Source organism: Globicephala melas, chromosome 2 (assembly GCF_963455315.2).
Source record: "Globicephala melas chromosome 2, mGloMel1.2, whole genome shotgun sequence".
Lineage (NCBI taxonomy): Eukaryota > Metazoa > Chordata > Mammalia > Artiodactyla > Delphinidae > Globicephala > Globicephala melas.
The window spans coordinates 134019207-134091295 of NC_083315.2; the positions used below are offsets into that span (position 1 = coordinate 134019207).

Here is a 72089-nt window from a genome sequence, read left to right on the forward strand (position 1 = left end):
CAGATAGGAGCCCTACTTAGTCTTAGAAAATGGCTGATACTTTATACATACTCAGTGCCTTTTCTCCATGGAGCAGAAAACAGGGCATTTTGAAATGTGCAACGGCCCTGCTTCTGAATACAAGGGCACGTTTCATCTGTTTCTGGTGACTTTTATTTTCTTTTGTTGTTGGATTCCCTACATAATTGCAAGCATATCGCAGGCAAGCACAATGGTAAACAGTGGGTGGACGCTTCCTCCTCAGATGCAGACAATATCTGCCTGGCTGGTACAGCTTAATTCAGCCATTAACCCACTTTTATATGCTCTTTTGAGCTAACGGTGCAGAAAAACTCTTAAGAACTTAAAGGAGAAGACGTTTTTCAAATTTCATTTTCTAGTCCAAGATGTTGATGAGTCAGTCTGAAAATACTAAGAAAAAAGCAGAAAGAAAAGCCTTCTAGAGAGTCATAAACAACGCTGGGGTCTCTTTCAGAGTAAGCAACACGTGTAATCTTTGTCAAAGTGAAATACTGTCACTCTTAAAACAACCCAGTCAGATGAAGAAATATATTTCAAGCAAGTTTTCTGATGGGGCTAGGGGATCCCTCTGGATTGCGGGTATTTTCAAACCACAAGCAAGCAGCCCTTCTGTAGGGTCTGAGGGTGAGTGCAGATGCCCTAACCTACTGTCTTTACAGGTTCATTGTTTGCTGTCTGACCTCTCTGGGGCAGCTGCAATCATTTCCTCTCCGGTCTTCCTGCCTTCACTAGTTCCCCCATCCCATTCATTCTTTGCACAGCTACAGCAGTCTCCTTAAGGCACCCATGATTGAACTGGGCACTCTCTGATTGAAAACTTCAGTGGTTGTCCATTCCGTGGAGAACGAATGCACACAAGATCCTCTCCCACTGTTTTCTTTTTCTTTTTTTTTTTTTTGCGATACGCGGGCCTCTCACTGCTGTGGCCTCTCCCGCTGCGGAACACAGGCTCCAGACGCACAGGCTCAGTGGCCATGGCTCACGGGCCCAGCCGCTCCATGGCATGTGGGATCTTCCCGGACCAGGGCACGAACCCGTGTCCCCTGCATCGGCAGGCGGACTCTCAACCACTGCGCCACCAGGGAAGCCCTCCCACTGTCTTCTTACTTGCAACATGCTCTCGAAAAACTGGACAAAGTACTTGATGTTTTCTGGACATGCCCTGCATTTCCTACTGACAAGTCTTTACCCATTTTATTCTCTTCTCCTAGGATATCCACTCTCTACCAACAGCCCCCTGTTCTCCCCTGTTGAGGAGAATGCCTGTGAATGTGACTTCATTTGGAAGTAGGGTCTTTGCAGATGATCAAGTTAAATTAAGATGAGGTCATTAGGGAGGTCCTAGTCCAAAATGACTGCTGTCGTTATAAAAAGGAAATATGGACACAGACACAGAAAGGTACAGGGGGAAGACAATGTGAAGATGGCAAGGTGACAACAGAGGCAGAGATTGGATTGTTGGAGCCATGAGCCAAGGGATGCCAAGGATTGCTGGCCACCACCAGAAGGTAGGAAGAGGCAAGGAAGGATTCTACCGCAGGTTTTAGAGGCAGCATGGGCCTGCCAAGACCTTAATTTTGGGTGTCTAGCCTCCAGAACGGTGAGACAATACACTTCTGCTGTTTTAGTTTTTAATTTTTTGGCCGTGCGGCTTTTGCAGGATCTTAGCTCCCTGACCAGGGATTGAACCCACGCCCTTGACAGTGTCCTAACCACTGGACAGCCAGGGAAGTCCCAAATTATTGCTGTTTTAAAGCACCCAATTTGCGGTACATTATTACAGCAGCTGTAGGAAACCAATACATTTGTCCTTCAAAGCACAGTTCATATGACACCTACTCCATTAAACCTTCCTTGAATTCAATCTGTCAAAGTAATTTCTTGTGCTCTCTTACAGCCTCATAATATTATTTTTAGAGCATGTCTTTTTGTTTACATTTTCTGTATTAAATTGTGAGTTCCCTGAGATAACCCTTTATCCATTTATCCACTTAACCTTTTTGTCTCCCCCAGGGTCTACACCTCTGCATTTAGAAAGTTTCCCTTAGATGTTTATTGAACTAAGTGAAACGGAATCTATGTTTTTAAAGATACAAATGACAAACAACTTATAAGAAACTAATTTTAGATAATGTTTTATTATCATCTGTTAACTCATTAACTATTTCTGGAAGAAAAAGCTTAGAAAAAATACAATGGAAAAATGAGGAATGGACAGCAACAGGCAATTCTCAGAATAAAATATAAAAAATTTGGAAAGATATCACAGTACTCATAATTCAAGCAATACCAATTAAAACAAGTTATCATTTCCCACCAATCAGATAAATAAAAGATCCAAGTTCGATAATATATCATGTTGGCATGGATTTAACAAAACTAGCATTCTCATACATGATTAGTGAGGATGTAAATTAGTACAATTTTTTTGAGAGTAATTTGAACAAATTATGGTTCATCCATAAAACAGAATATTATGCAGTCCAGAGTAAGAATGGAGTAGAACTACATGTGCTAATAGGAAATGATCTCTAATACATATTATCATGAGAAAGTAAATAAAAATATACCATGCTATATATAGGATGCTTCTATTTCTCTATAAGAATGTATAAATACATACATATGCTTATATATCATCTGAAGATTTTTGTAATGGTATATAAGAAACCACTAATTGTATTTGTCTTTGGGAAAAAGACTGGAAGTCTCAGATAAGAGGAAGATTACTTTTTACTCTATACTCTTTTTGTACTATTGTACTATTGTAAATTTTACTGGAAGCATGTATGATTATTTTCAATTTTAAACATTTTCTTAGACTCTAGTATTAAATATGTACATAAAATACTATTTGGTGATATCAGACTCATTTTGCCTATTATAGTAAATAAATGATTCATCTAACATGGTTAATTAACTCTAATTTTATACCTGTTAAAATATGTAATTTGGAAATTCACTTAAGTACCTGTTTTAGAATAAGACATTAAAAATGTGTCACCATTTTATTACAAAAGCAAAACATGATTATGAAAGAAAAATAGAAAATAAAGACAAAAGTAAACATTATTATTTCCACCAACAAGAGATTATCAGGTAACAATTCAATGAGTATCTTTCCAGAATTTATTCTATGCTAAAATATGTATACACAGAAGGGACTTATACATAATTATAATTTTTCATTGATAATATATCATTAACATAATTTCTACATTTATAAATAGAATTAGACTTCTAGAGCTGAAGAAACCTTAAAACTAATTTAGAACAGTATAAACAAAAATGGAACCTACATACAGCACTGCACACATTTCACCCTCCTTCTTTGCATGCCCATGACAGATTGTTGAGTCATCATGGCATGTTCCTATAGCGTTGAGACAGCCTCAAAGTCATCCTCACAAAGTGCTACACAAAACCACAACCAAAAGATTAAAGTTGTGCAAGGTGGATCTGTTTATTTTTGACTAATCTAAACCAATAATGAGGAGTCAAGAGATTTCTTGACCAAAACTACATAATTAGCAGTAGATCCAAGGTTAGGAACTTGCTAAAATATTATATTATTGCAAGTTTTTAAATACTAGTTTATGGAATATACTTCAAAATATTAAGTGGTTTTTTTTCTGAGTCCTTGTGGGATTTTTTTTTTATTCAGACAGAAAGTCACAAAAATTATAATCATCCCCATCAATTCACTCAGTCCCATGTAATTAATTTTTTTTCATCCTGATCTTTTTTAAGTGCTTTTATGAATTCATCAGTTTTCCATTAGAGTTCTGAAAATGCTTATTCATTCAGTTCAGCAGTATAGTCAGTTACCAGAAACCTGTACTTGTCAGAGTCTTTTCCAAGAATTCCTTGAAGATGAAATCCTTTTATAGGAACATTTTTGCAAAAGCAGCAGAGTACACTCAGAACTGTCTGTAAATGACAAAAGACTTAAAAATGACCATGGTTAAAGATTTGACGAAAGTTCATAATAATGCAATTGACAAGGAAATTTAGTTATTTCTGAGATACACATTTTAAAGTAATAACTAGAATTATGACTTATAACATTATACCAGAATATATAAGATTTTTAGAAATTTCATGTAATGTCTGAAACATTTAAATTAACATATTTCCATACAAATAACCCAAAGAAAGTTTAGTATTAGTTCTTCTTTTTTGTTTGTTTGTTTGTTTTTATACTGCAGGTCCTTATTAGTCATCAATTTTATACACATCAGTCAATCCCAATCGCCCAATTCAGCACACCACCATCCCCACCCCACCACAGTTTTCCCCCCTTGGTGTCCATACATTTGTTCTCTACATCTGTGTCTCCACTTCTGCCCTGCAAACTGGTGCATCTGTACCATTTTTCTACGTTCCACATACATACGTTAATATATGATATTTGTTTTTCTCTTTCTGACTTACTTCACTCTGTATGACAGCCTCTAGATCCATCCATGTCTCAACAAATGACTCAACTTCGTTCCTTTTTATGGCTGAGTAATATTCCATTGTATATATGTACCACAACTTATTTATCCATTCATCTGTCGATGGGCATTTAGGTTGCTTCCATGACCTGGCTATTGTAAATAGTGCTGCGATGAACATTGGGGTGCATGTGTCTTTTTGAATTGTGGTTTTCTCTGGGTATATGCCCAGTAGTGGGATTGCTGGATCATATGGTAATTCTATTTTTAGTTTTCTAAGGAACTTCCATACTATTCTCCTTAGTGGCTGTATCAATTCACATTCCCAACAACAGTGAAAGAGGGTTTCCTTTTCTCCACACCCTCTCCAGCATTTGTTGTTTGTAGATTTTCTGATGATGCCCATTCTAACTGGTGTGAGGTGATACCTCATTGTAGTTTTGATTTGCATTTCTCTAATAATTAGTGAAGTTGAGCAGCTTTTCTTGTGCTTTTTGGCCATCTGTATGTCTTCTTTGGAGAAATGTCTATTTAGGTCTTCTGCTCATTTTCGAATTGGGTTGTTTGTTTCTTTAGTGTTGAGCTGCATGAGCTGTTTATATATTTTGGAGATTAATCCTTTGTCCATTGATTCGTTTGCAAATATTTTCGCCCATTCTGAGAGTTGCCTTTTCGTCTTGTTTATGGTCTCCTTTGCTGTGCAAAAGTTTTGAAGTTTCATTAGGCCCCATTTGTTTATTTTTGTTTTTATTTCCATTACTCTAGCAGGTGGATCAAAAAAGATCTTGCTGTGATTTATGTCAAAGAGTGTTCTTCCTATGTTTTCCTCTAAGAGTTTTATAGTGTCTGGTCTTACATTTAGGTCTCGAATCCATTTTGAGTTTATTTTTGTGTATGGTGTTAGGGAGTGTTCTAATTTCATTCTTTTACATGTAGCTGTCCAGTTTTCCCAGCACCACTTATTGAAGAGGCTGCCCTTTCTCCACTGTACATTCCTGCCTCCTTTATCAAAGATAAGGTGACCATAGGTGCGTGGGTTTATCTCTGGGCTTTCTATCTTGTTCCATTGATCTACGTTTCTGTTTTTGTGCAAGTACCATATTGTCTTGATTACTGTAGCTTTGTAGTATAGTCTGAAGTCAGGGAGTCTGATTCCTCCAGCTCCGTTTTGTTCCCTCAAGACTGCTTTGGCTATTCGGGTTCTTTTGTATCTCCATACAAATTTTAAGGTGATTTGTTCTAGCTCTGTTAAAAATGCCATTGGTAATTTGATAGGGATTGCATTGAATCTGTAGATTACTTTGGGTGGTATAGTCATTTTCACAATATTGATTCTTCCAATCCAAGAACACGGTATATCTCTCCATCTGTTGGTATCATCTTTAATTTCTTTCATCAGTGTCTTATAGTTTTCACATACAGGTCTTTTGTCTCCCTAGGTAGGTTTATTCCTAGGTATTTTATTCTTTTTGTTACAATGGTAAATGGGAGTGTTTCCTTAAATTCTCTTTCAGATTTTTCATTAGTGTATAGGAATGCAAGGGATTTCAGTGCATTCATTTTGTATCCTGAAACTTTGGCAAATTCATTGATTAGCTCTAATAGTTTTCTGGTGGCATTTTTAGGATTCTCTATGTATAGCAAACAGTGACAGTTTTACTTCTTCTTTTCCAATTTGTATTCTTTTTATTTCTTTTTCTTCTCTCATTGCTGTGGCTAGGACTTCCAAAACTATGTTGAATAATAATGGTGAGAGTGGACATCCTTGTCTCGTTCCTGATCTTAGAGGAAATGCTTTCAGTTTTTCACCATTGAGAATGATGTTTGCTGTGGGTTTGTCATATATGGCCTTTATTATATTGAGTTAGGTTCCCTCTATGCCCACCTTCTGGAGAGTTTTTTAAAATCATAAATGGGTGTTGAATATTGTCAAAAGCTTTTTCTGCATCTATTGAGATGATCATATGGTTTTTTTTTTTTTTTTTTTTTTTTTCTGCGGTACACAGACCTCTCACTGTTGTGGCCTCTTCCATTGCGGAGCACAGTCTCCGGACGTGCAGGCTCAGTGGCCATGGCTCACAGGCCCACCCGCTCCGCGGCATGTGGGATCTTCCCAGACTGGGGCACGAACCTGTGTCCCCTGCATCGGCAGGCAGACTCTCAACCACTGTGCCACCAGCGGAGCCCGATCATATGGTTTTTATTTTTCAATTTCTTAATATGGTGTATGCCATTGATTGATTTGCATATATTGAAGAATCCTTGCATCTCTGGGATAAATCCCACTTGATCATGGTGTATGATCCTTTTAATGTGTTGTTGGATTCTGTTTGCTAGTATTTTGTTGAGGATTTTTGCTTCTATATTCATCAGTGATATTGGTCTGTAATTTTCTTTTTTTATACTATCTTTGTCTGGTTTTGGTATCAGGGTGATGGTGGCCTCATAGAATGAGTTTGGGAGTGTTCCTTCCTCTGCAATTTTTTGGAAGGGTTTGGGAAGGATTGGTGTTAACTCTTCTCTAAATGTTTGATAGAATTCACCTGTGAAGCCATCTGGTCCTGGACTTTTGTTTGTTGGAAGATTTTTAATCACAGTTTCAATTGCATTACTTGTGATTGGTCTGTTCTTATTTTCTGTTTCTTCCTGGTTCAGTCTTCGAAGGTTATACCTTTCTAAGAATTTGTCCATTTCTTTCAGGTTGTCCATTTTATTGGCATAGAGTTGCTTGTAGTAGTCTCTTAGGATGCTTTGTATTTCTGCAGTGTCTGTTGTAACTTCTCCTTTTTCATTTCTAAATTTATTGATTTGAGTCCTCTCCCTCTTTTTCTTGATGAGTCTGGCTAATAGTTTATCAATTTTGCTTATCTTCTCAAAGAACTAGCTTTTAGTTTTATTGATCTTTGCTATTGTTTTCTTTGTTTCTATTTCATTTATTTCTGCTCTGATCTTTATGATTTCTTTCCTTCTGCTAACTTTGGGTTTTGTTTGTTCTTCTTTCTCTAGTTCCTTTAGGTGTAAGGTTAGATTTTTTTACTTGAGATTTTTCTTGTTTCTTGAGGTAGGCTTGTATAACTATAAACTTCCCTCTTAGAACTGCTTTTGCTGCATCTCATAGGTTTTGGATTGTCATGTTTTCATTGTCATTTGTCTCTAGGTATTTTTTGATTTCTTCAGTGATCTCTTGGTTATTTAGTAACGTATTATTTAGCTTCCATGTGTTTGTGTTTTTTACGTTTTTTCCCCTGTAATTCATTTCTAATCTCATGGCATTGTGGTCAGAAAAGATGCTTGATATGATTTCAATTTTCATAAATTTACTGAGGCTTGATTTGTGACCCAAGATGTGATCTATCCTGGAGAATGTTCCGTGTGCACTTGAGAAGAAAGTTTAATCTGCTGTTTTTGAATGGAATGTCCTATAAATATCAGTTAAATCTATCTGGTCCATTGTGTCATTTAAAGATTCTGTTTCCTTATTTATTTACATTTTGGATGATCTGTCCATTGGTGAAATTGAGGTGTTAAAGTCCCCTACTATGATTGTGTTATTGTTGCTTTCCTGTTTTATGGCTGTTAGTATTTGCTCTATGTATTGAGGTGCTCCTATGTGGGGTGCATGTGTATTTATAATTGTTATATCTTCTTCTTGGATTGATCCCTTGATCATTATGTAGTGTCCTTCCTTGTCTCTTGTAACAGTCTTTATTTTAAAGTCTATTTTATCTGATATAAGTATAGCTACTCCAGCTTTCTTTTGATTTCCATTTGCATGGAATATCTTTTTCCATCCCCTCACTTTCAGTCTGTATGTGTCCCTAGGTCTGAAGTCGGTCTCTTGTAGACAGCATATATATGGGTCTTGTTTTTGTATCCATTCTGCAAGCCTGTGTCATTTGGTTGGAGCACTTAATCCATTCACGTTTAAGGTAATTATCGATATGTATGTTCCTATGACCATTTTCTTAATTGTTTTGGGTTTGTTTTTGTAGGTCCTTTTCTTCTCTTGTGTTTCCCACTTAGCATTTGTTGTAGAGCTTGTCTGGTGGTGCTGAATTGTCTTAGTTTTTGCTTGTCTGTAAAGCTTTTGATTTCTCCATCGAATCTGAATGAGATCCTTGTGGGATAGAGTAATCTTGGTTACAGGTTCTTCCCTTTCATCACTTTAAATATATCATGTCACTCCCTTCTGGCTTGTAGAGTTTCTGCTGAGAAATTGGCTGTTAACCTTATGGGAGTTCCCTTGTATGTTATTTGTTGTTTTTCCCTTGCTGCTTTCAATAATTTTTCTTTGTCTTTAATTTTTGCCAATTTGATTACTATGTGTCTCAGCATGTTTCTCCTTGGGTTTATCCTATATGGTACTCGCTACGCTTCCTGGACTTGGGTGGTTATTTCCTTTCCCATGTGAGGGAAGTTTTCGACTATTATCTCTTCAAATATTTTCTCTGGTCCTTTCTCTCTCTCTTCTCCTTCTGGGACCCCTATAATGCAAATGTTGTTGCGTTTAATGTTGTCCCAGAGGTCTCTTAGGCTGTCTTCATTTCTTTTCATTCTTTTTCTTTATTCTGTTCTGCAGCAGTGAATTCCACCATTCTGTCTTCCAGGTCACTTATCCGTTTTTCTGCCTCAGTTATTCTGCTATTGATTCTTTCTAGTGTAGTTTTCATTTTAGTAATTGTATTGTTCATCTCTGTTTGTTTGTTCTTTAATTCTTCTTGGTCTTTGTTAAACATTTCTTGCATCTTCTTGATCTTTGCCTCCATTCTTTTTCCGAGGTCCTGGATCATCTTCACTATCATTATTCTGAATTCTTTTTCTGGAAGGTTGCCTATCTCCACTTCATTTAGTTGTTTTTCTGGGGTTTTATCTTGTTCCTTCATCTGGTATATAGCCCTCTGCCTTTTCATCTTGTCTATCTTTCTGTGAATGTGGTTTTTTTTCCACAGGCTGCAGGATTGTAGTTCTTCTTGCTTCTGCTCTCTGCCCTCTGGTGGATGAGACTATCTAAGAGACTTGATGGGAGGGACTGGTGGTGGGTAGAGCTCAAAATATTAAGTTTTAAACACTGAAATTTGAAGGATAAATGAAGTTTGGGGCAAAAGTATGAAATAATTAGGTACAGCTTAATTTCTATTTATTCTTTGTGTTTAACCTGCATTGACACATGTGGCAATTTTGCCTCTGTTGTAGCACACTGTCCTAGGAATACAATTGCTCCTCTACTCAATATTTTGAAAGACTGCTATAGATAATTCTAAAAGGTCCTTCAAAACTCTTGTTTATGAAAATCATCTAGGGTACTGAGATCCCTTGAAGCCTATGGTGTGCATTTTAGAATGTGATGCATAGGAATGTCACCTCTACCCTGAATTTGGGACCCTGGGAGAAGAAAACTATCTGTGCATGATTTATACTTTGGATTCCCAAATTTTTAAGGCACATAGTTGTCTGTGGCCTTAACCAAGTGGTGTGTAGTAGTGTCTTAGGCCAGGTTCACGTATTGTATCAACAGTGTATTATAGCCTATAATGCACATCCTGGGACCATATTACACCAATTAATGATGACAAATACTCCCCAGTTGAATCAACAATACTCAACAAGCATTTATTGAGCACTTATTTTGTGCCAAGCACTGTGTTAGGTTCTGAGGCTACAAAGATTAGGCAGACACAGTTCCTGGCCTGAAATACCTTGCAGCAAAACAGGAGAGACAGATGTAAACAATATCGTTTTTTCTACTTTGGACTTTCCCATGGTTTGTACTTATCTCATGGATGAAAAAAAGAAGAGGCAATATTTACAAATCAGATCTAAGTTATAATCTATTTTTCCTTAATATTTTAAGAAATAAATGAGTAAATGGGACATAATTAAACTTAAAATTAAATGTTAACTTAAGTAAAATTGAACAAACTAAACAGCAAAGGAAACCATTAACAAAACGAAAAGACAACCTACTGAATGGGAGAAAATATTTGCAAATGATATGATTGATAAGGGGTTCATAACCAACATATATAAACAGCTCATACAACTCAACATCAAAAAAAGAAACAACCCGATTAAAACATGGGAAGAAGAACTGAATAGACATTTTTCCAAAGAGGATATGCAGATGGCCAACAGGCATGTGAAAAGATGTTCAACATTGCTAATCATCAGGGAAATGCAAATCAAAATCACAGTGAGATATCATCTCACACCTGTCAGAATGGCTGTAATCAAAAAGAACACAAATAATAAATGTTGACCAGGATGTGGAGAAAAGGGAACCCTCGTTCACTGTTGGTGGGTATGAAAATTGGTACAGCCACTGTGGAGAACAGTATGGAGGCTTCTCAAAAAACTAAAAATAGAAATACCATATGACCCAGCAGTTCCACTCCTGGGTATATATCCAAAAAAACCAAAAACACTAATTCCTACAGATACATGCACCCCAATGTTCATACCTGCATTATTTACAATTGCCAAGATATGAAAGCAATCTAAATGTCCATCAACAGATGAATGGATAAAGAAGATGTGGCATATATACAGAATGGAATACTACTCAGCCATAAAAAAGAACAAAATTTTGCTATTTGCAGCAACATGTATGGACTTGGAGGGCATTATGCTAAGTGAAATGTCAGACAGAGAAAGGCAAGTGTTGCATGAAATCACTTATATGTGGAATCTAAAAAATACAACAAACTAGTGACTATAACAAAAAAGAAGCCGACTCACAGATATAGAGAACAAACTAGTGGTTACCAGTGGGGAGAGAGAAGGGGGGAGGGCAACATAGGTGTAGGGGATTAAGAGGTACAAACTGTTAGGTATAAAATAAGCTACAAGGATATATTGCACAACACGGGGAATACAGCCAATATTTTATAATAACTACAAGTGCAATATAAACTTTAAAAATTGTGAATCACTATATTGTACACCTGTAACTTATATAATATTGTACAGCAACTATACTTCAATAAGAAAACATAAATAAAAGCTCCTGTTAAAGTAAGAAAAAAAATTATGAAACACCAAGTTGTAGAATAATGTCTTTTTGTTTATTTTATATTCATAGCATATATAATTTTATTTATTATGTTGTTTATTTATTTCATGTATATGTATTAGATATACCTGTAACACTGGTTATATCAGAGGAGACATATTGTCTGCAATGGGGCAGAGTGGGAAACTTCCCTATTTGTTTTACATTTGCTTTTCTTGTTTTACATTTGCTTTTCTTGTTCTACATTTGCTTTTCTTGTTTTACATTTGTTTTTCTTGCAAACTTTCCTATTTGTCTTACATTTGCTTTTCTTGAAAATATATTATTTTATACTTTTAAATAATAAAAGATATCTGCAAATAATTTCCATTATTTCAAGAATAGTGGTATATTTTCTTATGATCCTTTTAAATCATAAAAGTATGTTCTTTAAGAGATTTAACTAATTTTGAAATTCATGAAATCAATAAATCAAAACAGGTCTGCCCTGTTCCCAATGTGTAGCATAGTAAGCATGTTTTATGGTGATTAAAATATTTCTACAAGACCAAGTAGGTGTTAGAAGAAGAAAAAGGCTTGGCATATGTTCCCAATAATTTTGTAAAAAGTGTTTTCTCGAACTGAAACGACCATCTTCAGTCCTGCAGTTTCTTTGTGGACTTAATCCTATTCCAGGCTTTCTCTTGAGGTCAACTGGAGCCCATGTCCTTTCTAAGGAGCACAAACTAGATGCAAAGCTGCAATTCCGGGCTTCCCTGGTGGCGCAGTGGTTGAGAGTCCGCCTGCCGATGCAGGGGACACGGGTTCGTGCCCCGGTCCGGGAAGATCCCATCTATGCCACGGAGTGGCTAGGCCCGTGAGCCATGGCCGCTGAGCCTGCACGTCCGGAGCCTGTGCTCCGCAACGGGAGAGGCCACAACAGCGAGAGGCCCGCGTACCGCAAAAAAAAAAAAAAAAAAAAAAAAAAAAAAAAGCTGCAATTCTATCTGATAGTGTTGACATACTAAGAAAGAAGGCTCAATAGAATCACACAAAATTACTATACTGTCATCAGCACTATCCTATCATACTCTCCTTGTAATCCATGTTTTTACAGGTTAATGGTGAGTACATCAAGCCCTCAATATAAATGGGACACCAGAACAATGAATGCAATCCAAGAATTAATAATAATGATGATAATGATAACAACAGTATTGCTTACATGCAGAAAATACTTTGAGTGACAGAATAAAACAACTATAAGGTAGCTAATAGGCGTGAGAAGATTGAGTGCTGAAAGAGAAAATTAAGAAAGGATTTTAAAAAATGTTTTAGCATTATAACAGAAAGCAGTACTGATATACAAGACATTAGGCGTCACATGGTGACAGCATCTGGACAGGTGACTATATTTTCCCTCCACCTTTCACACAGTCTCTGGTTTTGCTTTTTGTTTTTGTATTCTTTTTTCTTATGGTAAGATACACATTACATAAAAATTACCATTAAGTGTACAAGTGGCATTAACTACATTCACAATGTTGTGCAATTATCAACTTTATCCATTTCCAGAACTTTTTCATCATCCCAAACAGAAGCTCTGTACTCATTAAACACTATCCATTCTCTTCTCCCCTCAGCACCTGGTAACCTCTAGTCTACTTTCTCTCTCTATGAATTTGGCTATTCTAGGTACCTCATATGATTAGAATTATACAATATTTATCCTTTTGTGTCTGGCTTATTTCACTTAGCATAATGTCTTTGAGATTCATTCATGTTGTACCATGTGTCAGAACTTTTTTCCTTTTTGAGACTGAATAATATTTCTTTGTATGTATATATACCATACTTTGTTTATCCATTCATCTGTTGATAGACATTTGGGTTGTTCCTACCTTGTGGCTTTTGTGAATTCTGCTGCTATGAATTTTTATACCACAGCTGGGTGGCTATCTCCTGCTACTTCAAAGGCACAGGATTTTGATAAGAGCATATATTAACTTTGGAATGGTTTATTTTGTTTTTGCCTTGAGTGTTTGTACTGTGGCACCAAGGAAGCCACAAATTCAGAGACTCGGACCAATAACATTAGTACAGAGTGAAAGACAAGCCTCTGAGCCCGAAAGAACTCCTTACTTTTACCTAACTTGATCTGTGGTATTGCCATATTTAAAGAATGCGTCAACAATTGGAAATGACTTGTATGAAAGTATAGAAAAAGCAGAAGCTGAAGATGCAATTTGAAGTTGGAGAACCTTGATAAGCAAACTGTAAATTACAAGTCTACGGAACAGATACATCCATTGTGGAGACAGACACAGCAAATTATTACAGTATGATAACACATATTTAACTAAATAAACAAAAGGCCAAATTGTAAACCTTAAAGTAAAAGGTCTTTCTTCATGAGCTGCTGGATGAGCATGCTCTGTCATGTGCTTTATAACTCTGAGGACTTTTTTACTCTGAGTTTTAAATTTAATAATTAGTTGTATGTCTCTTTGTTTACTCTTTCTCTCCCTTAAGTTCAGTGAGGATGGGGATTGTGTTTATCTTTTGCACAGTGCTTGCTACATTTATACATCAGTCTCTTATAAATTTGGTTGGTCTGATCCACTCAGACCAGAACCTAGAAATTAAATGCTAGAACTTGGAAAGTTAAAGCTGTAGATTTTAGGCAATTCACCAATTTACCTTATAATAAAGTCAATCAGGCAGCCTTCCCTGCAAAATCTTTCCAGCACACCGGGAGCCTCTCAAACTCCAATAGTACTCAGAATCGTTCAAGCACCACAAGGATATGATAGAAATTTTCATTGATGTTCCAAAACGATCTCTGTAGAAATGTGCACAAGCTCTTAAATTACTATAATTGTTTCTTCCTACCAAGATATTGTAAGATTTTAACCACTCTGTCTAAAGTGGAAACTAAAATATACATGGAATAATGCAAAGCACAAGTATAATATTGTTAATAATTTTCTTAATGACTCATTTACCTTTCTACTCAGATTTTTCAAACAATTTAGATACCATGATAATGGGGATGAGAAATTCACCTAAAGAACAAACAGAATCATGGAGAATCCTTTGCCTGTTCTCAGAACAGAGCAATGGCAGTGGTAAGAATAGAACCGGCATGTCTTGGGTTTCCAATTTCAGGGTTTTTCTTTTTTTTTTCCCCAAAGAAAGACTATTTTCTGAATATGAAAGTGACCTGAGTGAACTATCTTCCACTGCAAGTCATGTTGCATATGGCAGAAATAAGCTTTGTTAAAGCAACTCCTATAAGCTGCTGTGTATCTCATTTGCCCTCTTGGAAAACCCATATCCTAACTCTATCGTTCAAATAATACTAATCAGTTCAGATCCTATCAATAACAGTACTAGACCCTGAGGACTCTTTAATAGAGAGGTTTATGAGCATTAAAGAAAAGTACTTTAGAATGACTCACCATTCCTCATAGTGAGAGAAGAAGCAGGTATGGTTTTCTACATGGTTAACATGAGCAAAACTCTTGTACCATTCCGTAAGTTGCTGCTGCTAATTTTGGATTCCTTCTCCCTAGGAACTGTAGAAAACCTTTAGCCAAGGGTAGCTTGAGAAATGGTTATAATATGAATTTTTCTTCTTATTGGTCTTGAGGACCCTCTTTTGTATGTCTAACTGGGTTACTGCCTACATTTCATATTCTAATATCTGGGTTCTTACTTCCGTTAGAGATTTTCCTAGGCTCCCTTGCATAACAGCAAATACTTATATAAAGTTTACTTTGTACCAGATACTGCTCTAAATATTTACATATTAAGTCTCACAACAAACCTCATGAGATGTGTACCATTATAACTGCATTATACAGATAGGGAAAATAAGGCACAGAGAGGTTAAGAACTTGCCCAAAGTCACACAGCTAATATGTGGCAGAAACTGAGGATTTAAATTCCATGTGATTAACTATTGTTATATTGCTTTTCTAAGTACCAGGTACTTGATCGCAGAACTTTTAAGGCTTGCTCCCACCAGTATGTTCAGAAAAATACCTATTTCTATTCCTTTTTTATCCAGTTTGGCATTCTAAACTCTAAATTAGTTTGAGTGGAGAAGGACCACAGGGGTATGGGAAGTAAGACCACACAGATACTATCTGTGTTTCCTTCGTAGATGAAATTAAGATCTTTCAGAATTTGCACTTGCAAAAGTACATGCAATTGTCTTAAACCTCTCATTTTCTCATGCCCTTAATTTTTAGGGCCTAGTGAGTTAACCGAAATTACAGTCCTATTTAAGTGTCAGAAAATTAAAGTACGTAAAAGATCATACGTGAATTTTGGGATCTAATCATTAGACCAGGCCCTGCCTTTAGCAATTCATTAATTTTTATTTTTTAAAAAATAGCCTTTTTTTTTGAGATTTAATGGATCACATATTCCTAATCAGAAAAAATAAAACAATTTCCATTTTGAGATATATATCTATGGTGAATCCAGGAGAAAAAAATATACTTTTGGTGTCTCTTCTACAGCAGATCTACTTCCTTGCTTTCTTGTCAACTGAAACCAGGCCATATGGTTCCAATAATGGAAAATAGATTCACTTCTTTCCAGGATTAAAAAATATAATTGAAATACATGCAAAATTTATTATATGTTTGTTGACACTAAATTTCTTTGCAAAGCCACACTTCTATTACTTAATAAAAAGATAATACATACTGATAAGACTTTAGATGTCTATTGAAAAAAAATCACAGTTGATTAAAAATGTTGAATTATTTTTTATCTTATGCAAAGATATTTTACTGTTGTGCAAGATTGCCCTCTTGTGTTTTCTCTAGCTAAATCATTATTATTATCAATTTAATATTCAGCTTGTAACTTTTCAATCTAAAATTAACTCAATACTAAATGAACTTCAAAGCCTTATATTCAAAACCATATAAATCAGAAACTAATGTTAGTGCTATGGCTTGTGATACATTCTACTCCTTTAAATCTCTGAATTAATCTATAAAATACTATGAGCTAAAGTTAACAAAAAGCAGAGTTAAGCAGAAGTAATTACATAAAGAAAAATTTAGAATTATGTCAAGGAATACTAAAACCTTGATATTAACTACCCACTTTACCAAGTTATGGAAAATGCAGCCAATTAGCCTATTAATATAGGTCTGGCTTAATACCCTTGCAGTCAGTTTCTCCCTTTAGCTCACTTAGTTATTATGGGTACATAAAAGCACTGTTAACATTTTAAATTATTTTCTATGATTTTTTCCTTGTGTATTAAATTAGCAGTTTTCTTTTAAAAGTTGCCTAATTAAAACAGGTACTCTCATATGTTGAAATGTAAATTTGGTACACTCCTTATTTGGTAAGTCAAATTGACAGTATATGTTAAAAGCCTTAAAAAAGGATTATCAGGTTTGCTTCTAGGAATTTATCTCAAAAGCACAAACTTAAGTACCCCCAAAACTTAATGCTCATACTACTAATCATAGTATTATTTGAAGTGCAAACATTCGTAACAACCTAAATATGACTGTGTGTTGAATTAGATTGGAATAGAATGATACAATGGAATTTTTTGCAACAATTAAAATTTTAATTTAATATTTAAAATAATACAATTTTTGTTATGATGTTAAGTTTAAAAAATTCAGGATATAAACACGTGTGTGTGTATCACAATGATTTTCTAAAAGCAGTTCTCCCAAGACTAAAGAAAGTCTAAAAAAAAAATGCCTTAAAATATTAATAGTGGTTGTCATTTGGGGATAGCACTATGGTAGCTTTTTCTGTATTTCACTTGTTGGTACTTTACCATGTTTTATTGTTGAATAATGTATTATTGTTATAATGGGGGAAGTCCCCATGTTCCTAATATCAGCAGAATTGAGGTACTGCCTTCAGATCTGGAATTTTTCGGGCTTTCTGTACAAGCTCAGAAAGCTTTTGTAAAGGAAACTAAGACCTCAGAAACTAGCTCAGATGTAGCCAGTTGAGCCACTGAAGAAAAGTAGAGGGGTCCCTAGATCAGTGAAAAAGTGGGGAAAGTTCTTAGGATGGATACTTTCTCTCCTAACACTTCATCCTTTAGAAGAGAAAAAGAGTCAGGTGATGGATGATTCCTTCTCCAAACACGTAAAAGAGCAAACAAAGCAACAACCATTTATTAAATGCTAAATATGTGCTAGGCTGGTTGAAAAGGGTCAGAAGCTAAATGTGATGAATGGCTGAGAGAAATGAAGGATGGCTACAGCATTTCACCTCCAGCCCTCATGTAGGAACTTATCAGCTAGATTGGAGCTAAAGAGCTGGTCTTTCTACATGCAGTCCTGCAACAATTTTCCAGACTGCAGCAAGAGTGATCTTTTCAAAGAGCAAACCTTCAGCAGATTCCCAGTGCCCCTGGGGATAAACTCTAAACTCCTTATGGTGGCTGACAAGGCCCTTTATCATCTGGCTTCGGCTTACATCTCTAGCCTCCTCTTCAGCTTCCACTGCACATTCCAGGCATTCTGACATTCACCAGGCTTTTCCTCAGGTGTTCTCTCAGGTTGGACTCATCTTGTCTCCTTTATCTAGCTAACTCCTGCTTACTTTTCAAGTCTCTGGTTAAATGTCACCTTCATCGGGAAAACTTAGCTGTACCCGCTGTGTGCTCCTATTATAATCACTGCTTCCCTTGTCAAAGCCCTTTCTGTATATAATTAAATTCTCTGGTTTAATTGTCCTTCTCATCTGCACTGCAGGCTCAGTGAGGGCCAGGGCTGAGTCTCCCCCGTTCACCTTGACACTACAATGTATGACCAGGGAGCAATAAATATTTACTGAATGAATGAATAAGTGCATGAATAAGAGAAATAGCCTAATTATATTCAACTTCTCCAAACTTTCTTTAAAGAGGTACTCTAATTGATGCAAGTGCATATCAAAATAAAGAGGACACATGTTGTGATGGTGGTGGTCCTGGGGATGCTGGGAGTTCTCCACTCAGCACTTTAGTCCTGCATCTTGTACTCACTTAACAGATATATGTGTACATGCACAAATGCTTCAAGAAATTTTTCAAATTAATTTTTCAAGCCTGTAGTGGAAAAAAAAAAACACTCTGATACACTGGCCAGTTTTTTTTGTTTTTGTTTTTTCGGTACGCGGGCCCCTCACTGCTGCGGCCTCTCCCGTTGCGGAGCACAGGCTCCAGACGCGCAGGCTCAGCGGCCATGGCTCACGGGCCCAGCCGCTCCATGGCATGTGGGATCTTCCCGGACCGGGGCACGAACCCGTCTCCCCTGCATCGGCAGGCGGACTCTCAACCACTGCGCCACCAGGGAAGCCCTGGCCAGTTGTTTTTAATTCTTAAAAAAAAAAAGGATACCTTCATTCAACAATAGGGGACTAAATAAATTACGATTCATAAAATAGTTATCTTTAAATGCATGGGAAAATAACAATATTATTAATAATATAATATTAAGTTTCTTTACAAAGTACACAAATTACATACATAGAATAAGCTAATCTCTCCCACATAAAAAGAAATTTCATAATATATACTGTATTTACATAATACAAAATTAAAAGGAAATGCATTGAAGAGTAAATTGTGATTATTTCTGAGGATCAGCACATGTAAACCGCTTTTCTTCCTTACATTTTTCAGGATTTCTCTCAGAATGAGTGTGTATTACTTTCATTAAAACACCAAGGGTTATCAAAAAATTTCTGTAATAAAATGAATTCCTTTATGTGTAGGCAGTTGTTTCAAAATTTGTTTTAAGACTCAAGGATAGGCATGAATATTTTTCATGCAGCACAGATATACTTAAAAATATTTTATACTGAATAGATTTAATAATGCAATGACCTTTAATGCAGATGCTACGAGGAGACACTACAAAACTATAATCATCTTAAATTTAACTTAAATATCCTTATGTTCAAAGTTTTTCGTATTTCTCAAGGGGAAACAATTTTATTAAAGAATATTTTGTGGACTTCCCTGGTGGTCCAGTGGTTAAGACTCCGGGCTTCCACTGCAGGGGGCAAAGGTTTGATCCCTGGTTGGGGAATTAAGATCCCACACGCTGCACAGCGTGGCAAAAAAAAAAAAAAAAAAAAAAAAAGAATAGTCTGCGAAATGGCTTAGAAAGTAAATTAACGCACATATTATTATGCCAAGCACAAATAAAATGACATTTTAAAACAAGACTAAAGGAGAGGTTAGAGGCAATTAACTAACTGTATAGTTACTCGAAGTGGATTAGGGGAGAGGCTAACTTGGGCAGAATTACCTCTTGAAATAGTCAGGCCATAAGCAGCAGTTCAGACAGCTAGTCTGGGAAAGTCCCTCACCTGCACCACCTATCTCAATAGATCTAGGAAGTTGCTTTTTCTTTTGCTTGAACAATAGGCCCAGTGATAAGCAAAACTGTCCTCCTCCAAAGCTCCCTGAAGTGCAAAAAGACTAAGGAGATCAAAGGGACCATTAGCCACTCCCTGAACTTCAAAGGTTTGTCCTATGGGAACTCTGAGAAGCAGCTGTGAGATTACTTGGAGACTTCCATTACAGTGTATAAATATAACATTACAAATATCTTGGTCACCATATTCTTTTTATTTCCTCACTGTGGTTGCACTTTAGGTTTTACAGTTTTGTACACATATTAAAAGGAGTAACAAATCAAAATATATTAGGACTAGAGACTTACCCACCCCAGTGAGTCCTGAGGCACTATTCTTAGCATTACATTCATATCGTGCTAAGTCTAGATTTTCAATGTCTTGATCGTTTCTATACTTCCTCATTCAGAAAAAAAGTAATAAAACAAGCATTTAATTTCACATAGTTTGTGTTTTAATGCAATATTCAAACAAAACAATTTAACTTTCCTGGACTAGTTTCACAGACTCAGTCCCTGTAATGAGCAACGTGTCTGTTCTAAACCAGCTTTAGGATGGAGCTGACTCTATGAATGGCAGAAGAGAGGAAAAAACCTGGATTCTCAATAATATCATTGAACCAACTAACCCTGAACTTCACCCTGCTTCTGATCTCTTTTACATGATCTAATTCACTCACTTATTTAAAAACTAGATTGAGTTGTTTTTTCTGTTATCTGTGGCCAAAGTACCCCAACCAAAGTTTAGATTTGATTATTTGGCAATGGGGAGTCACTGAAGAGATTTAAACAGGAGACTGACATAATCAGTTTGCATTTTATGAGGACAGGAGTGGCAGAAGTGCTGAGGATGGAGGGTGGGATGGGAGACAGGCTAAAAGTTACTGAGGCCTTACTATGTGCTTTGTGCTAGTCTAAAACACTTTACGTATATTAATTCATTTAACACTTCAAAAATTCTATGAGGCATGTAATATATTACCCACGTTCAATAAGAGGAATCTGAAGTCCAGAAACATTAAGCTGTCCAAGACCACATAGCTAGTAAGTGGCAGAGCCAGGATTTGAAGCCACTTTTATTATAGACATTTCTTTATGCCTCCCTCCTACCCTCCAAGCCATAATCAGAAGAAGCTCATCTTACTCTCAGCCTCAAATAGACCTAATTGATATAAAAGTAAGCCCAGCCCCTTTCCAGTAATTGACACAGAAATAGGCTGGCAACTCAATTCTGGTTTGGCTTCTAACCACCAATTCATACTGCATACTTCATAGGGTTATTGTGAGAACTGAATGGGCTACTGCTTATAACATACTTGGTATGGGGTAGGCCCACATAAACGCTAGCTACTACTATTATGATTGTAGACCACTATTATCAAGAAAAACAGAGAAGGAATGTTCAGAGAAGGAGGGCAAAGGATAGTGGTATGACAGAAGCCAAGCAAAGAGTTTTCAGTAGAGCACAGCAGGATCAAATGCCATGGAAGAATAAAGTGACACGAGAGTGGAAAAGAGTTTATTGGGTCTAGCCTTTATAACGGGTGACTTTTTTTTTCTTTTTTTTTTTGGCCAACCTCTGCGGCTTGCAGGATCTAAGTTCCCCGACAAGGGATGGAACCCATGCCCCCTGCAGTGGAAGGGTGGAGTCCTAACCACTGGACCGCCTGGGAATTCCCATAAAGCATGACTTTTGCCAGAAAGGTGTTAGTGGAAGGGCTGAGGTGGAAGCCAACCAATTGGCTGAAGAGCAAACTTGCACCTGAGTGGAGACAGTGAGTGGCTACATATCTATTGCAGACTAGCAGTTTCACTGTGATGGAAAGAAGAGGAAGAAACCATGGTAGCAGGTCTCCAGATGGAGCACATTTATAAACTTTGAGGCAGTAGCTAGCAAAGGTACCATTGACAATTCAGGAGAGAGACACAATGATGGGACAAGTCCCAAAGAAGACTGAAAGAGATGGCATCAAGCTCACAGGTGGAGGGAGGCATTAGTCTTGAAGAACTGGCCGTCTCCCTCCCACTAAGACTAGGGGGAAGGAGGTTAAGAGTAAGTTCAGATATAGATGCATTTATAGGAGGGGAGAACATTGAGGGAGTGCACCTATGGAATACTTCATTTTTCTTAGTGAAACGGTGGCAGAATCATCTGCTGAGAAGGAGTGTGAAGCAAGCACTGTAGTGGTCAAGGATAGCTGCTGCTGGATGACGCAAGCCTGGAAGACAGGTAAGATAATTCTAGAGTGCTGTGCTGGGAGCATAGCTAAATTGAAAACCGAGAGTTTTCGATAGCTTTAATATGTAGGTAGGAATACATAATTCTCCCCAGTCCAGTTGGAGATTTGTGAATCAGCCTGTCCATGTCTTTGGGCAGGTTATGAAAGTTAGAATGAGGTTGAAAGTACTAGAAATGGGAACCATTTGACCATAGCGCTCTCTGGTTCCTCATACTCTCCTGGGTCCTCAGTTCTACAAGCAAAATCTGTGCCTACAATGGGGATTGCCAACCACTGTTCTCAAAGGGAAAGAGGGTCAAAGAGCAGACTGTCAGCACTCACCCCTCCCCACCACAAGTTCAAGGGGAAGAATCAAATTGTTAACTAAAACACTTTACCTGGGAATCTCATAGTGTTCCAGGATTACAGGTGGTAAAACAATATACTAATATTCATACTTTGATTAAATTCTATAGCCCTCAAATTTGATATATGCCTTTTCTTTCATTTAGGATAAAACAAAGCTAAGGACACTCATATTCATGGCTTTATGTATAACAGATAGGATTAGTAGGATTAAGAACCACATGGCATGTAAAATAAAACTACACAAATATTTAATTGTGGTTTGAAACAGACATATCTTTAAACATTGTATGTACACTTGGAAATATAGCTTTGTTTTGTACTTTTTAAAAACCATAAATGGGATCACATTGTACTTATTATACATCTCATTTATTTACTCTTAAGGTATTTAGGAGGTCTTTCCATGTAAGCACCTGTGGCAACTTGTAATTTCCAAAGACGCCACAGCCAATACTTCTGGTCCCACGTGCTCTTTAAGAACTTTGCGTCTCCCCAATCAAGAGATAGGGTCTATTTTCCCTCCTCTGGAACCTGGACAAATAGAGTGCAGCAGAAATGACACTGCATAATTTCTAAGGCTCAGTGATAAAAGGCAATATGCTTTTACCTGGCTCTCTCTCTCTGTTAGCACACCTGCCCTTGGAACCCAGCCACTAAGCTGTGACGAAGCCCAAACTAGCCCATACTAAAAGACAACATGGTCTACATGAGATCAAACTGCGGTCTCCCAAACTGCGGTCTCCAGCCAGCAACAACCATCAACAGGAGAGTGAAAAGTTTTTAGATGATTCCAGTCCTCAGCCTCCAGTCTTCCACCTGAAGCACGATGGAACAGAGAAAGTCATCCCTGTTGTGCTTTGTATGAATTCTTGACCCACAAGAATCTGTGAGCATAAGTAGTTGTTTTATACCACATGCTGTGGGGTAATCTGCAATGCAGCTATAGTAGCGGGAGGAGTGTCAATATATGTCTGTTTCAATCTTTTAAACAATTACATAATTAACAGTAATATTCTATAGTATTTATGTATCATAAGATCATTCCTGTATTGATAGATACTTAGGTGGTCTGGAATTATTTATTCCTACTATAGAAAAGGCTGAAATAAATAAGCTTCTACATGTCTATTTGTGCACAAATGTATTTCTATAAAAACCTATAAATGAGTTAATAAATACATGTAAGATATTTAGGACAGTGCCTGGCACATAGTAACACATTATATTATTTTTATCACTATAGGTTGACCTTCTAGATAGAAGGTGATAGTACTTGCTTAACATCTTTGGTGACAAGGACCTTAACGGCTATCCAACAGCTACGCTACAATGTATTCTTCTTTTTACTTTAGATTATGGCAAAAATTGCAAACAGTCAGAGAATTATATCCCTGAAAACATTCATCTGCTGCAGACCTGCCCAGTTCTACATTCAGTTTAAAAAACTTAACTTCCTCAGTGTGCTGGTGAGTTAACACTACCTGTGTTTCTCTTATGAAAATCGTGGCTGTGGACCAGAGCGGAAAGAGCTGAACCTCCCGCTCAGGCGCGTGCGGCAGTTCTCTTCCCTCTGCATCCGCGCAGGGGGACCACTTGTTAAGAGAAGGCGGGGAGCAGGTTCAGGACACCTCTTGACTGGTGCTTCTCACCCTATCACAATTCGGGTCACAGGTTTAGGAATGTGCTTCTTAGCCATTGTCACTCTCTTTCAACATCTCTAACTCTTCCCCAGGCGTGCTTGCAGCTGCCCCCGCACCTGTTAATCCCATTTACTTCTAGTTTTCCTGGGCGGGGTGAAGGGGATAAGGAGAGAGGAAGAGGACTACCTGTCCACTTTCTCTTGCTTCGAAGCGGCAAAGACTAAACCTAATTCACATTGCAAACGACCAGGTTTCATCAGTCATTCCCATATTTTTCACAGCTCAAAGTTTTTAACTTCCTCTCCTTTTCAGGGATTTTTCTCTCCAGATTTGCTCCATTTTTAAGGGACGCGGGTAGCCCTCCCCCCGCCCCCGGTCAGAGCTAAGGTTAAACGTTGTACAGCTGAGGAAAAGCATTTTTAGGAGACTTGTCCGAGGCCGGGGCAGCAGGCCCGGAGCGGGCGGGCTTCGCGACAGCTCCGTGGGAGCGCCTGTCCCGCCCATCCTTCCCGGGCCTCGCGTTGCAAGATCCGCAGTTGAGCCCCAAGGCCGAGGACAGTGGGTTGGGAGCTGGTGACTCCAAAGCCCTCTGCAACTTCCCCGCCCTACAGCCCCACCCATTAGCACGCGGTCTCCCCCGGGGCCCGTATGAGACACCTTCGTCCCCGCCCCTCCACAGGTCACCTCCCTCCACGCCCCTTTCCCTCGGCCCCGGCAGCCGGCAGGCAGGGAAGTGTCGTAAAGCCAGGCCCAGGAAACTTTACCCAGGGTAACAGCCGAGGCGCTTTACGGCGACGGCGGCTGAGTGTGAGGCTTGGCGGCGGTGGAGGCAGCCGCGGCGGTGCGGGAGGCGGCGGCGGCCGAGGAGGAAGAGGAGTGGCGGCAGTGGCGGCGGGGACCTGTTCGGGGTGAGCCTGCGGTGGGGACGGGGAGGGGCCGCGGGTGACAGGGCTGGCGGATGGGCGCGGGCGGACGGGGACGGTGGCCGGCTGAGCAGCTGGGCGGCGCTGAAGAGTTGGGGGGGGCCCGCGGAATTGGGGCGCCAGCTCTGTGAGGGACGGTTTCTGCCTTTGTTTCCCCCCCAACCCTGGCCGCCCCCCGCCCCCTCTACTCCGCGCTTGTCCGCCGGGTCTCATGGCTTCCCCTCTCGGTCTGTGTCTCCTCTAGGATGGCGGAGGTACCGCCTGGGCCTAGCAGCCTCCTCCCACCACCAGCACCTCCGGCCTCGGCGGCGGCCGAGCCCCGCTGTCCCTTCCCGGCGGGGGCCGCCCTCGCCTGCTGCAGCGAGGACGAGGAGGACGACGAGGAGCACGAAGCCGGCGGCGGCGGCGGCGGCGGGAGCCTGGCGGGCGGCGAGGCGACGGCGGCGGCCAAGGGGCATCCGTGCCTCCGCTGCCCCCAGCCGCCGCAGGAGCAGCTGCAGCTCAACGGATTGATCAACCCCGAACTGCGGCACCTCCGGACGGCCGCCTCCCTCAAGAGCAAGGTTTTGAGCGCGGCCGAGGCGGCCACGGTCACGGCCACCCCCGCCGGGGGCCCCAGAGCGACTGCAACAAAAGGAGCCGGGGTACACTCGGGCGAGAGCCCCCCTCCCTGCCTCCCCAATAATGCAAGAACTGCGCTCCCCAGCCCCGCAGAGGCAGCGGCGGCGAGCGATCCCGCGGCGGCCCGCAATGGACTGGCGGAGGGCCCGGAGCAGGAGGAGGAGGAAGACGAGCAGGTGCGGCTGCTGTCTTCATCCCTGACCGCCGGCTGCAGTTTGAGAAGCCCTTCAGGCCGGGAGGTTGAGCCTGGGGAGGATCGGACTATACGTTATGTCCGATATGAATCCGAGCTGCAAATGCCCGATATCATGAGACTGATCACCAAAGATCTGTCTGAACCCTACTCCATTTATACCTATAGATATTTTATCCACAACTGGCCACAGCTGTGCTTCTTGGTAAGTGGGTGGAACGAAAATAGGGTGAACCCAGCCGAGAGATCCAGGCCGTGCGGGGCAGGGAGTGTGAGGGCAGGAGTGGCAGTGGATGTATCCTGCATTTCATAGTATGTTACGTGATGTAAAGTGCGTGTATGCACTCCTAATTATTTAATGAAACTGCTTTGGAGGTAAGGGTTCATGATCCGGGTTAACTTGATACTGATGTAAATGCAATAAGCCTGTGTGTTGCATGTTGGGGGTCTTGTATCCTGTTTACATTAGCTTATAATCATGTTTAACCGTCTTTAATTATCCTCCCTCATCCTCAAAGCACTTTGCAGTCATTTAATTTGAACATGGTTCTGTTCGGATACAGGCCTTATTAATCTCTCAATTACAGCCATAATCAGGGAAGAGTGTATGCATAAACATGTTTTGGTGAACATGATTGTCAGTAAACTTGCTGTGGCCACACTGGAGAATTAAATCTTAGAAGCGTATTCCATAATTATGGAGATTGTTTCCTTTTACTTCAGCAGGGCAGTTAGCAGTTGTAGCCAGCCTGCTTTCTGGTGCACGGTTGCAGAAGGTGCTACTAACACTTCTGGTGGCTGAAAGACTCCAGAAACTTGAACAAAATACCCTTTTTGGGAGTGTAGGAAACTGTGAAATTGTTAAGTAATCTATTTTTTTTTTCTTTTTTTAAAAGAAGCTGGTCATAGATATGCTTAAGTCCTAGTACTATTGCTGGCTTGTGTGTAATGTAGTTGACAGAAATTTTTTGCTTAATATATGAGTAAAAAAGACTTGGCTTAACAAAACAAGCTGAATTTTTTTTTTTTTTTGACTTACGTAGTACCGGTAGTACCAATAGTTTCCCAATAATATTGACCAATTTCAGTCTGTATGAAACCTTTCACTTAAATGTTGATGGCAGGTATGTGCTTTATATCATGTACTCACAAGCATGTTGTTTCCATTGAATTTTATTGAAGAAAGACAACATGCTTTTAAGGAGTGCTTTACGATATGTGAAGGGAAAAGCCACTACCATTATTTGCTGTTTTAGAATTGACTTAATTGCATTTACTAATTCCCTGTAAGATGCTTTGACAATACTTTAGAAATCTGTCTTTTTGATTCTATAGCTTGGTGGTGATCTGAAAATATAACCTCAGTATTGTTGATAATGGTAGCTGTGCTATTTTCTGCGTTCACTTTGCTAAACTTCAGTTTAGTATGTTTGTTTAAACTGGGACCTATTTTATATTCTACAAAACTGCTCTTACAGGATTCTAACCATTGCATCAAAATAGAAGTTCTAAGACACGTCTGTGTCAAATGAATATGGGAAGATGGTTTTCATAGCATTATTATAAATGTCATATCAAATGCTATTATAAATGCTGAAGATTGTAGATTGATTTAATTGTAAGTTAATTCACAAAAGCATACAATTTAGTTACAGTTTAAATTGAAATAGTGTATGTATTTCTGTTAATTCCAGAAAATAGTTGTGTATGTGTGATGATTAGTCAGCTTTTGAGTTCTGGTATTACCTAGACCTCTCTCAACTTGTCTGCCATTTTAAACTCTGATAAACTGAATATTAGTAAACTTTACTTTGATTTTACATAGACTCCTCCCAATTCAACAGCTAATTTGAACTTTAACCCTTAATAGCCAGTTTGTTTAACATTAAACTCTCAATATCTAGAAATTGTGATAATATGCAAGTGGTTGACCTGTAAGGTTTACTAATGCAAGTATGGATCTAGACGTATTGAACATAAAACAATAGTTAAACAATCAGAGGCCATTTGGAACTGGGGCCTTTATATTGGCGTTTAAAAAATTTGAATTTCTCATGAGAACTAATTTAAAACAAATATAAGTATGTTTATTTCAATTCATATTATTTTAGAACTATAAAGGATCCTAGAGATAATCTAGTTCAGCTTAATTTTTTTTTTTTAATGAAAAAAAATTAAAGACCAGAGTGACTTAAAATGTTCGCATCTCCAGATATTTAGGGTCCAGAGATATAAAGCTAGAACCCAGGTCTCCTGGCCTGTCATTATAGAAACAACTAAGAAGCTGAAAAATGACATACCCTTGAGTCATTCAGCCAAGATCCTTGTGTCACCAAGTTATGCTTCACCAAGTAATAGTTGTCCTTGCAGACAATGATATTAAGAGACTAGAAATCTTCAGAATGTTCCTGGTTTCCATGAGTAACCTGCAGAGGATCAAATGGAATATATGTGGTTGGACCTTAGAAAATCGCCAATACTTGACCATATTTGACTAACAAAAGTGACAGTTTCTAATGATTCTTCCTAATAATTGTAACAGATGTGAACGTATGGTACTGTACAAATGGGAGGCACTGTCATTTACTCTGTACTTAAATAATTTATCTGTCTCTTTTGAGTTCATGGTATTTTCAGTTGTTGGTGCCTTTTTGAACTTCTTAAACTTATTACCAGTGATATACTATAGTACTTCTGTTATTTGTTCTAAATTTAAATTTCCAGATTCCTCTGTTTTCCTATTTGTGATATTCTGGAATTTGGGAATCTGTATTTCACACAGCTTGTATTTTTCAAGTTTTATAGATTGACAAGCATTTGGCCTTGTAGAGTTAAATTTTAATCTTGCCTGGAATTTTTCAGTTCCCATCCTTGAAAAAAAGAACACATTTTAATAGCATGAGTTCCAAATTTATGTGCAGAAGCTTTTATTTGTAAAAACTTAACATGCAGTTCAGTGATTCTTGTAAGTGTATATTCATCAGCAATTTATCAGGAAAAAATGCAGAATTGGCCTTCCTCACTAAACATCTTACTAATAACAGTGAATCATATATTGGGCTTTTATTTTTAAATGATGTGTACAACTTGATTTTTGTTCCCATAGATTCTTGATTAGTAAGAACTCAATCTAGTCTAAGTGAACTAATATAATACTTTGTTTGCTTATTACTTTCTTGGTCCGAGGACAAAGAAGATTTGTTTGAAATGCCTATCCAGTTTGAAAGTATTGTCCAGTTATATTGTGTCTAGTGGTTTTAATTTTTTCCCCTTTTGGATGGTTTATTAACTGTGAAATGTAGCTGTCCTATAATTTTGTATCATAGATTGGTATAGATTTCCATTTCTCCTAGCTTATGAGGTCAGGTCAAAAATTTTTTAATGTACCTCTCATCTCTGATATATGCACACACACACACAACCACACACATCTATTTGAAATAAGTTATGTTCAAATCAGAAAATGCTGTTCAACCAGGCAACTTTTGTATATGTTTCAGGACTTAATACAGAAAGAAGTTTTACTTTTCAAAAGAATTTTGAAAGAACCAGATTGATTTATCATGAATGAAAATGGAATTAACAATTTTAGAGGTTTATTGACCCCAAATAATTTTGGATTATGTTGACAAAACAGAAATGAATTAGTGTGGATTGTTGAATTTAATATCCCTTCAAAGTAAATCAACTATACTTCAATTAAAATAAGTAAATAAAATTAATATCCCTCCTGACCTAGTTTAGGCTTGCGTGAAATGGATTAGAATTATCTTGCCTAAAGATTTCTCCACAGTTGAAAAAAAGGCTTTTTAATCAATGTACAGAATGATGAACTAAAAAAAGTCATAACAGATTCAAGATAAGAGAGGTATTAAGTGTAAATTGGGCTTATTGATTTTTTTAAACCCATTCCTGGTTTTTGTTGTTGAAATAGTTTCTGAAAAGTTAATTTTATTAAGAGATGATTTGAAGCTTTCATATTTTTTTATGAGGGCTCTTTACAGCAAACAAGTATTTCTGTCTGACACATTATTAAACAATTGGAACTATTGCCCTATTTATATTTACCAGAGTACAATGTTTACTAGAACTTTTTGTTGGTGATGGAATTTTTGAAAAACATATTTTCAATGGTGATACTGGAAATTTTAATGAAAATGGAGGCTGATTAGCTTTTATTTAATAAGTAATCTTTGTGTGGAAGGCTGTACATTTTTATTAAAATAGAAAGCTCTGTAAAAATTACAACTTTTGCTTTAATATGAAGCTTTGATTTTGAGATCTAGATATTCTGTGAGCTTTATGGCAATGACTCACACTGTCAGTAGAGCCCTAAAAATGAGACCATCGTATATCTAGTTTTTGTAGTCCTTCAGTAACAGAAACCCCTTGGGTAGGATCTAAGGAATACCTTAAAAATAATCCTTTTTCTTTTAGATTTTCTTTCCCTGATCAAAATCTAACTGTTATTCAGGTGTAAATATTATGTCTTATATCTGTCTTTCACTAAAACTTTATTATAATTAAATATAAATTTATAGTACTCTGTTGATAAGTTTCACAATATTTTGTGATATCTAATGAAAAGACTTTCTTAAAAAATTATTTTCACATGTTTCCCCTTTCCCAGATCTTAAACATGTAGCTCTTTATTGCAACTAATTATAAGCACCTCATAAAGTACTTGAATGTTTACCATGTGGAAATTTGCTTTTTTTTTTCCCCTAGGCTTTAATAATGAGCCTAAGAAATTCATGTCCTAAAGAATGTTGAAAGATTTTAAAACTAGAACATTTGAAGGAGTTCTGGGATTTAGATTTCTGACACTTCTGTGACTGCTCTCTTGCTAGAATTCTCATTATTTCTTCCTCCCTCAGAAACACTGACCAATGGTTGGCTGCTGTTTCTGTGGGTAATTATGCAATACCTGATGGCAATGTATTCTTTGTAACTGTTTGTTTATTTTTAAGGCCATGGTAGGGGAGGAGTGTGTAGGTGCCATCGTTTGCAAGTTGGATATGCACAAAAAGATGTTCCGCAGAGGTTATATAGCCATGTTAGCCGTGGATTCCAAATACAGGAGAAATGGCATTGGTAAGAAAAATATTATGTCACAAAAAAATGCCTAAGTTATTTTCATTTTTTTTTTGAAGCAGAAGACTTAAATGTAAATAGTATATAGAAATGAGCATGAAGCTGAGGGAAGAAAATTGATTGCTTTTATTTCAAAATATTTTCAAAATGTTTTAAAAATGAATTGTTTCCTTTATTACTGTTTAATTATTTGAGAGATTATCTTTCTAACAATTAGAAGGTGATCAGTTTTCATCTCCAGACATTTTTTTGATCATATCCAAACTGCTTTGCATTATACTAAGTTCTGCAGTTTTTAATAGCATTATTAGGGTGCTTGATCACAGCACTCAAGCAGCTGTGTGTACTTGGGTTAAATGGTCCTCAATCAAGGCAAAATTATGGAGAAATTGTTACCATTATTTAGTACTAGTCATCAAACATTATATTAGCAATTCGGGAAGGACCAGGAAAAAGGAGAATTGTTTCTTACTACTATTCCCAAACTCATCTCTTTCCTGGGCTACCTTTCCTGGCCTTTGCAGTTAATCTTATACTCATGGTTTATAATGGTCATTAGAATCATCTGGGTGGTTTAAAAACAAATGCTTAAGCCCCTCCCCTTGAGAATCTTATTTGTCCTGTTAGAAGTAGGGCTGAAATTTCCCCAGGTGGCTGTGATGTAAGCCTGTTAAGAACAGCTGTCATAGTGTCTAAGACCTACTGGCTCTTTGTTCAAGATGGAGGATCAGGTAGATAAGCACTTGTCTGAGCATGGCACATTCTGAGAGGTACTGAAGCTAAGTAAGTATTCATGAAAAAAGAGTTTGATGCCTGTACCAGTATTTAATTACTAGCAGTTTTGTCACTTGTAGTTTTATCTTTTTAAACTATGAGTGTCCAGTTTAAGACTGCTTCACACAATCTGAGACATCATGAGAAGTCATTATGAATAGGTTTACTTAGTACATTAGGTTCAACCAACTTTTCTTATAGTGTTACAGTTTGCCACTAAGATGTTTAATGAATTGGGCTTGTTATGCAAGCCAAGTTTGAGTCTTTGATGCATTAAAAAGAGCTGGTAAGGACTCATGGAAAATGATAGGCAAATTGCCTGGCTACTTCAGAGGGCAGAAACCAGTGCCTTGAAGATTGCATCCTGGCCCTCAGACATATTTTGTATGGCCCATGTAACGTGTGCTTGCTTGTATTCATGGTTTGAAAATTGAGAGAGAAAATTTGGATTTCTTAAGATCAGATTTAGCATTTGTTTTCCCTTTAATGTGCTAAGTATATCTGACCCTAAACTAGGATACAGACACACCACTGACGTCATTTGGTGTGCCCAGGCTTACTATAAGGTTTGTGGAAACTAGCACAGTGTCTTGGGCCCACTCTGGGTCACAGCAATTCTGGTGTGATCTTTGGCAAGATTGGCTCAAAGGTCATGGAGTGAGTTCTTACCAGCTGAAGAAGTTCCTGGGTTGCTCTGGCCATATCTTACCTTTTTCCTTGGAATTAAACAGCATTTACACCTGAGAAAAGGATATATATCAGGAGATAGGTCTTTCAAGAGGAAACTTGTATTGCTATGCACAAGTCCTATTGGGCTCTCAGTTTTAAGTCTAAATTTTTTCCCCCACTTAATTTGAGATAATCTGTGTATCTCATTCAGGGTAGAACCCAGCATTTGACATTTCTTTGCTTCTTATGAATATTACAATTTAGGTATCTTTAAGAAACTAATTACATTTTTTACTTCATTAATACTCAGCTCTGTATTCTAGGTACTAACTTGGTTAAGAAAGCTATATATGCTATGGTTGAAGGAGACTGTGATGAGGTAAGTCTTCCTAAATGTTTAAGACCTTTTATCCTGGGCTGTATTCTACTGGGTATTTTTATAAATAGCCCATAATAAGTTGTACTGCAGATTTCATTGCAAGCTATTATTATACAAATGTAACTTGTGCTGAAAATTACATTCCGTTGAAAAACACATGAACTTTGACCTAGAACAAATTTTAAGATGATAAGGGAGCTAAAATTTGTGTCAGAATGTAAAGGTAAAATTTTAGATATTTTTAGTAAATAACTGGTATTCAGAACTCTGATTTGTTATCAGTTAAATCATTTAAGGTAGCTCTTATTATAAACCTTATTGTAATTTACTTGTGTATTGGACTTGGTTTCTCTCTAAATAATACTTTTTTTTTTTTTTCCTGTGGGCCAACTGTCAGCCCATATGAAGAACATTTCACATTTGAAAAAAATCTCAGCATTAAATAATAAGGCTGGAGGGGGGGAAAGACAACCACTTTTTAAATGTAGATCTATCTGTAAATTAGCATAAAAGCGTCTTCTCTCTTCAGATTGTTTGTAAGGCCTGAAGGCAGGTAGTATCTTTGTATCCTGCAGCACTGTGCTTTACATACGGTAGGTGCTCAATAAATAATAGTGATGGTTGGGAATGTTAAGATTTACTATTATGTAATGTGGAAGGGGATAAGTATAAACTAGGGAAGTACAGATATCTTTAATATAACAGTGGTGACTAAGAAGGACCAGAGTTGTGCTAGTAATTTTATGAGCATTACTGCTAACACTTGTCTTTATTATTGGAGGGCAAATGTGCCTTAGAGAGTTCTCAAAATACTTGAAATTAGGTAATTTTTTTCTCAGACTGCAATAAGTAACTTGTTTTGGTTACTTTTTTTTTTTTTAAGTGGGGTTTTTTTGGTACAAAATTTATTCACAGTCACTAACCATCATTATTTGTGTGTATTTGGGGTGCAAAGTCCTTTCTTTTACCATCTTCACGCTTTTCAACTCTTCATCTTTCTTTCCACTAATAGCTGCTATTAATCTTGCAGTTTGCATCCTCCCATTTTCTAAGCACATGTGAATGCAGATGTTTACCCATTTTTTTTTACAAATGAAATCACAGTTATCCTGCTATAACTGCTTTTTCCACTTAACAGTAACTCATGAACAGGATTCCATGTCAGTACAGAGGTACAGCAGAGTATTCTCACGCTCCTTGTCCACATTCATGGTTCGTAGTTTGACAGATCACACTAAATCGTGGTTGTATGAGAAGGCCTACAGACATATTGGGCAGCACAGGGAAGACATCCTGGGATTTACGGATATTTAATTTTTTTACCCCGAATAAGAAAATTCACACATGGCAAAGGATCTCATATTCACAGCTTTTAATTTCAAAAAGTAAAAGGTACAGTGATTATCTGTTAAAAAAAAAAAAAAAAAAGTAAAAGATACCCTGATTATCTACATCATTGGTAACTAAAATTTGAGTATAAAATTGAATATAAATTTTTTCATCAGTGTAAGTCCAATATGGACCATGGCTATATTGGCTTAGACAGCTCATCAAGAATAGAAGTCAGGCTTCACAAAAGCTGCTTAACAGTTCGGAGAAATCTTTGGGATGATAAGACCATGTTTTGATCCTCTACTGAGTAGTGTGGTTCCCAGTGAACAGGGATGTTATAAGGAGGGAGTATTATGTCCCTTAGGAAAGCCTTTTCTGAGTTATCCTAGTTACTGCCTATGAGACAGGTAGTATGCTTTACCTTAACTGATCAAATGTTTAAATAGTGTTGGCTTTTCTTTGAAAGTTCTGAGGAATGATGAGATTTTGGTTATATTGTTATAGTCTTAAGGTTAAGGCCTAAATTAGTGATACATTTTATCGTAGAACTATTCATTGTGGGCTTAAAATTCTGATTCATTTTTCTTACTTTTCAAGCAATGAGTTTTACTCAATCTTAGACTGAAATGGGTATAGTTCCATGAACTTATTTCTGTTGTATGGTTTTTTTTTTTTTTTTTTTTTTTTGCGGTATGCGGGCCTCTCACTCTTGTGGCCTCTCCCGTTGCGGAGCACAGGCTCCGGACGTGCAGGCTCAGTGGCCATGGCTCACGGGCCCAGCCGCTCGGCGGCATGTGGGATCTTCCCGGACTGGGACACGAACCCGTGTCCCCTGCATTGGCAGGTGGACTCTCAACCACTGCACCACCAGGGAAGCCCTGTTGTATGGTTTTAAGTGGATGGTTTTTGCAGTTTGAATAGCTCTGCCTCTGGATTAGGGAAGTCTTCCATGGTTTAAAAAAATTGGGTATCTGTGCCCCATATTGTTCAGATAAAGGATTTGCTGTAGAAAGGGACAGAACTCTTGCTTACTCTTTATTAGGCTTTCCCTTTCCCTTTCATTGAGTTTTAAACCATATAAGCAACAAAGTCTTCTGTCCTCTTTACCCTTCTAATTTTTGATGGTAGTGTGTTTGTTGGTTCTACTTCCTTATATTACCATCTCATCCTGTTTGGTTTGGTTTCTTTCCCCTCCACTCCAGTGTAACTACTTTGTATTTGCTAGACCCAGTAGCTTCTTGGTCTTCCTCTGCTTATTAAAATGCTTCTCAGTCTTTAAGACCCAATTCAGATATCAACAACTCCTTTTAAGTTTTCCTTGAAAACCACCTTCTGTGGTTTTCTTTACCTCCCTTTCTGTAATACTTACTATGCTTAAATTCTTAAATTTACTTGTTCAGAGACTGTGCCTTAGCCACTGAGAGCAGAGATACCTTTTCTTGTTTACTGCTGTATTCTTAGTACTTAGTACAGCATTTGTGATAGAGTACATGGTTCATAAATATTGGTTGAATGATCAGTTTTGTGTTTCCAGTATCTTATCTATGCCTCTTTTTTTGGGGGGGGCTGGACTTTTGAATTTCGATTTGTCTATTTTTTTCATTAAAAAAATTGTTTTTTAGTTCTTTTCTTTTTTTAGTTTTATTTTTTTATACAGCAGGTTCTTATTAGTTATCTATTTTATACATATTAGTGTATATATGTCAATCCCCATCTCCCAGTCTAATTAGTTTTTAACTTGTCTTTCTCTCTAAGCTTCTAAGAACAGCAATCGTCTTTTTTGTGTGTGTGTGTACATAAAAAAATATATCTGAAAAAATATATATCTGCAGGGTTAACCAAGTTATTAAAGTACCCTTTGATAAAGCAATTATATATAAAAATAGTTTTGTATATAATTCATTGTTCTGAGGAAAACTTTGAAATTATAATTCTCCAAGAATACAATGACCAAATTATAAAATAACTGACATGTGATGTTACTTTCATTAAGTTAGGTCAATCTTCCTTTCTTTTAAAGTGTTAAGAAATTTTGACAAATTATCAGAAAGACATTTGTGAAGGGTTTTAAATTACATCTTCTACTGCTTAGGTCGTGCTGCTGTTTTTTCAATCTTACAGAGAGAGATTTTTGAATCTATGAGCCTATTAAGAGAGATACATTTGGAAATCTCTATGAAGCTTTACTGTACACATCCAGTCAATTTTTACTTTCTGTTCTGTTTGCAGAATTTATTTATGACCTTGAGTCATGTTTATATTGCTTTTGGTTGCCACTTGTCATTTTAAGATAAATTCAGAGTGAATTAAACTGAGGTTAGTTGAAATGTAGATCTGTACATTTCACAGAGTTGAAATGTAGATCTTGCTTTTGCCCAAGGAACAATGGTATTATTCTTCTGGTCTAATAGATCTTTTCATTTTGCCTTACTATGACTTTCCTAACTTTTTATATCAGAATTAGACATGTTTAAACAGCGTAGCTAAAGATCTTTTCCATTTTCTGTATATTTGGATCTGACTAAAAAGTTATAGCATCAGAAAAAGAAACAGGTGGATTCATTACTTCATGAGTAAGAAATGCATTACCTGTATTGCTAATCTAGCTTGAATTTGGTTACTCCTCTATGTGGTCTGGCTGCCAAACATTTAGTGGCTACTAGGAGAAGCTTCTTGAGCTTGGGTTTTACATTAGGGGAGACAGTAAGAAAAATATGTACAAATAACATGAATGAGTTTTCTTGTGTACCTAAAATAATGAACCCACATGGTGGCCATTTACTTTTATGTACTTTTTTTGGAAATAAATTAGAATGAATGGAGCAGCATGATGAACAGTACTTTTTAAGCTGTAGATGTCCCTGAAATGTTCACCTCTGGAAATTTAAATTTCAAAATTTTTTTTAGATTTATGGTATGGTTACTACGATATTAATACTCAGAACTAACTCATAAATGATGAAAATATACTGGAATCAGAATTTCTTAATGGAGGTTAAGTGTGCAGTATGTGACCTTAAAACATTTTTAGTTGACCAGCATCTTCCTATTTTCGTCTATCCCCAGCCCCTTGGAGCCACCATTCTACACTCGGCTTCTATTAAGTTTGACTGTTTTAGTTTCTGTATATAAGTGAGATCACGCAGTATTTGTTTTTCTATGTTTGATGCATTTCACTTAGGGTAATGCCCTCCAGGTTCACCCGTGTTGTCACACTGGCAGCACGCACCACTTTATCCGACCATTTGTTGATGAACATTTAGGTTGTTTCCTTATCTTGGCTACTGTGATAATGCTGTAATGAACATGGGGACCTCTTTGAGGTCCTGATTTTACTTTCTTTGGTTGTATACCCAGAAGTGTGATTGCTGGATCATATGATAGTTCTATTTTTAATTTTAAGGAACCGTCACACTGTTTTCCATAATGTCTGTAGCAATTTACATTCCCACCAACAGTGGGAAATTTATTTAAATAACCAATAATAAACCTGTTACATGTTAACAAAATAACATACATTTTATAGTAATGTACAAGATGACTTTTAAGCTTTTTGTGTTTAATAATTATATGTTTAACATTTTTAGTTTCATTGGAAACATATAGTTTGGCTGTGAGACAGGGCAGCTAGGTGAGGAACAGAGTAAAATGGAATTATTTAAACTGTAAGGATTTTTGGTTGAGTAGTTTGGCCTAGTTAAAGATCTGGATATGATAAGCCTGGGTTCTAGATCCATCTTCTGTCGATATAGTTGTGTGATTATAGGAAAGTCATTTAACTTCTTAAATCTGTCTCTTTGTGCAATGTAATGGTGGTTCTGATCTTAAAGGGATGTTATGAAGAGCAGTAAAATTGTTCAGTCAGATTGTCGGTGTAAGGCCTGTGAGGTGCTAGACAATAAAATAGTGCTTGCCGTCCCTCCAGGAGCTCCTAGCCTGTAATATTAAAAAAGGTTTTCTAAACTGTAATGGTTTGGCTCATCCTGACAATGGTTTGTTCCTGAGAGAATCCGTAGAACTTCACTGTAACCCTTATTTTCTGTTAAGTAGAATTCAACTTAGCCAAGTTTCTTTAGGATTAAAATAACCTTATTATGCTTTGGCTTCCTATATAATATTCCCATGATGTGAACTAAAAGAATAATTTTATAGAGAGTTTCCAGTATAAACCCAGATCCTCTTTTAGTATGTTTATAAGAATTTCGTAATTAAGTGTTAAAAAGTAGTTACTTCTTTTGTGGCGTTTTCTGTTGTGTCAAATAATACATGATCTCTTTGATTAGAGAATGTGAGTGTGCTGAGAGAATCTTTTCATTTTAACCAAGGTGTTAGCACTTTGTGTAATGTTTTTCTGTAAATTGGGCTTTATTTTCTTAATCCGTTAGGATGCCAACAAACCTGAATTCAACTCTTAACTTACACGTCAAGTGTATATTTATGTAGCTATAGTTAGCCTCAGCTGTGTTTTGAATATTTTAGATTGCTGGATATTAATGAATATGGACCTGGATCCCCTTCATTATGTTAGATCTCCCATTCACTGCTTTGTTTTACTTTGGGGTGCAATCACAGGTACAGAAGAGTGGATACTATTAAGCTCTAGTTCACATTTGGAGTCTGGTTTATTCTTGTTCTACTGGTGGCCTTGAGTTTCATTCACTTGTAAGTTAGAGATATATCTGTTTCATAGGGTTCTTGTGAAAATAACATTATGACATATGCATGTAATATGAGATAATGCATGTGAAATGCTTTACGTAGCACATAGTAAGCCTTCAAAGAGTATTATTTTTTTTACACTGTCGCTCTCCTTTTTATTTCTGTGAAATCAGTTCTAAGTTTTGAGTTGTTGCAGCTTTATTGCTTCTCATATTGTTTTGATTTAACATTTTAGCTGTAATTAGGTGCTGACATAAAACAGAATTCTAGGAATTACTCAAGAGAATAGTTCCAAACTGGTAAATTGCATTGACCAGACTGGGGTGTTCCAAACTGGAGGATGGCACACATTACTGAACATTAAATTCCATTTTAAGAGCAGAGAGAAATTGTTGACTTTTTATTTTCATCTTGAACCGATTTGCTTGCTGTATAACTTTTATAGGAACATTTTCCCTTGATCTTGAACTATTAATGACTTGGTTTTAGATCTTTTTAAAGTTTGGATTAGTGTGTGATTTGCTCTCATGAGTTGTTTGCATAGGTAATTGCTGTAAGATGATACTTTCTGTTTGAGTACTCTGGTCATTTAAAAGCGTGGCAGTACTTTCGTTTGTTTCCTGTTTATGTAATGTATGTAATATAATGAAAGGTACTAAGGGCATATATAATTAACAAATGTTTAAAAGCCTTCTATGTGTCAAGCAGTGTGTTAGGTGCAGAGGAAATGGCTGTGAACAAGGTACCCATGATCCCTGTCCTTGTTGGGCTCACCAGCTGGGAAAGATGTCATACTCATCAAACATTGAATGAAAGTGCAGTTGAACAAGGAGCAGTGCCAAGTGCTGTGGGGTAGTATGAAGGGAAAGAGATACTCTACCCAGTCTGGAAGTGACATGCTAAGGCCAAAAGCAAGAAGAGGAGGATGGGAAGAGTGTTCTTCCAGACAGAAAAAACAGCTTATGTGAAAGGTCTAAGGTAGGAAAGATAATGGTGGGTTCCAGAAACTTAAAGTTTAGTGTTGATCGTGGCGAGTAACGGGGGGAGACCTAAAACACAATTAGCAAGGTAGGTAGAGGCCATATCTTGACGGACCTTTTAGGTCTCTTTAGATTACTGTTAGATTGTGGACGTTTTCTTGAGGACAAAAGAGAGTCAATAAATGGTTGTAAGCAGGGAATTAACGAGCATCACTGTACCTAGAGTGGGAGACCTTTGGGTTAGGAGGTTCTTGTATTTATAATAAAAGTTGATGGCAGCTTAGACTAGAATGTTGTCAATGGGGATAGAAAGAAGAGGATCAGTTTAAGAGAGATTTAAGAGAGAAAATTGAAATACTCAATGCCTGGATGTATGTAGCGGGGTGGAGAGGAAGGAGGTACAGAGATGACTCTTAGGTTTTAGGTTTGAGGCATTGATGGGATGGAGATCTTGTTACTGATGTGCGGAATTGTAGAGGAGTTGATCATGAGTTTTTTGGATCCGATGAGTTGAAGTACAGTCTTTTCTCTATTATTTATATCTGTTGCTTGAATTCTTGTCAGATTTTTTTTTTATAGCTTGCGATAGAACAGGAAGAGACTCGTAGGCTTTACTTGGGCCTCTGTTTAATTATACTTTGCCCTTTTTTCCCACTCCAAACACCTCGGGGTTATAACATCCCGACAGTAGCTGTGACTCACTGTGTTGATTCTCAGTGAGGTAGGTAGAGAATCAATAGAAAGGCAAATAGAGCTATGTATGTAAAAGTTGGGAGGATGGGATAGAGGATATTTTGGTAGGGGAAGGTAGAAGTAAAGTAGAAGAACATCACATAATAGTCAAAAGTATCAGTTCTTCATTGTCAGGGCCACTGGTTCAGTAATATTTTAAAAGACCCAGATAGAAGTTAATACCTCTGTTAAGTGTTGATATCCATAGTGTCTAGACATACTCAGAATGTAGTTCTCAGAATGTCGTCCCCTTACCAGCAGCAATCCACATCACCTGGCAATTTTTAAAAAACGCAGATTCTTGGGCACCACCCCAAACCTACTCAGAAACTCTGGAGGGGAGGTGCAGCAATCTATTTTAATAAGCCCTCCAGGTACACTAAAGTTTTGGTACCTTTGATCTAGGTTTGGTAAACTTTCTCTACAAAGAGCCTGATAGTAAATATTTTAGGCTTTGCAGCCCACAGGTCTCTGGTGCAACTGCTCAGGTCTGCTTTTGTATTGAGAAAGCAGCAATAAACATCATGCAGACCAATGGACATGGCTGTGTCTCAATAAAACTTTATTTACAAAAACAGGCAGTGGGCATATTTGGTCTAAGGACGATAGTTTTCAGACTCTGGTCTTGACTGTAGACAAATATGGTAGTTGTCGCCAGGATAAAGGATGACATATTAATGAAAATATAGGAGTTGGAGGTCAATCTGAATAGTTTCAAGTACTGGTTTATTTTCTTAAATCTTTGATTGTTGATTTTTTTCTTCATTTTTTTGTCACACTATACAGGGAACGAATTCATCTTTGTTTTAGTATAAAACATATATTCTCATTGCCAAAAATTCCAAACATTTCACAAAAATCAATAGAAAAGAAAATGTCCCCAGTGTTCCCACCGCACCCTTGCCCTGAGAGAGAATGACTTTTATAATTCTGATGACTGTTTTTCTGGGTTCTTCCTGTACGTCATTAATATTTACTGTTTTCACCATCAACTTTAAGACAATTAAATGTAGTTTCTTTTTCTTAAATATTTGATCTTATTGTTTATAAGTGATTTGTCAAATTATGAAATTATAAATTAGTTTCAAATATTATAAAATTATAACTTAGTTTTCTCTTTTTTTGAAGGTTGTTTTGGAAACAGAAATAACGAATAAGTCTGCTTTGAAACTTTATGAAAATCTTGGTTTTGTTCGAGATAAGAGGCTGTTCAGATACTATTTAAATGGAGTTGATGCACTGCGACTTAAATTGTGGCTGCGTTGAGAAACTGACATCAAGGAACAACTTTCCAACGATGCAGAATCGACCTTTGCATGCAATGCAATTTGTACAGAATTGCTTTGCAGGTGGATTTAGTGATTTCCATGCAGCTCTTATCTGTCAGTGTCTCATTTGAGTGTCGCACAATATTTGTTGCACTTTGGCATGGCGCATTTGTTCTGAATTAAAAGAGATTGTTTTAAACTTAAAGAGTTCTTTTGGTACCAACAAGATGTGCCAGTTGATAGCCAAGATTTGTTTGTTCATTTGCAAAGTCTGCTGACATTGTTATTTACACAGTGATAATTTTATCACAGAACCAGGAAGTGGAACATGATTTTTGTTCCTGAAAAAAGCCAATGTAGATTGTAAAAATCTCTGAGTATACTAACATTTCACACGAAACCTGCCATAGTTTTCTGAGGGGGTGGGGGAAAAGCTTCAATTTTAGGTTTTATTTTTTCAATATTAAATTTCCATTCTTGAATATTGGTACCTCAGTGATTAGTGAATGAAAAAAAATGTTATGTAGGGTTGGGTGTGTCTTAACAATGAGTAAAGATAACAATTAAATTGCGTCTGCCAGTGCCTGTGTAGATAAGTATATTTGTCTTCATCTCTATAGTTTTTGAATGCATGCTACCTTTTCCTTTTCTTTAAGGCCTTTGCAAGCAAACTTTTGTTTTTATTTAAATTCTAAATTTGGTAATAAATTATTTCAGATTTTTATAATTTGGATACTTTTTCCAGGTGAGTGACAGAGTGGTTTACTGTAGAAGTCCCTTCTTTTCTTACAGTAAGAAGTTGAATCTACTTGGAAAATCTTTGAGAAATGACTCAAAAGGGATGAGAAAAGTTGATGAAGCCGGGAATTGCTGGGTTTTAGATGCACTTTTTTTTGAGAGTGAGGGAATTTTTGGAAAAGAGTAGAAAAATTAATGTAAATTGGTATGATTTTATTTAATCAAAATTGTTACTAAGCTGTGAGGAACAGCTTTTACAAAGTAGTTGGAACTTTTTTCCCACTTGGTTTGGATTCACATTGCTTCCATTTCTTAAAATGCTTCGCTTTTGGTTCTTGGTCTTGAAAATAAATTCCAAGGTGCACTGTATCTGTTTTAAACTGATTTTATTTTCTTTTCACTTACTTGTGCAAATTCTTGGGGGAGCTTTGCTTTATTAGTTCCCAGAAAAACAAAAGGGAGAAATGGAAAATTCTTGGAATGAGTTCTATAGGTTTTCTTAATAGCCATCACCATGTTCATTAGTTACATTGTGTTTTGGCCAATCTGTGCAATGTAATTAATTTTAAAGTTGATTGCTTTCAATGGAGTCAGGAAACCTGTGATGGATAATTTATTTGACTGGAAAACCTAGGTACCCATTAAAGAAAAGATTCATTCTCTGTGAAAAATGTTTTGTAGGAATGTATTGTTTTTTCATTAATTTGGATATGCTTTACTTCTGCTCTAGGATTTGGTTTGAATTTTATTTTATGGCTATAATTACTGTATTTTTAAAAACCCTACCTCCATTAACAGTTGGTAAAAGCCCCCTTTCAGGAAAGTTTGTTGCCTTTTTGTTATGTTTTTTTTTTTTAAGGGAAAGCTGCTCCTTGCTCAGTGTAGTGTCTTGAAAGTGAACATGGTGACAAGTATTTTTTAAATAAAGATACATAAATTTGGTGAAAATAAAATCTTCCTGTTGATGGGATCATTTATAGTTCCTTATTTTTAAAGAAAACTTTTTCTTTTCATTTTATATTGCCTTGAAAGTTTAATGGGCAGAATACTGGTTACATTTAAAATATGAAGACCACACAATACTCAGCTTTCCAGGTGACCATTTTGAGTACGTTTTTGGTCAGACTTCATTAGGACTCTAGCACTTAGAGGAATACCAATCATAATGATGATTCTGTTATTCTTAATATGGAGGGAATTGAACTAATAAAATAGTTCAGTACTTTCATTATCAAATTTTATCTCACCACTTTATATTTGACTTGCTGGTTCATAGGTAATGATTGTTGATGAATGTACATTTGCTTGACTCACTAATGAGGACAGTTCTAAAGTAAATACATGCTAGATTTTTAGCTCAGCCATTAATTTTTTGGCAGATTGTCAATGAAACCATCACTACTGACCTTTTCACCCAGAATTGACCAAATTTTGCTGAATTGACTGGGTGTTTTAAACACAAACTTAACTGTGTGACTGAAAAGTCAAATGGTTGTCATATTGTTTAGCTGGTGTTTGTTGAATATCTGTGTCTACCTTATGTCTTTAATTGGGTGTGCAGAAATTGTTTACTTAAGTGGACTAAAATTTTATCCTCTAGCATGGTAACCCAGCACCAAAATTAAGTCTCCATTTCAGGTGAAGTAGCATCAAACATTAACTTAATTTTTGATATTGGGCTTTCATTTTTCTTATATAATCTTAAAACAGCTCCACTTAAAATTGATAGAGTGAGTTCACTTGGCTAAAACTGAGCAAAATTGGTGCAACTTTCTTTTAATGGGGTGCTGCCTCTTTAAGACTGACTGTACTATCCACTGACACTGGTTTGGCAGTTGCTACTGCTGAACATTTTTATACATGCTACCATGAAGCTATATATGTTAGTATTGAAGAAGCTAACGGGTATACTACCATTTTAATGTGTGGGCTGACTATAATTTCCCTTACATTAGGATGAAACTAGAGAATTCCACAGATCATAAACCAGACAGTAGTTTTGAAGCTGAAGCCAGCAAAAAAAAAAAAAATTACTATTAAAAAATTGGTTCTAATATTTTCTGCCTCTTCCCTAAAGTACCCTCCCCATTTGCTTGACAAATCTATGTAAAGAAGTTTGTTTGTCACATGTTTTAACTTTACCTTGCCCTGTGTTATGGTATTGGCTGACATGTATAAGACTGGATGTGTATATTTATTATGGTGTCTAAAAATCATAAAGTTCATCACTTTCCAGGAGCATAGATAAAAGCAAATTGGTAGTGCATCAGAGTTGCTTTTCAGTGCACCATGACATCACTAAAATGAGTGCTATATTGTTATAGGGCTTTCAGGTTTGTAAAAATATAACCATAAATTATATTGACGTCAGATATGAGTTGAGTATCTATAAAATATCATGTGTATCTCAAAATATTGGACTGCTGTTTGATGACTGGATATTGCTGCATAATTTTCTTCTATTGTCCCATATCCTTTTGGAGAGAGAGTTTTAATGGGATTTGAAATGTGCAAGCTGTCTAAATAAGATGCAGTCAAATAAAGTATGGTTAAGTTGTGTTTGCATTTTTCTTTTAGATACAGCTGTGTGCATTTTATGTTCAAGTTGTTTTACTTTCACCTACTAAGAAGAAAAAAGAAAAAAATAGGCAATCTATTTTGTTCCCCACTTCCTGCCTTGCATCTAAGAGTTATTTGGAAGAAGTGATACACAATTGTTATCTCTCTCACCTTGTGTTCTGACAAATTTGAAAATAACAACATGAACTTGATCTTACTAAAAGTATTCAGAGTTATTAGTCAGCTCATATATCAGCTATCAATACAAATGAGAGCATTTTCTCATGCATTAAACCAAAACTTGTTTTTCTGTCCTTGTCCCATAGCAATTTATTTGTAAGACAGTTTTTATTTTAATTTACTTTTTTGTTTATACTTAAGTAATGTTTTGTTTTGTTTTGTTTTCCCCTTGCTAAGACCAAAGGAAAATAGAGCAATATCTAAAGGGCTTTTTGTCACATTCTTTTGGGAAGATTTAAATGGCAGTTATGTATTCTTTCATATTTCAGGATTTATGGATATTAGTGGAAGAAGAGATCTGTTTTAATTGGGACTGCTAAATTACTCGCATCATGCCTGTCAAATCTTCACTTTGTTCTTTTATAGTCAAGTAGTGAAAATATCTGAGTTCATGTTTTACTTGGGCCCTATATGGAATTCTAAATACTTCATAAATTGTCTTAATAAGGACCAGAAAGTTGATACCGTTCTTTCACACCTATGAACAGAGATCAATAATAACCTGTAGCCTAGAGATGTAGTGATACTTTTAAGCAACTTTTAAAAAATGAGTTTGAAAAATTTCATGAGCAGATAGCACAATGCACTTTCTTCAGATTCAGAGCCGTCCCATAGCACTTTTTTTGGATAGAAATGTTAATTTGTGCTCTCCAATATGATAGTCACTAGTCACGTAGCTACTGAACCCCTGAAGAAAGGCTAGTATGATTGAAGAACTGAATTTTTAATTTTAATTAATTGAAATTTACACAGCCACATGTGGTTTAGTGGCTCCTGCACTGGATAGAATAGCTTTAGATAATATTTAGACAGCAATAACTGAGGAAAACAGCTTTTGAAAAGGATTTTTTAAAAACTATCTAATTCATTGAAGAATGAAATAGGATCATGATTAAAAATTACCTCTGAGCAATATACTCTATACAAAAGAGTATACCTACAGTATTTATGACGAAAACCTATTTCATTAAAACAGTATTTGTCACCACCCCTCTCCCTGCTTTTGCCGTGAATTAGCCATTCTGAGAAAAGCAGCCCTTGCAGTTTTTGTAATTTGGTAGCTCTCTGGGTTGCAGAGGTTCCGAGATTCAAGTGCCAAAAATTGGTTTCTGATGAGACTCCTGTCTTTTTAGCATTAAAATATTTTACATCATTAAGCCTAATAACTTCTCATTTTAGATGAATTTGAAATAATTTTACCTGTAAATGAGATTGGTCATTTCTCGTTTTATGAGTGGTCAAACTGAAACATGGAGGTGTATCATGTTTACACTTTTTTTTGTTCCTAAATTCTAGAAGATTATGTATGTTGATACAAGGGCAAGTGTTTTTGTTTCTGAGAGAACCAGATTTATTTTCCTGTGTTCTCTGGCCACGATGTGTCAATCTTGATTCTAGCTGGACATCTCATAAGTGTAATTCATCAAAAGAGCAGGCGTGGAGATGGGAAACACCTGGCAAAAGGGAGTGCCAGACTTGGTATAGCCTGTTAACACTGCTGGGGAAAGAGCTCAAGCCACACGTTCTATTGATACGAATCAGTGTTTAATCTTCATGTGAAAAAGACCTAGGAATAGTAAAGATCACCAAAGTGCCGAAATCTACCTTCTACTACTTAGAAAAATGTAAACAATGCAGGGGTTAAAAATGTAAGGTTTTTATAATGCTAAGAAATAAGCTTATTTTTAGTTGATGATGGATTTTTATGACTACCTCTTTGCTGTATGAATATATCTCAATTTTTTAATACCTCAATTTCCTGAGAATCTGTATGTATGTTTTTGTAAATAAAATAATTTACCATATGCTAGAGAAAGGACATGGCTTTTAAAGAAATTGTATAAAGACATTTGTGACTGAATTTGTTACACAGTGAATCTATTTGAAATTTCTTAAAAACAGCCTTTTCTGGCTCCCTTGACTGAGGTTTTCTTTTTTGTGTTTTTTTGTTTTTGGTTTGTTTTTTTGTTTTTTTTTAGTAAACATAGTCTTATTTAGCGAGATCTGTGTTCCAGGATGCGTGTACCCTCATTTGTTCATTTATAACTGCAAAGATTTGTATGTCTCCTGTGTTTTCCTTTCATGCCAAAGAAATTCACCCTTTTAAAAAAAGTCAGCAGGTTGCACGAACTGAAAAAAATTTTTTGCCCCTTAGATAGGAGTTCTTAAGAAGCTTTATTTCCTAACATTTAAATATTTTCCAAAGGAAAATATCTTCAATTTTTTAGTTAAAACCAGTAGTAAAAATTTGTAAAAATACGTGTGTTTTTAGGGATGCACTAGTTCTGTAGGAAACAATATTGGCAATTTTAAGGAACTGTGCTGCTTTAAAATCCACAATTGTATGAAGCTGATACAAGATATAAAGTAATTGCTAAATTTTATGTATGTTTGTGAACTGCTCAGGGTTCAATGCCCTAACATAGGTGATCACTAACATCTGTAGGGCCAGATATCCTGTGATTGTACATGTTTATTGATCATTTTAAGGGAGCTGAAGTTGCTGCCTTAAAGCTAAACCTGCTGCCTTAAACTTTGCTACCTCCCTCCCTACAATCATGGCTGTAAACAGTGACTCAGCAGTCAGCTAGCATTATATTTGATTTTATTGTGAATGCTAATAAAATAAAATTTGTAAGTCCACCAAGTATTGACTTAACTAGGTAAATGTAAATTGATTTCAACCTTGTCTTTGGCCAAGTCTACTTGATAGCTTATGATAATATGAAATGAAGTACACCAATATGGATATGAGCATTGTGTTTGAGTTATTGTGAGAATAATTATTTTCTTCATATTTGGAACTGATAATGAGCATTCAAGGTGTTTATTTCCATCAGATGATACTGAGCAAGTTTCTTAACCTCTGTAAACCTTTAGTGATAAATACTTGATAAGCTTAGTGTGAAGAATAAATGAAATAATGTATGTAAATTCACCTTAACAGTACCTAGTAGCCTAGTATATAGTAAATAATAAACGATAGCTATTGTTAATATATATACCATAGTACTATATAGTAATTTTGTATTTCGGTACTGGATTTTATAGCACCATTTAAATGGTAAAAGTCATCTAAATATTAGATCTTATGAGAATAGCCCAGACTGTAGCAAGTGAAGAGAAAAACTGTGTGTACAAATACACACAGACACACACACAAATCCTTAATCATATAACCAGTATTAAAACTCCAATTTCTAGGAAATTGTTTTTAGTAGCAGTATGGAGATGCATAAGAAGTAAATATATAGAATACAGAGGAGGTTACTCTTTCAAAGAGGAAAGATTTCTGTTACAAGGACATTAGACACCTTAGTAGACAAGTTTGGAGGCACAGACAAATGATTATAGGAAAGAAAATTGGTGGAAAGTAGAGGTAAGTTTGAAAGTAGGGGGCTGTGTCTTGCATATCCCAAATACCTAGTGTTTTTCTATGAGCATAATAAGACACAAATGTTTATTGGGGGAAAAATGGGGTAGATAAATACGGTGCAATTGCCAACAGCAACAAAGGAATGACTTTTAGAAAGGGTTGGGTTTTTGAAATGTAATCAGCAAAGCATAGGAAGAAAGAAAAAATAGGTGCTAATATAGGCACAAAGTTTTAATAGAGATTGTTAAGCAAGTGAAGACAGTTTTGGTTTTCCTTTTGAAAGAAAACAAGATAGGGAAGGGTAAGGACAACCCTATATTCTAACACCCCAATGTTGCGTTCAAAAAGGAATTAATAGAGAAATAATTCAGGATAAATTTATCACAGCCGTTATCCGAATTTATAAAGAAACCTTAAACCACATGGCTTGACTAGGGTTGCCATTAATGCATAAAATCAGGAGATGGTTTGATATAGAATATGAGCTACAGAATTGTGGTTCTCATACTAGGGAGTCCAATTTTGCACCTGACTACAGATACAGAAGAACACCTGGACATCTTTGCCCAGCCTACTGAGTAGAGGATCACTGTATTCTGGCTTGATTGTGGGATGCTTGCCATTATTGGGATGTGATCCCCTCAGCTTGGGGTGGAGAGACGTATGATTAATGTTCTTTCTTCATTGCCAGGAAGGCAGTAGAGTAATGATAATAAATAGCATGCAGTGAGCTTGCCTTCTTACAGTTTTCAAAGCACTTTCACCTACTTTTACTCAATCTTTAGAAAGATCTTTTGAGGTGGAAAGATTAATACTCAAAGTGCTTAAATGACGCCTCTAAGGTCACAAAGCAGTGATAAGACCTCAACCCAGGCCTGAGTCTCCTAGATCTGGTTTTCTTCCCATCACACTCCGTGCTTGATGAAACCCAAAGAGGATAGAGTCCAATATGTTTAATTCTGTTGTGTAAAATTAAAACTTTAATGACTCCTACTAAATTATTTAAATTCAGCTGTTTGATTCAGCATAAAATTTAAACGCTCTCTTAAAATGTTTAATAGGTCTAATTTGTAAAATCCATGAAAGGATTTAGGATTAAGTAGTTTTAACATCTAATTGGTTTCTAATAATTAGGTATATAATATATTTAAGGGGACTGAAATTGATTTCTTCTTTAAAAATGAACTTTTAAAATATATTGCCCTATGAAAGTTGAACTGAATCCGCTTATTTATATGATTCATTTATGTTTAAAATTTTCTAAATATTATGCTCCAGCATGTAACTCTTGCCATATTTCCAGTAAACTTTTACTCAGTCAAATTTCTTTTCTAAGGGAAAGGAGTTCATTAAAAAAAAAACCTATTCTGATTATTAATCAAGTTTGAAGTCTAATTAAAATATGTAGAAATACTTAAAAACACTAAAAAATCAGGTCATATTAGTATTCTCTATATAGTGCTAAGCCTACAAAAACGCAAACATTAGGAAATTATTTTTGTGTATATATGTATATATATGTGTGTGTATGTGTGTGTATGTAATGTGTGTGTATATGTACAAATGTATATACATTTATACATATACATAGACCCCTTTCCTGGTGGTAAAAACTTGTTTTAATTACAATATCAGCTGCTGGTGATACAGTGTTAAATACGTTGGTCTGTATTTGCCTTCAAATAGAGTAGGATGGTAATATGCAAAATCCATGCCTCTTCAAACACTGGACAGGTCAGGAAGGTCAATCATACTATCTCTACTCATCAAAATGGGGTTATAAACACTTGCCTTTTAAGATAGTGGTGTGGGTTCCGCTGGAGTGTAATTCCGTAACAGTAGGGAATTTGTTCATGGCTGTATTTATTCACTACCTAGAATAGTACCTAGAGCATATTAAGCATAACATAAGTGCTTATTACATAAATGCATTAATTGATGCGGAATGCTTTTTAAGGTGCACAACAGAAAGTTTTCAGGCTTAAAATCATCAGAGTTATCAAAGGTGTTAACTGGCACACAATCTCTATGAATTTCCCTCCTTTCCTTTCTCCCTCCTTCCCTACATTTTCGTGAAAGTATACATCCTCTGCTAATGTTCTTAACCTTTATATCATAAGTGGTTATTTTTTGCCATGAGGCAATAGCTCTGTTCAGTTAGCCATTAAACAATTACTGAGAACCTGCTCTGGGCCAGGCATCGTGCAAGGCACTAAAAAGACAAAGCCAGGTAAATGGCTCTCTGGGGGCTCACGGACCTACCTGAAGCTCTTTATGATATACAGAGATGGTCGCTATATTACTTTTTATGGTGCCAGAGATGTTAACAAGGCAAAATCTCTGGAGAATCAGTGAGTTCCTAAATATTTTTCTTTCTGTATTATTTTCCTGCATTTTTCAAAAAGAAGCAAAGGCCTCCTGTATTTGTTGTGAATATAAAGGAGATTTTTCTTTTTATCATGTCAAACATTTAATTGCTCAGACGCATAAATCCAAATACAATCAATCCTGAATTGTAAATTAGACCCAGGAATCTGAACAAGAAAATTTTATGGAAATTGAGATGTCTAATTTATATATTTTATCCAAACCTAATGTGGTTGGACACTTATTTTCTTTTAATGTTATTTATACATACACTCAGTTAGGAATAACTTCAGTGCTTTACAACCAGCAGTGCTTTTAAAATGTGCAGTGTACATTTTGAAGTTTTTCTAATCTGTAACCTAAATTTTCACATTCCTTGACCACCTGATATGCCACTTCTGGCTTCCCCACCCACAGAGCCTTGCCAATTCAGCTATAAAATCAATTTACTGGTAAAGCCAAGAACATGAACACACCTTTTCAGTAAAAGCAGCCTACTGACAGCAAGGAGAATCAAGGCCAGGAAACAGGGTCATTTTTATACATAGAGAAACAGACAGAGGCAAAGGGGATCCAGCTAAGGCCAAGAGTCTGCTTATTTAAACAGACAAAAGAAGGGGAAAGAATATCAGCAGAGATTTTGTGGATCGAAATAGAAGCTTCTGAGTCTTAATCCAGAATGATTTTGTTTTTACAAAATTTTTAAAAAATATTATAAGGATATAATTTTTTCCAAGTGCAATGTCAGCAAAAACCATTACATCTACTTTGAAAACAGGTAACTTTTGGGACTAAATTTAGTTTGCCTTTACCAAGGAAAAGTGGTTGACTTGTGTGTATGTGTGAGTCAACCATTTTTTTGACTGAATTGCAAATTACTGAATTCTCTTTTGAATGATTACTTTACTATGTGTGAGCCTTTGTTTGTTTGTTTCAAATCTCAGGGGTTTAACTAAAATAACTACTAGTTTATGTATTTGGATACCTGGGTAGAGGGCTGCCTGGGAGGTAATCTTATCCTTTTGGTCCCAAGTCTGAGAGCATAGCTCCTGGAAAATGGATCTATGCCTTGTGTAGCCAGTGGGAGACCATGTGGCACAAACATGGAGGGAGTGGTGAGATGCTGCTAGCATTAGAAGGAATGTTTTAAGTTTCCAACTAGAACATACCCTTTAGTCATCTGATCTATCTTTATTGAGCACCTACTATGTGCCAGACACTGCACCTGACACTGTGGAAGAAAACCTCCACTCCTTTAGCATCAAATAGCCTGTGAGGTCTAAGACAGCAGAAGTCTAGGGAAGGGAAAACAAAGTGCTAATTGAAAGCCTGCTGGCTCTGGAGTTATCTGTATTCTTGGAGCAGACAGCAGTCCCCAAATTTGAATGGGAAGCTTGGAAACAAATAAGCATTCAGATGTATGGTGAGTCAGAGTTATGGAAGGCAAATTTTGAAGGATTAATTAGGCAGCGAGGGAGAAGTCCTCTTTGTAAGCAGTTTAAAACTGGGCCATAAAGGAGTTCCCTGGTGGCCTATGGTTAGGATCCCCGGGTTTCACTGCTGTGGCCCAGGTTTAGTTCCTGGTCTGGGAACTGAGATCCTGCAAGCCGTGGGGCATGGCCAAAAACAAACAAAAAAACTGGGCAATACAAGTAATGCAAATGTGGCTGGATCTTTTCAGCAGTCTAATTCTCTCTTTTCAGTTCATAATCAGTCTTTTGTAGCATCTCTCTGTTCCTTCTCTTAAAAAAAAAATCTAAAAGGCATTGGTGAGTGCCGTGGATTTTATGTGTGTGTGTTGGGGGGAGGTAGCAAAAACAAAAATCCCTCTGAAATAATCCTGTCCCCCTTCAGGAATGAAGACCTCACTCTCTCCCAGGCCTGGGAGTGCTGCTGGCAGACTGTCCTCAGCTGTCAGTCCCCTTCAGGAAGTACCTCAACCAAAAAGAGCTGCTTTGCCCAGTGTTACACCCCTTTCCCGCACAGTCTGTATTCAAAGCCTAGTTCTTGTGGGCATGTAAAGGTCCAGCTACTTCGCCCCAGTTCTGATGGGCCACCCCAGTGCGTAAATTCCCCCTGGGAATTGAGGGAATTCCCCTCAATTTTCTCATCTGGAAAATAGGAATAATAAAAGTTACTTCATATACTTGTGATTCTTAAATAGCCCATGCTGTGACATGATGTACTTAAATTTACTGCTACTACTACTACTACTGCTATTATTTAATGCTAAAGTATTCGGAGCCTATTTCACACAGGGGCACCAAAGGCAGACCTTGGAGGTGGCCCTTGTGCCATCAACCTGTCCAGCTCTCTGGGTTCTGGGAATACAAGGGTAGAAACGAAATATTTTTTAAAAATATTTTTATTTATTTATTTTGGCTGCACTGGGTCTTAGTTGCAGCACATGGGATCTTCGTTGTGGCATGCATGTGGCACCTAGTTCGCCGACCAAGGATTGAACCCCAGCCCCCTGCATTGGGAGCATGGAGTCGTACGCACTGGACCACCAGGGAAGTCCTGCAGAACCCAAATGCTGATATAAGAATATACAAGCAGTGGCTGCCGTCTGGTCTGAGGAACCCATTCTCTGATCCTTTTGGACCTTGACCCTATCCTGTCAACTTTGAGTCAAATGTGCCTACCAAAGTCAGGCCACCAGGGCCTGGATGATAACATTCTACAACCAGAGGAGTCCTGTACGTGGGAATGACATAGCGAGACAAATACTGCATGATCTCACTTATATGTGGAAACTAAAATAGTCAAAACTCATAAAAGCAGAGAGAAGAATGGTGGTTGCCAGAGGCTGGGGGTGGAGGTGGGGAATGAGAAGATATTGGTCAAGGGGTACAAAGTTTCAGCTGTGCAAGATGAATGAGTTCTGGAGAAATAACATACAGCAAAGTGACTGTAGTTAACAATACTGTATTGTAGACTTGAAGTTTGCTAAGAGGGTAGATCTTAAGTGCTCACCACACACACACACACACACACACACACACACACACAAAAGAACGCAAAGAAAATAGTAACTATATGAGGGGATGGAGATGTTAAATATCTTGCTTACACTGTTCATTTCACAATGTATATGTATATCAAAACGTCAAGTTGTACAACTTAAATATACACAATTTTATTTGTCAGTTTTACCTCAGTAAATCTGTGTGTGTGTGTGTGTGTGTGTGTGTGTGTGAGAGAGAGAGAGAGAGAGAGAGATTTCAAGCCCTGCTCTCCACATCACAGTCCTCACCACCCTATCTCTCAGCTTATGATGGAGAAGTCCAGACTTGATCAGTACAAATTCTTGGGCTAGAGCAATTTCTAACAGACTTCTCTGCCATCCTTCTTTCTGATCTGCTATTGTAGGGATCTAGATAAAATAAAATAATTTGCAAAAAAGGGGGAAAATGCAATAGTCCTGAAAGAAGCAACAATCGAATTTAACCTAGAATACGTATAATAATATGTATCATATCAATAATAATACCTATCATATCCATAGCTATTTGTGACTTATTACCAATAATAGTTGGCACTTAAAAGTTTACAAAAGGTATTCTTTTTCATAAATTAGAATCGATGGCTTCTGTATAATAATGTCACTTGAGCTCACTTGATTCTGATTTCTTTTTCTAAAAAACTTTTTTTGGATTATACTTGATTTACAATGTTGTGGTTGTTTCAGGTGTACAGCAAAGTGAATCTGTTATACATATACACATACATATATCCATTCTTTTTTTAAATTCTTTTCCTAAATAGGTCATTACGGAGTTGAATGAAAGAGAATTGAGTAGGGTTTCAGTTAATCCTGCAGGAAATGTGCAAGGGGGTGTGTCACACATTTGACTATCATCCCTTGTGTACTGAAGCAGAAAAGAGTTTGAGCATTCCTAGGACTGAATTAAGAGTTGGGGATGATGATTTTCTTCTAGTTTCGTCCTGGCTCTTCGATGCTCCCATTTTATTTTAGTAGCTACTGTGTAGGAGCAGCTATTTGGCATACTTAACAGTCGTGTGTGAGAAAGAGTCGAGGGACTGAGTCGAGTCCCTTGAAAAGAGAAATTAATTAAATAAATAAAGAAAAATTAATTAAAGCTAGAGATGGGTATTTTTCAGTATCTTTCCCAAACAACCTCTCCCTCCTGACCTTTAACCAAAGCAGCAAAAGAGAGCTGAACGCTTATCAGTTTGCCACAGCAGTGAGGCACCAAAGGCATTAAACAGTATGATGTGAGTCAACTATGACCTAGGGTAGCTCTTATTTGCAGAGCGGTTGCCCTTTTTCTTGGGTTTATATTGAGATGGTTACCTTAAATTGGTTTCCTTTTGGGCACCTCAGGATTTTTTTTTTAATTGAAGTATAGTTGATTTACAAAGTTGTGTTAATTTCTGCTATTACAGCAAAGTGACTCAGTTATACATATACATATACATATATATATATATATATATATATACACACATTGTTATTTATATTCTTTTCCCTTATGGTTTACCCCAGGTCATTGAGTATAGTTCCCTGTGCTATACAGTAGGACCTTGTTGTCCATCCATTCCATATGTAATAGTTTGCATCTACTAACCCCAAACTCTCAGTCCATCCCTTCCCCCACCAATCCCTTGGCAACCACAAGTCTGTTCCTTATGTCCCTCAGGATTTTTTTTTTTTGGCTGAGATGGTATATCTGTTACATGATTGGACCCTAAGTTATTACTATAAATTGGAGTCTAGAGGGAGCCGCAGAATGATGAGGAATAGCATAGCATCCTATATAGCAGTTAATTACCTGGACTTTGATATTAGAAAGCCTGGGTTCAAACTCTGATACAGCCACTTAAGATCTTGGTGATCCTGGAGACTTGAATCGCTCAGAGCATCTTGTTTCCTTATTTGTAAAATAAAGAGAACAATAGTGATTCATACTTCATAGGGAAATGGAGATGAGTAAATAAAACAATGCACATAACGCACTGAGGAGAGGTTCTGACCCCAAGTAAGTCCTTAATACATGTGAGTTGCTTATATTATTATTATTTGGAAAATATCAGAACTTTCATTTTGCAAAACAGAAAAAGAAGGACCTTTTATTTTTTATTGTGATTATTATTTTAAGTTTATTTTACTGAAGTATAGTTCATTTACAATGTTGTGCTAATTCCTGCTGTACAGCAAAGTGATTTAGTTATACATGTATATACATTCTTTTTCATATTCTTTTCCATTATGATTTATCACAGAGTATTGAATATAGTTCCCTGTGCTACATGGTAGGGCCTCGTTGTTTATCCATCCTGTATATACTATTTGCATCTGCTAATCCCAAACTCCCAGTCCACCCCTCCCCCACCCACCCCTCTCCCTTGGCAACCACAAGTCTGTTCTCTCTGTGAGTCTGTTTCTGTTTCGTAGATAAGTTCTTTTTTTTTAAAAAAAAATATATATATATATTTATTTTTGGCTGCATTGGGTCTTCATTGCCGCACGCGGACTTTCTCTAGTTGTGGCGAGTGGGGGCTACTCTTTGTTGTGTTGCGTGGGCTTCTCATTTCAGTGGCTTCTCTTGTTGCAGAGCACGGGCTCTAGGCACGCGGGCTTCAGTAGTTGTGGTGCTCAGGCTCAGTAGTTGTGGCTCACGGACTCTAGAGTGCAGGCTCAGTAGTTGTGGCGCACGGGTTTAGCCGCTCCGTGGAACGTGGGATCTTCCTGGATCAGGGCTTGAAGCCATGTCCCCTGCATTGGCAGGCAGATTCTTAACCACCGCACCACCACGGAAGTTCTGATAAGTTCATTTTTGAAAGATCTTTTATTTTAACTTTGAAGATCTGAACATTATGTTACTTTATTAAGATAAGAATTTAGGCAAGAAAATCAAACTGTGGACACAAGGTCATCTTTGCAATAGGTTATAGCCCAGAAAGCTGTCAGCAGAGCCTTCTGTTGAGTGGTTATCCTACACTCAGCCTGAGATCTGTTGTCTGACAGATAAGGCTGCATTTCTTACTGAAGAGCTCTGAGGATGCTCTAAATACCCTGTTCTACCTGGATTAAGTTACTAATGTTCCTTATACGGCCCTCTTCCTCAAGGATACACGCTTACTACTCACTTATTTATGGAAATTAAATCTTTCCTTTTACATTCAATCCATCCTTCAGAGTTCACTTCTTTAATAAACCAATGAGCTGGCAATATTTTTAAAATTAAATTTCCAACTTGTGAGGATGGGGTGTACATACCTTTGAAACTTTTTGTTTCGAAATAATCTCAAATTTATAGAAAATTTGCAAAATAGAGTACAAGGAAAGCCTATATATCTTTCATCAAGATTTCTCACTTGTTAATGTAAGGACTCACTCAGAACCCCAGATTTGGTGTAAAGATTATTTTAAGCTCAAGATATTTGAGAATCAACAGATGCAGAAGTATTCTTGGAGCTTCCCATATCTTGCTAAAAGCAGCAATGTCTGGGAAATGAGGCTGCCATAAATTCCTTATTTGGAGTGGATTTACTCCCAGATGGAAGAATGTGAATAAAATCTATCCCAAATTTCTTCTCCAGAGGAGTTTTATGGCCCTGAAGGAGACAGAAAGAGCACTCATACCTGTACAGACAAACATTATCACTAACTTTCTTATCTCTTGATTGGTCTCCTAAAAACCCATTTGTCTTTCCTAAAGAAACCTATTTATTTTGCCCAGAAAAACCTTTTCTCCCCTCTCCTTTTTCCCTAAGTTAGGGTTATAAACCTTTAACTTAAACCATTTAATAAGCCAGCTACTTCTTCTGCTGGGTCCCCTGTGTACATGAATAAACCTTTTTCTCCTGTTAAGCTGTCTTTTGTCAGTTTAATTTGCAGGCCTCAGGGAGGAACATAAGCAAATAAAGGACAATTTTTTTTCTCCCCTACATGAACATTTTACCACTTTTCCTTTATTATTCCTTCTCTCTATATATTTTTATTAATTTTTTCTAAACCATTTGTAGGCTATAGACATGACATTCCATTGTCCCTTAATGTTTAAATTCCCTAAAAATAGACTCTTTCTTATATAGCAGCAAGAAATTAATGTTGAACAATACGTCATCTAATCCATAGACTTCACTAAAAATTTGACAGTTATCCAATAATGACCCCCAAATATCCTTTGTAAGTCTGGGATCTGGTCTAAGATCACGTGTTACAGTTAGTTGTCCTTTATTTTAGTCTCTCTCAGTCTAGAAGAGTTCCCCAGTCCTTCCTTATCTTTTATAACATTGACAGTTTTAAAAATTTACTCTGTAAAATGTTCCTTAATCTGGTTTTGTCTGGCATTTCATCATGACTAGATTCAGATTACACATTTCTGGCAGGAATACTACAGAAGTGATGTGTTCTTCTCAGTGTATAAATATAAGGGGGCACATGATATTTATTTGTCCTATTGCTATTGATGTTCATTTTAATCACTGGGTTAAGATGGTATCTGTCTGGTTAGTCTATTATAAAGTTAGTAACTATTATGTACTTATTTATTAATAAGCATTGAATAAGTATTTTATGGAGAGATGCTTTGAGATATGAAAATATCATGATTCTCATCAAATTTTCACCTATTACTTTTAGCATCTGTTGATAATCCATGATTAAATCAGTTAGTACCATGATGTTTGCCAAATGACGATTTTCTAATTTCATTGTTTCCTTTATATTTATTATTTGAAATTCTTATAAGGTAGAGCTTTTCATTTCCCCTCATTAATTAATTAATTAATTTTCACTCTTTATTTTTTTCATTTTAACATCTTTATTGGAGTATAATTGCTTTACAATGGTATGTTAGTTTCAGCTTCACAACAAAATGAATCAGTTATATATATACATATGTTCCCATATCTCTTCCCGCTTGCGTCTCCCTCCCCCCCACCCTCCCTATTTCACCCCTCCAGGCGTTCACAAAGCACTGAGCTGATCTCCCTGTGCTATGCGACTGCTTCCCACTAGCTATCTACCTTATGTTTGGTAGTGTATATATGTCCATGCCTCTCTCTCGCTTTGTCACAGTTTACCCTTCCCCCTCCCCACATCCTCAAGTCCATTCTCTAGTAAGTCCGTGGCTTTATTCCTGTTTCACCCCTAGGTTTTTCATGACATTTTTTTTCCCTTAAATTCCATATATATGTGTTAGCATACGGTATTTGTCTCTCTCTTTCTGACTTACTTCACTCTGTATGAAAGGCTCTAGGTCTATCCACCTCATTACAAATAGCTCAATTTCGTTTCTTTTTATGGCTGAGTAATATTCCATTGTATATATGTGCCACATCTTCTTTATCCGTTCATCCGATGATGGACACTTAGGTTGTTTCCATCTCTGGGCTATTGTAAATAGAGCTACAATGAACATTTTGGTACATGACTCTTTTTGAATTATGGTTTTCTCAGGGTATATGCCCAGTAGTGGGATTGCTGGGTCATATGGTAGTTCTATTTGTAGTTTTTTAAGGAACCTCCATACTGTTCTCCACAGTGGCTGTATCAATTTACATTCCCACCAACAGTGTAAGAGGGTTCCCTTTTCTCCACACCCTCTCCAGCATTTATTGTTTCTAGATTTTTTGATGATGGCCATTCTAACTGGTGTGAGATGATATCTCATTGTAGTTTTGATTTGCATTTCTCTAATGATTAGTGATGTTGAGCATTCTTTCATGTGTTTGTTGGCAGTCTGTATATCTTCTTTGGAGAAATGTCTCTTTAGGTCTTCTGCCCATTTTTGGATTGGGTTGTTTGTTTTTTTGTTATTAAGCTGCATGAGCTGCTTATAAATTTTGGAGATTAATCCTTTGTCAGTTGCTTCATTTGCAAATATTTTCTCCCATTCTGAGGGTTGTCTTTTGGTCTTGTTTATGGTTTCCTTTGCTGCGCAAAAGCTTTTAAGTTTCATTAGGTCCCATTTGTTTATTTTTGTTTTTATTTCCATTTCTCTAGGAGGTGGGTCAAAAAGGACCTTGCTGTGATTTATGTCATAGAGTGTCCTGCCTATGTTTTCCTCTAAGAGTTTGATAGTTTCTGGCCTTACATTTAGGTCTTTAATCCATTTTGAGCTTATTTTTGTGTATGGTGTTAGGGAGTGATCTAATCTCATACTTTTACATGTAGCTGTCCAGTTTTCCCAGCACCACTTATTGAAGAGGCTGTCCTTTCTCCACTGTACATTCCTGCCTCCTTTATCAAAGATAAGGTGACCATATGTGCGTGGGTTTATCTCTGGGCTTTCTATCCTGTTCCATTTATCTATATTTCTGCTTTTGTGCCAGTACCATACTGTCTTGATTACTGTAGCTTTGTAGTATAGTCTGCAGTCAGGAAGCCTGATTCCTCCAGCTCCATTTTTCATTCTCAAGATTGCTTTGGCTATTCGGGGTCTTTTGTGTTTCCATACAAATTGTGAAAATTTTTGTTCTAGTTCTGTGAAAAATGCCAGTGGTAGTTTGATAGGGATTGCATTGAATCTGTAGATTGCTTTGGGTAGTAGAGTCATTTTCACAACGTTGATTCTCCCAATCCAAGAACATGGTATATTTCTCCATCTATTTGTATCATCTTTAATTTCTTTCATCAGTGTCTTATAATTTTCTGCATACAGGTCTTTTCTCTCCTTAGGTAGGTTTATTCCTAGATATTTTATTTTTTGTGTTGCAATGGTAAATGGGAGTGTTTTCCTGATTTCACGTTCAGATTTTTCATCCTTAGTGTATAGGAATGCCAGAGATTTCTGTGCATTAATTTTGTATCCTGCTACTTTACCAAATTCATTGATTAGACCTAGTAGTTTTCTGGTAGCATCTTTAGGATTCTCTATGTATAGTATCATGTCATCTGCAAATAGTGATAGCTTTACTTCTTCTTTTCCGATTTGGATTCCTTTTATTTCCTTTTCTTTTCTGATTGCTGTGGCTAAAACATCCAAAACTATGTTGAATAATAGTGGTGAGAGTGGACAACCTTGTCTTGTTCCTGATCTTAGTGGAAATGCTTTCAGTTTTTCACCATTGAGGACGATGTTGGCTGTGGGTTTGTCATATATGGTCTTTATTATGTTGAGGAAAGTTCCCTCTATGCCTACTTTCTGCAGGGTTTTTATCATAAATGGGTGTTGAATTTTGTCAAAAGCTTTCTCTGCATCTACTGAGATGATCATATGGTTTTTCTCCTTCAATTTGTTAATATGGTTTATTGCATTGATTGATTTGCGTATATTGAAGAATCCTTGCGTTCTTGGAATAAACCCCACTTGATCATGGTGTATGATCTTTTTAATGTGCTGTTGGATTCCGTTTGCTAGTATTTTGTTGAGGATTTTTGCATCTATGTTCATCAGTGATATTGGCCTGTAGTTTTCTTTCTTTGTGACATCCTTGTCTGGTTTTGGTATCAGGATGATGGTGGCCTTGTAGAATGAGTTGGGGAGTGTGCCTCCCTCTGCTATATTTTGGAAGAGTTTGAGAAGGATAGGTGTTAGCTCTTCTCTAAATGTTTGATAGAACTTGCCTGTGAAGCCATCTGGTCCTGGGCTTTTGTTTGTTGGAAGATTTTTAATCACAGTTTCAATTTCAGTGCTTGTGATTGGTCTGTTCATATTTTCTATTTCTTCCTGGTTCAGTCTCAGAAGGTTGTGCATTTCTAAGAATTTGTCCATTTCTTCCAGGTTGTCCATTTTATTGGCATAGAGTTGCTTATAGTAATCTCTCATGATCTTTTGTATTTCTGCAGTGTCAGTTGTTACTTCTCCTTTTTCATTTCTAATTCTATTGATTTGAGTCTTCTCCCTTTTTTTCTTGATGAGTCAGGATAATGGTTTATCAATTTTGTTTATCCTTTCAAAGAACCAGCTTTTAGTTTTATTGATCTTTGCTATCATTTCCTTCATTTCTTTTTCATTTATTTCTGATCTTATTTTTATGATTTCTTTCCTTCTGCTAACTTTGGGGTTTTTTTGTTCTTCTTTCTCTAATTGCCCCTCATTAATTTATATATTCATTCATTTATTTATATAAATATGGGCTTGCAGACTTCTATTTTATTCAATGTGTTCTTACCTGTTACAATTATTATTTATTAGACCCCCTCAAGCTTGTTCCTATGTCCTTTTGACATGTTCCCATCATTTTTTGAGCACTTCCTTACTTTCTGGCTCAACAATGTTCTAGGCTCATCTGCTATTCCTCTGCCCCAGCCCTGGACTTAGTCATTTCTTTAAAGAGTCCTCATTCCTTTAGGGGAGAATGTAATTTAGAAACTGCGATCTTAGTACTCACTGGTATTGGGTGTCATTGCTTTTAGTTCTTCTTAGCAGACTAGGAAATATGTATGTACATACACACATTCATATATATACACACATGCACCTATATCTATTTATCATCTATCAATTATCTATCTACCTACCTATCTATCTATCATCTCTCTATGTTAAAAAATCGTGAATTCACATTGACCCCTCTAATTCCAATCCAACACCACAGGGTTTATCCTTGCTTCTTTTACCTATTTGTAACTCCCTTCAGCACTGAAACACCTGGGTCTCATTAGCCTCAACATATTTACTTACTTAGTCAATTCTCCTGAGTGTAACCAATATCCTAACCACAAGGCTGCCTCTTTGGCCCCAGCCCCATTTACCATGCTAGCTACATTAGCTAAATTCTTGGTCTGGAGTAGAGGAAATGGAAGGGGAAGACATGGTATATTTTTTTCTTTAATAAAACCTGAAGTGGAAGTTCTGCTACTCAGTGTAACGTAAAGTGTTTTTCTTACTTGAATTCAATTCTAAGTTCAAAACAGACATGTAAAAACCCAAAGTGAAGCTTCATATTCAATTATCACAGCTAGTAATTGAGTTGTCAAGTGACTATCTACTGTGCTATTCTTATTATCAGAGACTGATGTAACACCCAGCTGAAACCACTGAAGTCATTTTATTGCATAGTGGACAGATCTGCCCATTTGAGCGCAACCAACGCAACCAACGTGCTTGATTCATGTAGGTACAATTCCCCAAATCCGATTTCCCATCAGTTTATGCTTCTCACATTGCACTCATTTAAAAAAAAAAAAATCATAACCAAATACTTTGGAATTCAGCATTTCAATATATTTAAACGTTCTGGTTTGAAGTATTATCTATTACATATAGCCCTTGAAGCCTTCGTAGTCTGAATGATAATTATGAGTTTGCTTAACCAGTCCTCAAACTGGTACCAACCCTCCAGAGTCCGGTCCCAAAAAGGGTTCTTCTACTGGATGTTACTCACACCAATAGAATGAGAACAAGTTCTTCGGTTCAGAAGGAAAGGAAAGCTTTATTCTTTGATCAGAGAATGGAGAGGTATGAGCTCCAGCTGTAGAGCAGGCGCTCTCCCTGAAGGCTGTGGGCGGGGCTGATTTATAGGAATATATATTACCAGGGAGGGGGCGGGGTTCTTCCCAGGTGAATGCAGCTGTGCTGCGCAGGCTCCAGGTCACAGTGCTGGGTGCAGCGTCTCTGTAGAAGGTTCCTCCAGCTGAACTGTTGGTGCTGCCTTTTCGCACTAGGGACTCTGGTTCCTAGTGCTGGGTGCAAGGCCTCTATACGCGACGCCCCAAGAGCAAGAGAAACTGGACGAAGCACAAGGGAAAAAAAAAGGTTAGACTTTATTTTATTACCTAACTTGTATTTTTATTCCTTTGGAATTGTTTACGGGCTTTACTGGTGACAAAACTTTAATAAGCATGCAAACTCCTGTGGTGCCGTTGCTGATATCTGGGTTCACACCCAGAGATTCTGATTCAGTAGCTCTGGGGAACGTCTGCATTTTGTTGTTGTTGTTTTTGCGGTACGCAGGCCTCTCACTGTTGTGGCCTCTCCCGTTGCGGAGCACAGGCTCCGGACACGCAGGCTCAGCGGCCATGGCTCACGGGCCCAGCCGCTCCGCGGCATGTGGGACCCTCCCGGACCGGGGCACGAACCCGTATCCCCTGCATTGGCAGGCGGACTCTCAACCACTGTGCCACCAGGGAAGCCCGGAACGTCTGCATTTTTTTTTTTTTTTTTTTTTTTTTTGCGGTATGCGGGCCTCTCACTGCTGCGGTCTCTCCCGTTGCGGAGCACAGGCTCTGGACACGCAGGCTCAGCGGCCATGGCTCACGGGCCCAGACGCTCCGCGGCATGTGGGACCTTCCCAGACCGGGGCACGAACCCGTGTCCGCTGTATCGGCAGGAGGACCCTCAACCACTGCGCCACCAGGGAAGCCCGGAACGTCTGCATTTTAATGAGATCCCCAGCAGGTTCTGGAGCAGGGAACCACACCTTGAGAAACACTGGATTAGCATGTTTTTACTCCGGTCTAGGACAGTTCTAGCTTAGAAGTTGTGGTCAGTCATTCCTGTTCATATGTGAGGTTGAACTTGTCATTAGTATCCATCAGAGCTTTCATAATTGACAAGCAAATCAGTGTGTTGAAACTTGGCTTGCCAACACCTGCAATTACAGGACAAATGTGTCAACTTGTTCATCAACTTCCGTGTGTCAAAGCTGTGCTAGTGTGTCTGAAAGGTGTGGCATCAAAGCCAGAGCCCTGGCCTGCCTGGCAGAGTTGCAATGAGCTATCCCCTAGGATGCCACCCCGACAGGCCAGGCCTTCAGGCCTTCAGGTTTGGCTGGCTGGCGTTCTTATTAATTAAGACTGAGAAGGGACTAGAGACAGACGGAGTTCACGTGCTCCACAATCCCTGGTTCAAGTTTGTTTCCTTTCTCCAGTTTTTCTCATGGATCAAGGAGAGATGACTGGAAAAATGATACTCTTCAGCAGAAAGAAAGCAAACTGTCCATCAGCACTTATTTAATCATTTATGCTGAGTGCTTTCGCAGAGAATGTTGTATTCAATAATCATAAATCACCTGGTGGGTAGATGATTTATTATCACTGTTCCACAGATGAAGAAAGGGAGATAGAGTGTCTGAAGTATGCACATAATCACACAGCTAGTAAGTGACCATGATGAGTTTTGACCCTTGTCTTTTGTCTTTAAAGCCAGCGCTTTATGCAGCAAACACTATGTGGACCAGCCTCTTGTATTTTGACTTTGTTTTCCCTTTCCAAGGGACGCTCTTCAGGAAAACAGAGACACTGTCTTGGATGAATTTAAGCCTAACAGTAGGATTCATGTATATTGGATGCTTCCATACTAGCAGATTTATTCTTAAAGCAGAATAAAGAAATAAGGGTCAGTGATGAACGTGAAGACGATTTTTAAGACAATTAAGGTCTCTATGCTTAATTGGCTGTGGGGGAAAAATGAGAGTGATTTGACTGGCTTGTTTCACCTGAGGGTAGGAATCTTTCACAGGCAGGTAGTCTTTTAGAACGAGGATATAAGTGGTGACCAGAGTATGGTTTCCCTGTATTCTGGGTATAGGGTCTTGCTGCTGCCCAGTTTCTGGTTTTATTGATCATTTATATGAGCTACATATTTTGTTAAGTGGTTTTACTCCTCTTTTGTGATCTATCAAATGTCAAATATTACTGAGGGATTAAACATACTGCTGCCAGGGTTTGGTCATGCAAATTTAAAGCAAAGACCCTCTTCTCAAACGGAAATATTTCATAGAGGTTCTTTTCTCTATATTTGTACAAAAAAAAGACCATTTGGATGATTTCACGAGGAGAAAGGACCAGCCTGCCTTCAAAGGATTACTGTAGGGCTCATCACTTCCAGATCTAAACTGCTACTTTTGATGCCTCCCAACACCATCAGCTTCCTCCCATCAAGATTTCAGCCAGGTGCTCTTAACAGGAGGCAAGGGCCCCTTGACCCATAGACCTCAATGGCAGCACTTGAGTTCATGACGCAGAAGCTCGAATTGACCAATGTCTCTCAGCTTGTGAGAGCCAGATCCGAAGCTGAAACCAGACCTCCTGACGCGGGCGATTCCTCTTTCCTCAGAGCCTGGGTAGTAGGCGTGAATGTATGTGAGTGCAGTGGGTCAGGGAGTTGAGGCTAGACGGCAGCCCTTTGTCTGCACCATCTTTTCCAGGATGTTTGTATGGTGAACAGTCTTGGAAGAAAGAGCTAGTATCTTCCGCTAGAGCAAAAGACAAGCAAGCTGATTGTATAGGATAAACGATTAGAATTCCCTAAGCTTGGAGTTCCTTTCCTCTAATGCAGTCCACTACATGTAAGGGTCATCTGACCCTCTTTGTGTCAGTCTGTTAGAATTGAGGCTTGAGGAACCAGTGTGAAAATGATGATAACTCTGACTACTGCAATTGCTGTAATAGACTATCCTTGGTTTCTGTGTTAGTGTGGGTTCTCCAGATCCACCAAGATCTGCAGTCAGCAACCTAGAGACCCAGGAGAACAAATTGTGTAAGTTCCAGTCCAAGTCCAAAGGTCTGAGAAGCAAATATGCTGGTAGTGCTACAAGTTTTGGTCTAAGTCTGAAGGTAGGAGAAGACCGATGTCCCAGCTCAAAGACAGAATCCTTTTATTTTATTCAGGCCTTTGATAGATTGGATAAGGCCCACCAACATCGGGGAGGCCAGTCTGCTTTACTTAGTCTGATTCAAATGTTAATCTTGTCCAGGAATACCCTCACAGACACGCCCAGAAATAATGTTTAATGCCCCCCTGGCCCAGTCAAGTTGACAGACCAAATTAACCATTAGCTTCCATGAAATTGTGGCAGGTTAATTTGTTAGCTTGCAAATAGAATAAAATATTAGCCCCTTCACAGTTCTTGATACATACTTTAAAAAAATAATAAAAAGATTCATCAGTAGCTTCAAGTGGTGTCAGCCTGACCTGATTACAAAATTCCCCACAGCTTTTCACCTGGGTTTAGTAGCTGTTGGTGTTTACTGCTTAGATACATTATTTTATTAGGGCTTGTGACATGGACATGGTGTCATTCTAGTGCTAACACTCTGTTTGTATATATTAGTGGGAATGTTTCTATAAAGAAGAATTTTCTTTCATCAACTATTTGATTATGCTGAAATCCAATTTGTATAAGAAAGGCAGGATTAATTGCTAGTCCTTTCCTGTTACTTACCAATTTTAAGAATAATGAGTTAGTGTGCTAGAAATCTCCAAGGTGATCAGTATATTCATCTTTTGAGTGTGATTATGAACTACTGGATTTTTATATATTTCATATTTTAATCCATTGCAGATTTTTTCATGTTCAAATTGACCAGGTGAAACCCCTTCACATGGCTACTATAACCTTTAAGCATAATATCAATAGTATTTGATAATTTTCTTGCTTTCATGCACAATAAAACAGTCTAGGATCAGCTTGCACTTTCCTACTGTTTACTGGAATCAGTCGTTTCTCCAAGCAGCCCTGATTCTTGGTACGCGGGCCTCTCGCTGCCATGGCCTCTCCCGTTGCAGAGCACAGGCTCCGGACGCGCAGGCTCAGCAGCCATGGCCCACGGGTACAGCCTTTCCACAGCATGTGGGATCTTCGCAGACTGGGGCACGAACTGGTGTCCCCTGCATCGGCAGGCGGACTCTCAACCACTGCGCCACCAGGGAAGCCCAGGAAACAGTCTTTAGAGAACACAATTTGGGTGGTGGTAGTACTCACAGCTACTGGACTGTTATTGCTTTCAGGGCTTTTTAGTGGCTAGAGCTAAGAAATATATACATATATATATTTAAAGGAAAAAAATTATGTGTTCATATTGAAATTTCCAATTCAAATTTTAGAGTATAGAGCTTTACTGAACTTTGATTTTACATTTATCTGTCTTTTATGCTGAAAATCTTGGTTCATAATTATCTATTTTTTTATTTTACAACGTACATATAGTTTCAGGTATTACCACTATCAGTAAAGGTATCTGATACAATTGTTTTCTTCATGGTTCTTTTATCCTTTAGGTTTTCATCTTATATCCCACTCAAGATGTGGAGTCAAAATGCTATTTTGAACAGTAACTTGAAATAATTATTCTCTGTGTGGTTATGCCACCAATTTTATATTCCTTTGTTTTCAATATTTAGGGATTGAATTTTTTTTGATTGAAGTTTATTTTTAATTATGAAAAATATTTATATAATTCCAAATCCTCTTCCTATTATGTTAAGCTGCACTAAAACCTGAAGTGGTTTTTTTGGACCACATATTCATTCATTCATTCATTCATTCATTCAATAGATATTTGTGAAACCGTTGTGTTGGGCTAGTGCTGGGTCTCTAGTACGGAACAAACCAGACAGAAATCTTTACCCTCATGGAGCTTGCATGTTAGCATCACGCTTGGAGAAACAACTCTCTTGATAGTCTCTGCAGTTCTCCTTAGTGCCTTCTCTTCCTGTACCCCTTTGCTTCTTTTCTCTTCTTCAGGGGTTCTGTGTGAAGCAGAAGTTACGATTGGTCTTGGGTAGTTAAGGAAAACTTCTTCAGTTCTTTTTTCTTATTTCTCTACATTATATTAGTCAAGATACTTAATATTTCCAAGGCTGAGTTTACACATACGAAAATTAGGGGAAAATTTTAAAAGTGGAAAAACTGATTAGCACTTCATAGTGTTTTGAAGTTAAAAGACATATACATGTCATTTGTATATATTTATACATATAATATATAACATTTTATGTAATATTATATAAAGATTCAAAAGGATGGGGAAACACACCTACCTCTCAATGGAGAGAGTAACAAAGAGTTTGTAGGCATAGCAGCTCATCCTCCTGAATCTGGGTTAGGCCTCTGACGGTTTTGATCCACTGAATGTGGCAAAAGTGACACTGTGCCAGTTTCAAGCCCAGTCTTTAAGAAACTGGCAGTTTCCATTTCCTTCTTGGAATCAGTTGCCATGCCATAAGGAAGCCCAAGCAACCACATGGAGAGATTCATATTGAAGAGAAATGAAGCTCTGGCCTGTCAGTTCCCAGTTGACAGCCAACAACAATTTGCCAACCATGTGAGTGAACCATCTTGGAATGGATTCTCTAGGACCAGTAGAAGTGCCCCAGATCGATGTCATTTGGCCCAGAGATAAGCTGTCCTACCAAGTCCCACCCAAACTGCCAAATTTGAGCAAATAAATGATTATTTGAAACTACTGAATTGTGGAGTGGTTTGATAGGCAGCAATAGAGAAGCAGCATAATAGGTATTCGCCAAGAGGTAGTTTTATTCTGGAATATTTTAAAGCATTTAAAAGATTAGGTTAAACTTAAATCTCTGACCAGAAACAGTTTCTGCTCAGAGTTTGATGTAGCCATGTCTTATCAAAGATTTCTCTTAACGTGTTAGCATTTAGATTGAGAAATTGTGGCAGTGACTGTCACCCAAAATTCAAAGATTTCTGGCTCTGGTAATACATTTTCTAGTCTGTATCTGTTACAGTCTCTCTATTTCTAGTTTTTGAATTTCTATGCTCTTTTGCTAATGGTCAGTTTTATTATGGTTATAATCATATCCCTTCACAAGTCATAGTTTCTATAGGCCAATTCTTATCAACTAGTTTTCATTTATCTAAAAAAACTTTCAGTTCATTTATATCTGTGTTAATATGTTGTAAGTCAGCTCTGCAGTGGATTGATTTATCACCACAGAATCAGATGTCCATAAGGGATTTCAAAAATCCTCTGGTCATCCTACCCCTAAACAAATAAATACATATTTTATTTTCCAATATCGACAAGGATGATCCTAGCAAGCAGGGTAACGGAAAGAGATGGCAGGGAAGCCCAATAGATTCTTAAGAGGAAACAAGGATGGGGAAAAATTAAAAATGGGATTGGGGAAGGGAGGATAAATAGTGGGACAGACTCTGCCCTCAGAATTTGGTGGGTGATACGTCTTGTCCTGACACGTTCACAACCTGGCCTGCAGGGGATCACTGTGTGGTAACTGAGGATGGTATAATGCGTCTGCCTTTATGAGCTCCCAGTCTGTTAGTAATTAGATAGTATTTTAAAGACTTGGTATGTCCATTATAGCCTATTTTTAGGACCACCTCTGAAACACTAAGTCAGGAAAGAAGCCAAAAGCTAGATAGCAGGAACTTTGCAAAGAATAATGGAAAAATTGAAGCCAGCTCAGAACAAGACAGAAGGTCAGGGTCAGATCTTTAGACCTGTTTTCCAGAAATGGGTAATAAGGAATTCCTGGCAGCTGTCTCAAACTCCAGTGAGGAGCGTGAGCAATAAAAAGAAATGCTTCATGTTGGAAAATATCTTCACTGTCCCTCAATTTTTGTGATTAATTTCACTTTTTTTTCTTTTTACATTAAAGAATATATATAATGAGAATGGCCAGCAGAGGGCCTTCAGACAAACATGAACACTTTAATATTCAAGTGGGATCTTTGAGCTTTGATTCTCCTTCCTATTGGATTATTTTTTAAGAAAATGAAAAAAAAAAAAAAACCCTTCGCATTTTATTGGGAAATAGTTGCACAATGCTACAGCCCCAGTGTATGTTGCTGACATTGTTGTTAGCAATCTCCATTTCATGGAGGACAAAGTACTTCAGTGAAAGGTCAGTAGGTGGCAAACTTCTACAACCCTTAGACTGAAGAAGACCCGTAATGGGTAGATCCCCTCCTAGAGAAATACTGGGGATTTGTGCCTCTTTTTTGGGGGGATGGGTGGTGTTAGTGGGCTGTGTGTGTGTTACATTGTAAAACGGACTAAAGGAAAAATAAGTTCCTTTTCAAATAGTTATGAAGACATTTGCCAGTTAAACTAAATCAGTATGTATCAAAATCAATTGGTCAACCAACCTGTCCTGAAGGTCATCTATGAGTGCTGTGGTTACCTCTGTCCCTGTGGGAGAGAGGGTGGAATAGAAAGTTCCTAAATTGCCCTTCAGTTCCAGTAATCTGTGGTTTGAGATGCTCTACCTTGACCTAAATCTTACCTGCTCTCCGTAAGTCTCCCGGTGTTTTATGATCTGGAAGCAGATGTAGAGAGTTCCCAAGTATACATGGTGGGATAAGATTTCGATTATAGTTTTGGAGGAAAATGTTTTGGGGAAACGTTGAAGGATAACAGGAACATTTGAGTAAGTCCAGTGGAGTACAAAACGTAGGAGACTGTAAAATCACCTTTTGTTTCTTTACTGAAAACTTGGATTCAATGTTAACATTTTTTGTCATTCCTGAGATTCTCAAAGTTTTAAGTTTATGCTGATAAATTCTGGGGCAAAATTATTTCTTCATTCATTCTCTTGGAAAGTCATTTTCTGGTTAAAAGGCAATACAGTAGTCCCTCCTTATCCAAGGTTTTTGTTTTCCGTGGTTTCATTTACCTGTAATCAACTGTGGTTTCAAAATAGTAAGTGGAAAATTCCAGAAATAAGCAACTTATAAGCTTTAAATTGTGTGCCATTCTAAGTAGTGTGATAGTCCTGCTCCTTCCTGCCCAGGATGTGAATCATCCCTTTGTCCAGTATATTCCACCTGTTAGTCATTTAGTAACTGTGTCCATTGACTGTTGAGGTATCACAGTGCTTGTGTTCAAGTAACCCTTACTGTACTTGATAACGGCCCAAAAGCACAACAGTAGTGATGCTAGCAATTCGGATATGCCAAAGTGAAGCTGTAAAGTGCTTCCTTTATACAAAAAGGTGGAAGTTCTTGACTTAGTAAAAAAAAAAAAAAAAAAAAAGTTGTATAATGAGATTGCTGAGATCAATGGTAAGAACAAATTTTCTATCCACGAAATTGTGAAAACGAAAGAAGAAATTTGTGCTAGTTTTGCTGTCGTACCTCAGATATGTATGTATAAGGGAATATGTATGTATAGGGTTTTGAGATTACAAATAATACTGATATGTAGGGTTTGGTATTATCCACAGTTTTAGGCATCCACTGGGGGTCTTGGAACTATGCCCCATGGATAAGGAGAGACTAGTGTGCATTGTCTTCAGAACTAATAAGCACCTAAAAACTCCTCTCATTCTCCTCTACCACTGTCAAGTTATTCTTGGATAGGACCATGGTATTGCTATGCTTTATACCTGTGTGATGTGTTAGGAAAGTAGACAGTCCCTAAAACATTTTTTAAATTATTATTATTTTTAATAGCTCCTTATTGGAGTATAATTGCTTCA

The 72089-nt window shown here is 37.4% G+C and overlaps 1 protein-coding gene across 1 annotated transcript; it reads left to right on the plus strand.

Annotated features, from left to right (window-relative positions):
• Positions 1–24822: 24822 nt before the first annotated feature.
• Positions 24823–42812, plus strand: NAA30 (N-alpha-acetyltransferase 30, NatC catalytic subunit). The gene is made up of 5 exons (XM_030855097.3): positions 24823–24989; positions 25249–26023; positions 30789–30912; positions 32679–32734; positions 41566–42812. Exons 2-5 carry the CDS (start codon positions 25250–25252, stop codon positions 41701–41703), a joined length of 1092 nt encoding a protein of 363 aa, XP_030710957.1. The 5' UTR covers positions 24823–24989; position 25249; the 3' UTR covers positions 41704–42812.
• The last annotated feature ends 29277 nt before the right edge of the window (positions 42813–72089 follow it).

Bases quoted from the DNA above. Each gene is read 5' to 3' on its own strand.
- NAA30 (XM_030855097.3), top strand. From the start codon at position 25,250: ATGGCGGAGGTACCGCCTGGGCCTAGCAGCCTCCTCCCACCACCAGCA. The intron at 26,024-30,788 runs GTAAGTGGGTGG...TTTATTTTTAAG, and splicing joins GGCCACAGCTGTGCTTCTTG to GCCATGGTAGGGGAGGAGTG. The intron at 32,735-41,565 runs GTAAGTCTTCCT...CTTTTTTTGAAG, and splicing joins TTGAAGGAGACTGTGATGAG to GTTGTTTTGGAAACAGAAAT.